General features: G+C 36.7%; 1 protein-coding gene across 1 annotated transcript; it reads left to right on the top strand.

Moving 5' to 3' along the window:
• Nucleotides 1-11,741: 11,741 nt before the first annotated feature.
• On the top strand, nt 11,742-56,086 carry bmper (BMP binding endothelial regulator). Its single transcript, XM_056475792.1, has 14 exons — nt 11,742-12,661; nt 14,696-14,781; nt 21,069-21,168; nt 25,038-25,120; nt 28,086-28,176; nt 31,598-31,680; nt 34,508-34,607; nt 37,696-37,940; nt 38,156-38,260; nt 40,219-40,264; nt 43,013-43,339; nt 45,914-46,250; nt 48,801-48,931; nt 55,228-56,086. Exons 1-14 carry the CDS (start codon nt 12,571-12,573, stop codon nt 55,407-55,409), a joined length of 2,007 nt encoding a protein of 668 aa, XP_056331767.1. The 5' UTR covers nt 11,742-12,570; the 3' UTR covers nt 55,410-56,086.
• The last annotated feature ends 6,543 nt before the right edge of the window (nt 56,087-62,629 follow it).

Here is a 62,629-nt window from a genome sequence, read left to right as displayed (position 1 = left end):
ACTTCATCGGCTGTTTAAGTTTCTGTCCAGCTTTGTGTTGTGAACTGTTTGCCACCATCTTTGGGTCTAAATAATGCACAGGTTAGTGTGTACTTCATCAGCTGTTTAAGTTTCTGTCCAGCTTTGTGTTGTGGACTGTTTGGCTCTATCTTTGGTTCTGAATAATGCGCAGGTTAGTGTATACTCCATTATCTGTTTTAGTTACTGTCCAGCTTTGTGTCGTAGACTGTTTGGTGTCATCTTTGGGTGTGGATAATGTACAGATTAGTATATACTCCATCAGTTCCACTCAAGTGCTTTTGTTTCTGTCAGCTCTAAATCATATCTCTAGACAAAGAAAATAAAATCACACATTAAGACTAATGTGTATGCAAGCATTTGAATAGAGTCCATTTTTTTAATCAACTGTTCTCTTGTGAACTAAATGTCTTGTTTGTGAAATATCTTATTCAAGTCAGTACTCAATAAAAACTAACAAGAATTTTGTATGATCCCTCCTATTTATGGTAAAATAATCAGCATTTTGCAGATTCTGCAAGGTGTATGTAAACATTTTGAGCAGTATAAAACTGTATTAATGGTCTATATAGTTTCTCAACTATTACATATAATAGTCTCTCAACTTTTACATCAATTGCAATCAGTGTCAGTCTTGTGCTGTTTTACATTTTTTACATCATGGGTTACTATAAAATGTTTATAAATACAATTCCCCAGTCTTGTAAGCTATATTTGAACTTTTTTATTTTTATTTATTTTTTTACCAGATCTGTGTGTACTCTGGGGTAGCCTTATCTATAAACAGTTGATGCCATGAGGCTTTAATTTTTGTCCAAAATGAAGTATATTAAATAGAATCATGATGCTATGGAAACTATACTCTCATTCTGGCATAATGATCAAAGAACTTTGATGTTGTACCATGATTTCAGCAGGCACAATGATATTTTACAGTGCTGTTATCTTGTTACCTCGCTGGGCACTATTTTCAGGTGCTGCGTAATATCATTTCAGTCATGGTACAGCAGCAAAGTCCTTTGATTATTATACTGGTTTGAGAGTATAGTTTCAAGCCTTATCAACCTAGGAAATAGCAACTTTTTATTTTCCAATTCTAGTACATGTTGCATTTAGGGAAAAATCCAGCTCTTTTTTTACATTTTTGAGTGGGATGCTAATGGTCTAATCCGATTCAATGATTTATGCTAAGCTAAGCTAACAGCGCTCCGGCCAGACACAGAGATTGGCTGAAAGGATTCAAAAATGGTCAAACTCAATTGTTTATCTGTAGGTGACTTGCAAAATTAGCCTAATTTACTGAAAAAATATGACGTTCCTTTAAGACTGATTTTGTAGGCCAGGATCATAATAACTTATGCAAACAATTTCTGTTTGATTTTCAATAGATTCGTCTAAAGAATCATCCAAAGAGAAGAAGGAGAAAGACCCAGGAAAAGAGTCCACAAAAGAAAGCAAGAAAGACTCTGGAAAAGAGAAGGAGGCAAAGGTGTCAACGAAAGAGTCTAAAAAAGAGTCATCAAAGGAGCCCAAAAAAGAGTCGACAAAGGAGCCATCAAAAGAGTCGTCAAAGGACAAGGAGTCACCCAGAGAGAAAGAGCCATCAAAGGAGAAGACCAAGGTGTCCAGAAAGTCCTCCGTGAAGGCCAAAGAGAAGAAGTCTGAGGCGGGAGAAGGCTGAAAACACTTGCATTTTATTAGCCGCATCTCATCTTGAGCTTTTTGCTGTAAGTCGATAGCATAGTGGCGGCAAAAAGCATTCAAAGGGTGAGTGTTTTCACCCTCATTGAAGGTAAGTGGATATGTAGGACTTTATATTTAAACTCAGCTGTCTGCAGCATGTAGTCTGTGTGCCCATCATCTCCCACTGCTCAGCGAAGGCCAACCCTGACGTCTGATCAGGGCGACCACAGGAATAACCACAGCACCACCACCTACTGCTCCTTATCTCCGTCTGTTTGAGTCTCGGTCAGAGCTCTGCCTCTTTACATTCCAGTTCAGTTCATGAGTGGAGGTGCAGGATGGAGAGGAAACACCATTAAAATCTAATGAAATTCTTGTGGATTTGTAGTTTTTCTCAAATTTCTTGGGATGAAATTAGCAAGTTATCAAATCTAGAACTTAGGCCCTGTTTACACTGTGTCCCATTACATTGTGACCCATATGTGTTTACACTTGCCATACAATTTACGATGTCACACATGCATAAAGGCGGGTTCTGGCATCTGCGCCACACTAGCCACGATGGACGAAATTGTCTTGCTTTTAGCTCTGCGAAATATGCAAAGATCGCCCAACTTTAAAATTATATTGACGTCATCGCAGCTTGCGCCTACGGTTTATATCTATATGCTGTCCTCCACCAATCAGAGGAATTTGTGGGTATGAGAGAGATTTCAGGTCTGGTGGGAGCAAATTGTGGCGACTGACCACTTTCCTCCTCCATCTTTCCTCTGTTGTTGTTGTTTACTGTGTCAGCGTCTCCACACACGCTCTTCTTTCTACATCATTAAACCGCGCGGAAGTACCACATTGTCGCAAGTTTAATGACGTACAAAATGGAATGCCTCAATAAACCCGATCTGCCTGTTAACATGATAGTCGCATTGTCACATATCTGATTTATATCCGATTTATTTCCACATATGAAGGTGGTCTGAAACCGATCTCTGAATATCCGAATGCATGTGTTTTTTTCGTATTTACATGGTCATAGAACAGATCTGATCTGTGTAACATATGAGCAAAAAATCGGAATTGGGTCACATTTACCTGGCAGTGTAAACGGGGCCTCATAGACTGTTGCTGTCTAGTGGAAACTTTATATTTTCATATTTCAGCATTTTTGTTTATGTAATTAACTTAATTTAAGTCAATGCTATTGATCAATCCTTATTTATGTCTGTGGGTTTTACAAATCTTTAACCAATGAAAAAATATAACATAGGCTCATTCTGAAAACATAGTCCTATATACATTTCTGAAGATCATGAATTATGTAGCCAGAGCTACATATGGCTGCATTTTATTTTTAAAATGAACGCTAGAGGGCGGTATGACGCCGTTTCTTTTCTCACTTATCAGCTGACCGCTTACCTCCATATCGACGGTTTTCTCGCTGTTACCAGTTTGTCCTGTAGCTTGCCATGTACGTTGGCGGACTTAAGGCATGGAGAGGAGTTGGCCACGATGACTGGGTTCAAGTTCGATGAAGATGAGTTTTAGAAAGCAGGAAAGACAAAAACAGAAGGCAAAAAATAAAATAAAGAGGTAAATAACGGTGCGAATGTGGTAAAATCTGAAAACATGGTAAAAAATCTGATGAGGGCTTTTCTTTTTCTGGATTGCTTTTTAAAACTGTTGGTTGCGTTTAGAGAATGGGGTGGGCAGGTTAATCGGTGCTTTTGAAAACACTATCGGTTGGGTTTAGGGAGGAGGGATCGGTCGCTCAGTCCATAAGTCGACAGCGGCCTCTGGTGGATTTACGTGAGAACAGCAGGCACAAGTAGCACTCGCGAGAGAAATTTGAGATCTCAGAAAGCATACACAGAGGCCTCTGGTGGATTTGCGAAAACAAAAAAATGCAAAAAAAACCCATAGCTCCTGGGACGTATTTGGTGCTCTCCAGAAATGTATATAGCGGTACATTTTCAGAATAAGCTTGAGTTGACAATTACAATTATGTTTGTTCAAATGCTAATAACATAACTAATACTGCGTTCACACCAGATGCAGAAGAAGCGTCAAGTGTGAGTGACTTACATGTTAAGTCAATGCAAAGACGTGAATAGACATCCTATGGTGTGATGTGCGTGAATGAAGCAATGTGAGTTGAACGTTTTGCGCGATGGACGCGCTTACCGCGATGAAATCTGAACTTCAGCAAACATTTGCGCCGTGTTAACCAATTAGGAGCGTTGTCTCGTACGGGCGTGATTATGACGTAGTGCCTGTTGTTGGTGTCCCAGGGGGAAATCCTCCTGCCGACACAGAACAACAGTTGATCAAACTGGGCTCGGCTCAGTCAGAAGCACTGCTGAAAGCTTCCATCGTCTAGGTTAAGTTTCTAGAGGAGTTGATGAACTCACAGAGCTGGGAGCACCTCTGAAAGAATCTAGCGGACTCGACGCTGTATTTCAGCCCTCATAAAGCACATAAACATAGTTATTCTCTCAATAAAATCCATGTTAGCTATTTAGCAATGAAGCTAGAGACACCAGGCAGACAGAAGCCCTGCTCATGACGCCATTCCGCATCTATTGTAAAGCAGATTTGACGCGCGAATGAAGCGAGTAAACTCAAAATGGTAATGCTTCTATTTATACGTGATTTATCGCATAATAACACAGTGTTTAGTTGTTAAAATATACTTTTTCTCATTTTCTGAAAGTGTTTGAGGTTTCCATCTGACAGCAGCACATTTGATAACATACTGTTGATTCTGCACAGACTTCAAGTGTTCAGACCTAGAAAAAAAACTGTCTATTGACTCTGTTTGTTTTTGTTAGGCTTGTTAGACTCAGAAATTCATCTGTTTTGCATATAATGTACACAATAATTGTTACAATAATCTACCTTTTCATTGTAAGAAACAGCAGAAACATTTGAAGTTCAAAACATTACATTTTATATCAAGATTTATACCAGTGCTCCTTTATATTTGTTATCTTCAATGTTCTTTGTTCTAGCTGATATTGAATCCATAATTTTATTATGTAGATTGGAATCTGATATTTTATTTTCAGAAATAATACACTACCTGACAAAAGTCTTGTTGTCGATCCCAGTTGTAAGAGCAACAAATAATAACTTAACTTCTAGTTGATTATTTGGAAAAGTGGCAGAAGGTCGATTTTTCTGATGAATCATCTGTTGAACTGCATCCCAATCATCACAAATACTGCAGAAGACCTACTGGAACCCGCATGGACCAAAGATTCTCAGAAAAATCAGTCAAGTTTGGTAAAAGAAAATCATGGTTTGGTGTTACATTCAGTATGGGGAGATCTGCAGAGTGGATGGCAACATCAACAGCCTGAGGTATCAAGACATTTGTGCTGCCCATTACATTACAAACCACAGGAGAGGGTAAATTCTTCAACAGGATAGCGCACCTTCTCATACTTCCGCCTCCACATCAAAGTTCCTGAAAGCAAAGAAGGTCAAGGTGCTCCAGGATTGGCCAGCCAAGTCACCAGACATGAACATTATTGAGCATGTCTGGGGTAAGATGAAGGAGGAGGCATTGAAGATGAATCCAAAGAATCTTGATGAACTCTGGGAGTCCTGCAGAACACTTTGCCATTCCAGATGACTTTATTAATAAGTTTATTTAAAGACTTTTGTCAGGTAGTGTATATAATTAAACAGTTCCCTTTAAACATGTTTTTTATCAAAACGATCTCTCTCTCTCTCTCTCTCTCTCTCTCTCACTCTGTGTAAATCATTTACAGTCAGAGCAGGCAATACAATAACTTCTGAATATTAAAATGGACATATGATACCATGAAGTGATGAATTCTTTTGCGGGTGTGTGAGTGTGTGTCTGCTTCAGGATAAGATGTTTAATGGAAGTTTTGTGTGGTTTCACATGCATCATTCCTGTATAATGTTACCTCATTTTGGCAATTTGATAGGGTCATTAGTCTGGATAATAATGTCTGTTACTACACAAAATCATCAACTCCTTAGCATGCTGATCTGTGCAGCTATTAGAGGAAGACATGAGTCATGTATCCTGTATCTGTACAATCTGAATGTAAATCACACTTCACTAGTGATACTCCACTGGGGATTTCACTGGGAGTACAGTACATAATACTTTTTCCCTGCATATAAAAAATAATTTATTTATTTAATTTTCTTTATTTTTCTTTCTTTCTTTATTATTTCTTTATTTTTCTTTATTTTTTTAGCTTTATTTACTTTTATCCCTATTTCTTTGTTTATTTTCTTATTTTTCATATTTTTGTTATTCTTTCTTTATTGTTTCTTTATTTTATTTCTTTATGTACATTTATTTATATTTATTTATTTATCTTTATTTCTTTGTTTGTTTTATTTATTTTTGTCATTATTTATTTAATATTTATTTTTATTCCTTTATTATTATTATTTCTTTATTTTCTTTCTTTCTTTTTTATCTTTATTTCTTTGTTTATTTTCTTTATTTAAATTTATTCTTTTATTGTTCTTTCTTTATTATTTATATATTTTTATATCTTTATTTACATTTTTATATATATTTTTTTCTTTATTTTTCTTTATTGTTATTATTTCTTTATTTATTATTTGTTAATTTTTTTCTTTATTTCTTCGTTTTGTTTTCTTTATTTTTCTTTATTTATTATTTATTTATTTACATGTATTTATTTTTATTTTTATTTATTTTTATGCCTATTCATTGTTTATTTTTTATTTTAATACATTTTTTGTTATTATTTATTTCTTTATTTTATTTCTTTATTTTCATTTCTTTATATGTATTTACTTATTTATCTTTTTTCTTTGCTTTATTTTATTTTTCATTAATTATTTCTTCAAAATTTATTTCTTAGTTCATTTTGTTTATTTTCATTTATTTATTTTATTTCTTCTCATTTATTTTTATCTTTATTTCTTTGTTTATTTTCTTTATTTTTATTTATTTATTTTTGTTATTATTTCTTTCTTATTTCTTTATTTTTATTTATTTATTTATTAATGTATTTTTCATTACTTCTTTCTTTATTATTTATTCTTTTATTTGTTTCTTCATTTTTATTTATTTCTTTATTTTTATTTATTTATGTAATATATCTTTGTTTATTTTCTTTATCTTTTTTGTATTATTATTTATTTATTATATCTTTATTTTAAATTTTTTATTTATTTACATTTGTGTGCGTGTGCGTGTGTGTGTGTGTGTGTGTGTGTGTGTGTGTGTGTATTTATATATATATATATATATATATATATATATATATATATATATATATATATATATATATATATATATATATATATATATATATATACACACAGTTGAAGTCAGAATTATTAGCCCCCCTTTTGAATAATTTTTTTCTTTTTTTAATATTTCCCAAATGATGTTTAACAGAGTTAGGAAATTTTCACAGTATGTCTTTTTTTCTATTTTTTCTTCTGGAGAAAGTCTTATTTGTTTTATTTTCGGCAATGATGAACATAGGTATAAACGGCATCTAAAACATTTTGAGTTTGTGCATTTTCAAACACTTCCAAAGATAGCTAAAAACATTTGATTGGTTTGCTTTCATGTAAATGCTCTCAAGGTGGAATGCATTCAAACAGCCACAAAAGCCAATTTGTCTATAAACCGAACACAAGATCATTATTGGATGTATTATAAGCCCTGTAACAAGGATTTGTTCATTTAGCAAGACTCGTATGTCACACTGGGCGCTCCTGCAAAAGTGATGTAGAGCGAGACGAAATAAGTAAGAAGAGTCTTGACAAAATCTGAACACAACTAGTCACGAGACACGCATTTGAATGAACATAAACACCAGGTGAAAACAGTAATGTGTCTCGGCTGAGCACTTGTGACAGGATTACTGAAAACACATGCTGTTACGAGGCAAAACAGCTCCATAAAGTGCTTTATCCAAACTGCTAAACTCATGAATGCTCATGGTTAACTCCTCCAGTAAACCTAGACCCAGTGGGTTAATGCGAAAGATCGCCCAAAAAATCTAAATTTACTCACTATTTACTCTACCTTTTCTGTTGAATCTAAAAGCAGAGAAATGTGGAAGTCTGGAACCATTGAGAAAAACAAACACTGTGGAAGTCAATGGTTAAAAGTTGCCAGCTTTCTTCAAAATATCTTCCTCTGTGTTCATCAGAAGAAAACGTCAAACAGGTTTGAAACAAGTAAAGGGTGAAAAAACGATGACAGAGTTTTTCTTCCCAGTCTCATTCTGAAAACGTACCGCTATATACATTTCTGGAGAGTGCCAAATACATCTCAGGAGCTATGTAGTTTTGCAATTTTTGTTCTTGCAAATCCACCAGAGGCCGCTGTGTACGCTTTTTGAGATCTCAATGTTCTTTCGCGAGTGCCATTTGCGCCTGCTGTTTCGCGTGAATCCACCAGAGGCCGCTGTCCACTGACTAACTGACTGACTGACTGACTGACCGATCGACTGACCCGCCTTCCCCAAACCAAACCAATAGTGTTTTTAAAAGCATCGATTGCCCAGTTTTTTTTAAATGTATGTTTGTCAGATTCCCTGGAATTAACCTAAATCTGTTCAAATCGCATACTATGAGATTTAAAAAATATTAAAGATTTAAATACAATTAGATCAGTTAAAAAATATGAATATGGTAAAAATATTTCAAGCTGTAGAAAAAGTCAAATCCAGTTAGATTGGTTTACTTAATGACGCAGCTCCATATTACACACAAAAGATGAGATAAATAAGAAGCATGTAAGACAAATTGGATTTATTTATTGATTTTATTACATAAATCTATTCATATTTGTCTAATTTCATTCATTCATTTCCTTTTTGGCCTAGTCCGTTTATTAATCAGGGGTCGCCACAGCAGAATGTACCGCCAACTTATCCAGCATAAGTTTTACGCAGCGGATGCCCTTCCAGCCACAACCCAACACTGGGAATCACCCATACACTCTCGCATTCACACTCATACACTATGGCCAATTTAGTTTATTCAATTCACCTATAGTGCATGTCTTTGTTCTGTGGATGAAACTGGAGAACCTGAAGGAAACCCACACCAACACGGGGAGAACATGCAAACTCCACAAAGAAATGCCAACTGGCCCAACCGGGACTCAAACCAGCGGCCTTTTTGCTAACCACTGAGCCACCATGTCGCATTTAAGTCTTATTTGTTAGGCCTAAATATTTTTTGGAGTATTCATTTTCCCATCCTGCTCCACATTGTTTTAAAGCCAAATGCATTTGCACCCATTTGTGTTGTGGTCTGAGAAGGAGCTGTGTTAAGGTGTGTTACTATTTTGAGGCAACTGATATAGACCACACACAACTAAAAGTTGCTATAAAGTCAGTGGCGCAGTATTTAATTAAATAGTTTTTTTGACAGGCAAGTCCAAAACCAACACAGACCCCCTTTGAATTTTTTTTTCTTTTTTTTTTATATTTCACAAATGATGTTTAACAGAGCAAGGAAATTTTCACTGTATGTCTGATAATATTTTTTCTTCTGGAGAAAGTCTTATTTGTTTTATTTCGGCTAGAATAAAAGCAGTTTTTAATTTTTTTAAAAACATTTTAAGCACAATATTATTAGCCCCTTTAAGCTAATTTTTTTCTATAGTATACAGAACTACCATCGTTATACAATAACTTACCTAATTACCCTATCCTGCCTAGTTAACCCAATTAACCTAGTTAAGCCTTTAAATGTCACTTTGAGCTGTATAGAAGTGTCTTGAAAAAGATCTAGTCAAATATTATTTACTGTCATCATGGCAAAGATAAAATAAATCAGTGATTAGAAATGAGTTATTAAAACTATTATGTGTAGAAATGTGATGAAAAAATGGGTAACACTTTATAATAACTACACACTATGAATCATCTACTAAGCATTAGCAAATTGTGAATAGATTATTTGTTAAGCATTAACCCTACATTAATAAATGTTAGTAAGCATTTTATAACTGCAGCTACAAATGCTGTATTCTTGACTTACAACCACATTTATAATGTGCTTAATAGCTGTACTTTCATAATTTGTAACTCCTTGATTTTTCATTACTAAATTCACTATTGCATTATTTACAAACCAGTTGTATTTAGGAGTAGCTGAGGGTTTTTAAGATCATTCAGAATGAGTTAGTACATAATTTATAAACTATTGAAATCAACATTTATATATCTTATTAATCAGGCATATAGTAATGGTTACTATGTATGTTAATAAATGCTTTATTATCTCAACTTCATGCAGTTTTGTGACCTAATGTTTAGTGAGGACTATTTATGCTTTATAAATCCCTTATAAATGACAACTAAAGGCTCAGTATCAAATGAACAATAATCTTTGCAATCTTATCTAAAAAGTAAAATTACTGTGAGGTTTAAACATGGCTGAATAACAGGAGTGTCAAAATACGACATAAAACTGGATAAAACAACAACCATATATTAATTTAACAATATAATAAGATGCCATGTTTAAAGTGTGCAGTAATTTTATTTTTGATAAGGTTGCAAAAAAAAATTTCATTTGTGTATCTTTAAACGAATAGGTATGAATAAAGTCGTTTATGTTCTTTTTTCCTGTTTAGAGTTTAACTGAGCCTTTAATTGTCATTTATAAAGTATAAATAGTCTTTAGATTAGGTCATAAAACTGGATGAAGTTCAGTTAATAAAACTTTTATTAACATGCAAGATAACTATCAGTATACGCCTGAATTAAAAGAATTATAAATCTTAATTTGAATAGTTTATTAATTATTAACTAACTTATTCTGAATGATCTTAAAAAACAACCAACTATGCTTAAATAACTGGTTTGTAAGTAATGCAATACTTAATTAAGTAATATAAAATAAATCATTAACAAAGTATGAAAGTACAGCTATTAAGCACATTATAAATGTGGTTGTAAGTCAAGAATACAGCATTATAGCTGTAGTTATAAACTGCTCACTAACATTTATTAATGTAGAGTTAATGCTTAACAGATAATGAATTCACTATTCGCTAATGCTTAATAAATGACTCATAGTGTGTAGTTATTATAAAGTGTTACCAGAAAATCTTCTCTCCGTTAAACAGAAATTGGGGAAAAAATAAACATGGGGGCTAATAATTCAGGGGGGCTAATAACTCTGACTTCAACTGTAAGTAGAAACTTTAGTAGCAATTGTGACCATATAATCACAAACCATAAGTATTGTGATTAAGTATCATAAGTATCATTAAAACAGATTTATACATCAACAATAAATAAGCTTTCCATTGTTGTATGGTTTGTTAGGAGATGACGATTGAGACTAGAGAACTATTGGAAATCTGGAATCTGAGGGTTCAAAAAAATTAAGGAACATCGCCTTTAAAAAGTCTAAATTAGGCTCTTTGCTACACATACTAACCAAGAATTACGTTTTGATATATTTACAGAAGGTAATTTACAAAACAACGTCATAGAACTTGATCTTAACTTAATATTAAGATTTTTGGCATAACATAAAAATATTTTGTTTTATATAATGTATTTTTGGCTTTTCCAGCAAATATACCATGCAGCATTCGCCTGAAGAGCTATAAATATAATTGCTAGCAGACACTGAATTGTCTCATCTTTAACTCCCTTTAAAAAATACCAAGATTATCTTCTCACAGCATATTTGAGATGCTTTCGAAGTCTCTTTGATGGAGAATGTCTGTGAGCTGTGGAAAAAAAATGTATCACTCACCGTAGATAATTAAACCAATTAAAAGTAATTATTATAAGTGGATCTAAATAAGAAGATTTGTCAAACCCACTGTAATTGCTTGGGCTTGGCAGAAAAGGGATTGTCACCAAGGTGAGCAGATTTTCCAAGACACCAGGCATGAGAGATCTCCAGCAAAGAAAAAATGCTCTTTGGCGCTATCTAGTGACTAATATTACTGAAATAGACAGCGATTGACCTGTCCAGTTTACCTTTACAAGCCATTCTCCAGGTGTTTGTAGACTGGCACCATTTAAGCTTCATACTGTATCTTCAAGTATTAATCTGATCTTTTGACATGCAGATGGAACAATCCTCTACGCGCGCTGGATTTCAGAAGACACTTAGCACCTACTTTGGATAATGGTCGATGCATGAAGTCATTGTTATTCTAAGATTAAGAATTACATGCGAAAGGCATGTTCCCCATCCATCTTCATAATGGGCTGAAATTCTTGTTTGGTGAGAAAGTGTGCCCGGCTGAACGCCGAGGTGATATGTGGAGGTACAGAAGATAAGGGGCGGATCTGGCTACACCTCACCAAACAGCAGAACTGCGGGATTATAAACCCCACACACGTGCGTTTAAATACAGAGGGGGCAGATATCTGTGGACTGGAGGACGGACTTCCACCGCGGGAATGTTTAACTGGAGCTCTGAAGCCGGCGTCGCATCCGAAAAGTCTGTCAGAAAATATCCGGAGCGCTTTGACCAAACCTGGAGCTCCAGTCGGATCATGGCAGTGTCATCATCCATGCGCGCGCTCGTCTCCAGAAGACCACTGGATCTTATCTCGGTTTTAAACTCTTTGTGGAGTTTGTGACCTGTTTATCTGGATCTTCAGAAGTTGTTTTTGCTGCCGAGGTCTTTGTTTGTTTGTTTGTTTGTTTGTTTGTTTGGACCGTTATTATAATGTTGAGGTGATTTTTCCGTCGCGCGAAGCTTCGCTGAAGGTTTCAGGATTATGAGTGCCTCATGACACCGATGTCTCCCTCTTTCTGGATTTTAAAGAAGACCGTTTCTGCAGGCTTGGGATACTTTTGTTATTCATTTTGTTTCTTTACCCCCCGTGCGTCTGGAGCGAATTTAGGATGCTGTGTCTGTCTCCTCCAGTAACCTACAACCTGTTATTCTGGTTTTTAATTCTCCAAACGCCACAATCAACTGCACCTTTAATCACCGGTAAGATCATCCAAACTCTGAAAGATCCTTTATAAGAACATGTAAACAAACATGTTTGTGTCATATTAGCCTATATTACAACTCGAATGAACAGCCTTGGCTTTTGGTGGTGGAGTGAATTTGACGTTTTTAGTCAGGTTTTTTAAAACCAAGTTAACAAAATCATACACTGTTTACATTATGAATTTTACTTCAAGCAAAAGTCACTTTTATTTATATGTAAAAAGGTTTATCCGTGCAGCAATGAGATATTTTACTGTTTTTCGCGATGTAGCCTACTGTAAAATAAATAAAAGTAGATTATTATATTTTAATAATAGTATGAGAATATAATATTAGAATGTTTTTAAGGAATTAAGGTTAGGTCTTTTAAATGAACGCGTTACTATTTCTATATTAAATCTACCAGCAATTTTCTTGTCTTGCTGTATTTTTTATTGTAAATAAAGATGAACGAAATATAGTTTACAATAACTGTTTATTCTTTTAGGTTAATTCAGTGTACTGTTAGCCGTTTCTTTTAGAAATGTATTAGCGATTTCTGGTTTAGTGTTACGTCAAAATGTAAAGTTGTAAATGGACATTAGAGTAGGCAATACAATTTTACTTGTCTTTTTACACTTAATATTTAATAACATATTTGCAAGCAATTTCAGAGAAAATATTTAGTTTAATATAAAAGTAAAAATATTAGAATAATAAATATAAAAGTTTGGGGTCAGTTTTTTTTTTTTTTTTTTGAAAATCATTCTGTTCATCAAGGCGGCATTTATTAAATGTAAAAAAATGTTAAATTGTTAGATATTTAATAAAATTATAAATAACTGTTTTCTTATTGTGTGTATTTTCAAATGAAACCATTCCTTCAGTCAATATTGCTTTTCTTTTACCATTAATAATAATAATAATAATTACTATTATTAGTATTATTAATATTAGAGTGATTTCTGAAGGACCATGCGACTCTGAAGACTGGAGTAATGAAGCTGAAAATTCATCATTAAATTCACTGGAATAAATGAATAAATTAAATTGTAAACTATATTTGTTTTTTATAGTGCAATAACATTTCACAATTGTACAATTTGTACTATATTATCAATGAAATATTGCAGCCTTGGTGAGCAGGAGAAGCCTATTTTAAGACGTTTAAAGTTTTTAAGCCCCAAACTTTTGACCGACAGTACACAGTTGAAGTCAGAATTATTAGCCCCCCATTGAATTATTTTTTCTTTTTTTTAATATTTCCCAAATGATGTTTAACAGAGCAAGGAAATACTCACAGTATGTCTGATAATATTTCTTCTTTTGGAGAAAGTCTTATTTGATTTATTTCGGCTAGAATAAAAGCTGTTTAAAAAATGTTAAATCCATTTAAGGTCAAAATGATTAGCCCCTTTGAGCTATATTTTTTTGATAGTCTAGAAAACAAACCATCATTATACAAGAACTTGCCTATTTACCCTAACCTGCCTAGTTAACCTAATTAACCTAGTTAAGCCTTTAAATGTCACTTTAAGCTTTAAGTGTCTTGAAAAATATCTAGTCAAATATTATTTACTGTCATCATGGCAAAGATAAAATATATCTGAAATTAGTTGAACAAATCTTCTCTCCGTTACACAGAAATTGGGGGAAAAATATACAGGGCAGCGAATAATTCAGGGGGTTTCATAATTCTGACTTCAACTGTATGTGTCTTGTTTTTTTCAGCATAGTTCACATTATGTAGCTATTAAATCATTTTAGTAACAACAGTAATTATGTAACAATGTTGTAACTATTCAGCACATTAGTATGACTACTTGGTAATCAGTTAAATACAGAGTAGCATAGGAAAATAAAGTGACCTACATTCCAATTTATTTTGTAAATGCTATTGAAACTAAACAAGAACAGTTTGGACGCTCCTTATTTGTAGTGGTTTGGTTATTTGCAGGCTTAATTACTGTTTGATGGTTTGAATGAAATGTTTCCAGGAAATAGGTCATGTAAAAGTCAGTTTGATTTTCCTTTTTTTTCCCCCTCATTCAGGTACAGAGGCTAGCTGTGAAAACGAGGGAGAAGTGTTACACATCCCCAACATCACAGACAACCCCTGCATCTCCTGCGTCTGTCTGGTGAGAAAACCAAAACCCCTCAGTGGGACTATACATGATATATGAGCAATATCACACTCGTAGCAGTGCGATATGGCTGTATATTAGCACTGGTGAGAGGCATGCGTTAGTGTCCCACCAGTGCTGATATACAGCCATATCGCACTGCTACCAATATGATATTGCGTTTATACAACAGTTCGAGGGCATAATCGTGTAAATAAAAAAGAAAATCAAACATGGAGAGTCTAAAAACCCTTTTGTATTAGGAACTACTTTCTTCCGCCATTCATTTACATCTGCAGCTGACTTCAGATCTAATTCAGGACTAATTCACAAGTGTCACTTTAGAGCTAGTATTTAATTGATTCTCTAGCATAATGTCTAGAGTGATGACAAAACAGGTGATTTTGCTTACATTTTAAGATTAGAAGGCTGAACGTGAAATGAAATGCCAAGTTTTATACAATAAGATAACGCCCTGCAATAATAAAGTCTAAAGTATTTATCTGTTGCAATCGGGATATCACATTAATTAACCCTGAAAAAAGCAGCTCAATCACTACCGTATTGCTGTTGTGTTTGCAATAAGGAAAAACGCTAAACACATGCGGGCATTTCTTCTTTCTTTCTGGCAACACAACACACATTCCTGATATGCGAGTCCCATTTCACACTCAATACACTACAATTATATGGTATAAATACAGCACTACAACATACAAAAGAGAGAGATCGACTTAGAATATCACTTACCAGTTTAATAATGATTTGATCAGCTGTAGTTAGAAATTACGCTGTTAATTCTTCCAAGGGATTATTATGCGGTCCTGTCCCCATCTTGTGGATAGATAACATCAACCGTCTTTGGCAAATGGCCGCCGACGTGCTGTCTCTCAGAAGTTTAGAAATATTCTGAAATTGGCACTATTCTTATAAAAAAAACAGCATAATTGCAGTCTAAATAACTACATTCTCGACTAAAAAAGCCTCAAAAGTACATCATGTCATCCAACAGCTGCAATATTTGTCAATCTGTAGAGTGTCTCTGCTTGTTGCTGTATGTGGGTGGAGAAATACACAAGGGTGAAGGGTGAGGAGGCTGGTCCAGTGCTGTTATTACAGAATATCACACAGCTGCCAGCCAATCAGATTCGAGAACCAGACAGAACTGTTGTATAAATTTCAATATTAAATAGGATTTATAGTGCAGTTTGCATATTACAAACAACTGATGATGAATAGTTGCTGCCTGCTCAATTAAAAAATGATTTGTTGCATTTACTACATTTTTTAAAGGTAAGTGGTTGCAAACTATGGGCTGAGTTTAAACAAACAGATTAATTCATACACTGTAAAACCCAACAGTGAACTTTATCAAATGAAATGAGTGTAGTCAACTCAAAATTGACTAAAAAGTTAATTCTACTCATATGAAAAGAGTTTTGAACTCGGTGTTGAAGGAAATGAGGTAATTAAATACCTCATTACTTCAACTTAAATGGAGTAAGTTCACAATACTCATATAGATTAGTTTTTTAACTCAAATGGTTTGTAGCAATCAGTTTCCTCCAACGGTTTGAGTTGCCTTAACTTATTAGGTCTTACAGTACTCAGTTGGTTTGAGTTCTCTTCAATGAATGGGTTTTACTGTGCTTAATTTGCTTCGTTTACTCAAATAAGTTCACAGTACTCATTAGGATTACTTTTTTAACCTAAAGGGTTTGTTGCAATCGGTTTCCCCAAATGGTTTGAGTTACCTTTACTTATTGGGTTTTACAGTGTACATTTAATTTGATTGTTAAAATTTAACCATATAAATTGTTTGCAACCACTTACCTTTAAAACATTAAGTAAATCCAATGAATGTTTTGGTATTGTGGAGAAACAAGATCTTGTTAGCTTTTAGAATTTGTTTCTGAGCAAAATGTTGACTGCCATACATTTTTTCATGATTTATAGAAGACCCCCTTTAAGTTTGATGTTTAGGACAATATTCATTTGACTACACATCAGAAGCCTCTATTTAAAGGGTTTGTTCATACAAAATTTCTCACAATTTACTCACTCTCAAGTGGTTACAAACCTTTATGAGTTTCTTTCCTCTGTTGAACACAAAGTACAATAATCTGAAGTAACCTGGAAGACTGGTAACCACTGAAATCCATAGTAGGACAAACAAATACCAAGCAAGTCAATGGTTACAGGTTTCCAACATTCTTCAAAATATCTTCTTTTATGCTCAACAGAAAAAGAAAATCAAAACAGTTTGGGGACAAGTCAGTAAATGATGACAGAATTTTCAGTTTTGGGTGAAATATCCCTTTAAGGATAACACCAAAATACTAATTAATCGTCCTTTTAAATCTTTATGTTTTGCCAATATCCTTCAAATCAACTACTGTAGGTTTTGAACTTTAGTATGATCACTTATTCACTCGTGGTATTTAATAAACACATCCGAATAGGTAGGTTGTTTCATTTTTACATAAATATGTTACACTAATATAACTGTTAGCTACTTTTTACTTGCATAAAGCAGACACCAAAACATCTCATACTGTATATAGCTCATTTTAAGGCAGCTCTATATCAACAGTGGCACAATATGGGGTCAGATATTATTCAGTATCATTCAGTGACTACTCACTAATGGCCTTGTAATTTGAATGGTTAGTTTACTCAGAAATAAAAATATGATTAATATACTCACGTGTAAAACATATGGAGTAGTTGTCAGTTCATTCCGCTGTGGCGACTCCTGATAGATCAGAGACTAAACTGAAGGAAAATTAATAAAATACTCACCCCCTGACCATTGAAGATGTAGGTGACTTTTTTTCTTCAGACGACTTTTCCTTGGTGGTTTGTATAATGCAAGTCAATGGTGACCCATATTTGAGGTTAAAAATAAACGCATAAAGACAGGTCCAAATCAATCCCTGTGGCTCCTGATGATAAACTGAGGTCAAATCAGTTAAATGAAGCAAAACAGCTGGTCTGTGCATGAAATTAATCATTGTTTTCAATATTATTAGCTTTAAAGTGTTTGCACAAGTGCCACAAGAGAGTGAAAATTCCCATTTTTGCCAAAATGGCTCTTATTGTACTTGTAAATTACATGTGCTTGCATATACGTCATTAAGCAACTGGTGCGCACGTGGAGATCCGTTTACACAGGTTTAGATTGTTGTAATGCTAATAATATTAAAAATAATGTTCAATTTCTGACACAGACCAAACATGTTTCTTAACCAGACTTTAGTATGTTCCAGAAGCCATGGCTATTGATCATTACATGAATTACCAAGGACCAGATATTTAGCTAAAATGTTCTGCAGTGGCGACGCAGTGGCGCAGTAGGTAGTGCTGTTGTCTCACAGCAAGAAGGTCACTGGTTCGAGCCTTGTGAGTGTGTGTGGATGTTTCCCAGAGATGGGTTGCAGCTGGAAGGGCATCCACTGCATTAAAAACATGTGCTGGATAAGTTGGCGGTTCATTCCGCTGTGGCAACCCCGGATTAATAAAGGGACTAAGCCAAAAAAAAAAAAAATGAATGAGTGAATGAATGAATGTTCAACGTTTGGTCAACGTTTTAGCGCAGACATTGTAGTGACATACGACTGTTTATAGACTATTTTGAGGGATGTAAACAAAAACAATGGTCCCAACTTATTTCCTGTTTTACATTTTTAATTTTTATAGCGTCTGAGAATCCAAAAAGGTCTACATATTGATAAATAATGTTATGATAGCTGTTTTAATATAAAGCTATGATTGAATTGCCTCTTCCCCACACTGGACCAGCTCTATACCCTCACCAGGGTGCTCGAGGGTTCATTGGAGTATGCCCAACCAGTCCACATGTGTTTTGTGGACTTGGAGAAGGAATTCAACCGTGTCTCTTGTGGCATTCTGTGGAGGGTGCTCTGGGAGTATGGGGTCAGAGGCGCTTTGTTAAGGGCTGTCTCGTCCCTGTATGAACAGTATAGGAGTTTGGGTCGCATTGCCGGCAATAAGTCAGACTTGTTTCCAGTGCATGTTGGACTCCGGCAAGGCTGCCCTTAGTCACCAATTCTGTTCATCATTTTTATGGACGGAATTTCAAAGTGCAGCCTTGGGCTGGAGGGAGTCTGGTTCGGGGACCACAGGATCTCATCTCTGTTATTCGCAGACAATGTTGTTCTGTTGCCTTTATCGAACATGGATCTTCAGCATGCTCTGGGGCAGTTTGCTGCCGAGTTTGACGCGGCTGGGATGAGAATCACCACCTCCTAGTCCGAGGCCATGGTGCTCCAATGGAAAAAAGTGGTTTGCCATCTCCTGGTTGGAGGAAAGTCCTTACCCCAGGTGGAGGAGTTCATGTATCTTAGGGTTATGTTCACGAGTGAAAGAAGGATGGAACGTGAGATTGACAGGCGGATTGGTGCAGCGGCAGCAGTAATGCAGTCAATGTATCGGTCTGTTGTGGTAAAGAAGCAGCTGAGCCGAAAGGCAAAGCTCTCGATTTACCTGTCAATCTATGTTCCTACATGAGCTTTGGGTCATGACCGAAAGGACAAGATCTCGGATACAAGTGGCCCTAAAGAGTTTCCTTCTCAAGTGGCAGGGCACACCCTTATAGACAGGGTGAGGAGCTCTGTCATCCGGGAGGAGAGCCGCTGCTCTTCTACATCGAGAGAAGTCAGCTGAGGTGGCTCGGGCATCTATTTTGGATGCCTCCAGGATGCCTACCTAGGGAGGTGTTCCAGGCATGTCCTACCGGGAGGAGGCCTCAGGGAAGACCCAGGACACCCTGGAGGGACTATGTCTCTCTGCCGGCCTAGGAACGCTTCGAGATCCCCCCTGGAAGACCTGAAGGAAGTGTCTAGGGAGAGGGAAGTCTGGAGTTCTCTACTGCTGCCCCCATGACCCAGCCCCGGATAAGTGGATGAAAATGACATGACATGACATGAATTGCCTCTTGTTACTGTTATGAAATAGTTTGATGACATGCAGGAAATGTTCATGGGCCAATGATGTGACCACATCGAAATGGTCGATATGACTGTAAAACATTAGTGATTGTTGACAATTTTGAGGGGAAATATGGCAATTTCATAGTTAATTAACCATTTTTTAATTCATTCAGACAATCTCCAGGTCTGGAGGGAGGACTGTTAGCTTAGCATAAATCATTGAAACGGATTAGACTGTTAGCGTCTTGCTCAAAAAGAAAAGAGTTTTGATTATTTTCATATTTAAAGCTTGACTCTTCTGTACTTACATCACATAATACGACCGACAGAAAATGAAAAGGTGCTAATTACTAGGTCAATATGGCTAGGAACTGTACTTTAATTCTACTTTAAAGAGCAGTGTTTCTCAACCATGTTCCCGGAGGACCACAAGTTCTTCACATTTTCCATGCCTCCTCAACCAAACACACCTGATTCCGTTCATCAGCTCATTAGCAGAGCCTGAAAGACCTGTAATGGGTGTGACAGACAAAGGAGACATCCAAAACATGCAGTGTTGGTGGTCCACGGGAACGTGGTTGAGAAACACAGTTTTAGAGTATATTTCCTACCCATATCAGCTTTGAAAATACCAACTTTTCATTTTATGTCAGTCTTAGTATATGATGTTACTAGAGTAGAGTCAAAGTTTAAATACAATTTTTTTGAGTGAGATGCTAATGGTCTGATTTGATTCAATGATTTATGCTAAGCTAAGCTAAAAGTGCTCCTGACAGACCCAGAGATTGACTAAATGGATTTAAAAATGGTATAAAAAAACAACTATTAATTCTAGGTGACTAATGAGGCAAAATTACAAAACAAAAAAAAAGTGGAGTGTTCATTCAAGCAGATTTACCCATCAGTATTCCTATTCCAATCACAAAATTCCACCCTAATAACAACTACATGCGTACATATTACTAATACACACACCAGTCGGGACATATAATGCTTTTCTTGTTTTGTTGGTATGTCTTTCACAAGGTTAGTGTGTGAGAGCTGATACGATGGGTTGATGAATGTCTCCTATTGATTTTTGCAGCATGCGAGTTGATGAATAGAGATCAATACAGGAAGCTTTATCTCTGAAAGATGATGCTGCTCTTTATGTTCGTACATTTGTCTGCAGTTGATGGGAATGTCATGAACCGGACATGATTGAATTAAGCTGATCAAGAGGATCGGATCCTGTCTCGTCCTAAATTTCACTGCTTATCTTTGTCACTTTGTCAACAAGTGCGATTATTACACCTACTGCTGAATGATAAGGGATCGTCCTTTAATTATTGATATTATTTGGATCAACAGAATCAGAAAGCAGAGTGTAAGCAGGAGAAGTGTGCACCGCTGGCTGAGGACTGTGCGCTGGTGGTCAAACAGACGGGAGCCTGCTGTGAAAAATGCAAAGGTCAGCTGAAATCATGTTATCTGATTATTGGTTATGATATATGTGGGCTTGCATGCTTGAGTTTGTATGTGTAGCTCACGGTTTTAGCATCACCGCCACCTTGTGGTTGAGAGTCTCCGTGAGGGCTTTTTGCTGGACATGCTGAAAAACAAATTGGTTTACTTTGAGCACCTGGCATTCTTTAAAAAATATAAAAGTCTGTGGAAAGATTAGTAAAGATTAGTCTATGTGGAAAGATTAGTAACTAAAAACCTTACTTATTGAATAGAACAATAGCCACACTGATAAAAATGTGTCATTGGATTTACTTCATTTTTTTAAGGCAAGGGGTTTCAAACAATTTAAATGGGCTGAATTCAAACAAACAAATTAATTTTACTAGTTCTCAACTTAATTTGTTTGTTTAAATACCTTAAAAAAATTGTAAATCGAAAGAATGATATTTTTTCAGTGTACTTTTTTACTTTTATTTACAGTTTACAATTCAAATCCAATTAGGACCAATTGTTTGGTAAATAAAGTAAACCTCTCATATGATGTATCTACTAAAGGAGAGAAGATATTACTTTACCAAACTGTATTGTACATAAATTATCTAAACATTTGCATATTTTTCTATAATAGAACTGAAATTAATAGAAAAGCGGGATAAATTTGTACACACATTTACATAAGTAAATACACTCACCGGCCACTTTATTAGGTACACCTTACTAGTACCGGGTTGCATGGACTTTTGCATTCAGAACTTCCTTAATCCTTCGTGACATAGATTCAACAAGGTACTGGAAATATTCCTTAGAGATTTTTTTACCATATTGATATTATACCATTAGCTGCTGCAGATTTGTCGGCTGCACATCAATGATGCGAATCTCCCGTTTCACCACATCCCAAAAGTGCTCTATTGGATTGAGATCTGGTGAGTGTGTAGGCCATTTCAATACAGTAAACTCATTGTCATGTTCAAGAAACTAGTCTGGGATGATTCCTGCTTTAGGACATGATGCGCTATCCTGCTGGAAGTAGCCATCAGAAGATGGGTACACTGTGATCATAAAGGGATTAACATGGTTAGCAACAATACTCAGGTAGGTATTGACACGATGCTCAATTGGTATAAATGGGCCTAAAATGTGCCAAGAAAATATCCCCCACACCATTCCACCACCACCAGCAGCCTGAACCTTTGATATAAGGCAGGATGGATCCATGCTTTTATGTTGTTGATGCCAAATTTGAAATCAAGACTCATCAGACCAGGCAACGTTTTTCCAATCTTCTATTGTCCAATTTTGGTGAGCCTGTGCCAATTGAGGCTCAGTTTCCTGTTCTTAGCTGACAGGATTGGCACCCGGTGTGGTCTTCTGCTGCTGTAGCCCATCCACCTCAAGGTTGGACATGTTGTGTGTTTAGAGATGCGCTTCTGCATACCTTAATTGTAACGAGTGGTTATTTAAGTTACTGTTGCCTTTCTATCCGCCGAACCAGTCTGCCACTCACTGGATATTTTCACTTTTTCAGACTATTCTCTGTAAACCCTAGAGATGGTTGTGCGTGAAAATCCCAGTAGATCAGCAGTTTCTGAAATACTCAGACCAGCCCATTCAAAGGCATTTAAATCACCTTTCTTCCTCATTCTGATGCTCGGTTTGAACTGCAGCAGATCGTCTTGACCATGTCTACATGCCTAAATGCATTGAGTTGCTGCCATGGGATTGGCTAATTAGAAATATGCGTTAACGAGCAGTTGGACAGGTGTACCTAATAAAGTGGCCGGTGAGTGTATATACTCAATAATGGGCTAAAAATCTGCAAATTTATGCATGTGTCTGCAAATAATGATCTGCCTGTATGACCAATAACCCAGCTGAAAATAGTTGCAAGCTATTTTACTGATTTACAGAGACCACACACTTAAATGTCAATCAGTGCAACAATAATTTATAAAGCAAAGTCTTCAGGGATACTTTAACCACAAATCATTTCATTACATTTAAAAAGGCTTTTTAATTAAGGATTACAATGCAGTCCCAAAATACTAATTAATTGTCAATTTCAATATTTATACGTTTCCACAAAACCACAAAGGTTTGTATTTGCACGAGGTTTGCACATATTCTGTGTAAATTTAGAATATGTATGTTGTTTTATTTGCTAATTAATAATATTGTGTTACTTTGCTAAATGTTGGTTTTGAAAGGTTTTTATAAAAGTCTGTATCGTAAAAGTTTAAGTTTAAGAGCATTTTAAACAAAATTTGCTTAGTGACCTATGTACTTTTGGGACAAATATGGTGTTTTATATGAGTATGTTAAGATATAACTGCAAAAAGTCAAGGACGTCATGAACGACAATGTTTTTAAAGATTAAGACTAAATATTACCCATACTAATATACACAAAAGTGTTACAAAAGCTATTTGAAACCAAGCATTGCATTATTTAATGTTTCTTAATAAAACCAGTTTTGTAATTCAAACTTTTCAAACCAGCAATAAAAGTTCGGTTGGTTCAACTGGATCTTCAATTCATGAGCTCACTTTAACAGCAATCAGAAAGCCGTCCAAAAACAGTTGGGCCGTCAGTTTAATAGTCTTAAGCATTCAAATAGTTGATCAACTGTAAAATGATATGAAAAGACATCTACATTAGAGTGCCATGAGCGAACCAAGCTCTGTGTGTACTTCTATAGAAACTGCTGTGTTAGTGCAATTGGATGCAGTGTTTCTTGTCTAGTGACTGTTTTTACATTTCATCTCAATAAAGCAGTGTAAATCAATGATTTTGAACATGGCAGACGTTAAAAATGTGCTTATATTTAGGATGACAGTTCACCAGGAGTGCCCGAGCTGGTTTGTCAAATAAGTTACAGTGCATAAAAGGGTCAGTTCACCCATATATGAAAAATTTCCAATGATTTACTCACCCTCAAGGCATCATAGGTGCACACGACTTTCTTCTTTCAGTCGAATCCAATCAGAGATATTAAAAAAATTTATTTTATTTTATTTTTTTATTCTAGCTCTACAATTGCAAAGGATTGGCTGATATTTATCAGAGGTCATATGAAGCGCATCCAACAATATACATATTTAAAACATTATATGTGCTCAATCCATCGTTGTCTTCTCCTTTATTTGAAGTGTATTGTTTTGGTGCATTCGTTCCAAGTGAAGAGAGACAAACAAAACACACTCCTTTCCAGCTGATGGCGCTAATGCACCAAAAAATGCTCTTCAAAAGTTGGAGAAGAAGATTGCTGAAAGTTGCACGAAATAAAGTTTTAAATATGAATATTTTTCTAACAAAGGTGCAACAATTCACTAGAGAAGACCCTCATTTAGTCCCCTGGAGCTGCGTGAGACACTTTTTAATTATGTATGGATGTATTTTATTGGAGGTCTTGTGGACTGCTGATAAAATCCAGCCAACCGTTGACATTCTCTGATTTAATTTGACTGAAAGAGGAAAGTCATGTACACTTATGCCTTGAGGGTGAGTAAATTATGGGTTAATTTTCATTTTCGACTACAATTAGACACATCTGAACCAGCTAATCAAGCTTTTACTACAAAGCTCCTGGCAGGTGTGTTGAAGCAAGTTGGAGCTAAACTCTACAGGATGTCGGCCCTTCAGGACTGAATTTGGGCACCCTTGCTATAAGGTCAATTGTTTAAACTCATGTATCTAAACAATCTACAGGCTTCCAAGTCATAAAAACGACTATAGAGGGTGTTCATTTCCATTTATTCAATTCACCTCCAAAGGAGTCTTGTATTTACAACATTACATTGCAGTTTTTGTCAGTGTACATGGCTTGAGATGTGAATCATCTGATCTGAGCGTTTGCTCTTTCTCTCTCGGCAGGTTGTCTTCTGAAAGGGACGTCCTACAACAGTTCCCATCACTGGATGAGCCCTGTGAAACCCTGTGTCACGTACAGCTGTCAGGTGCGTCAATGGCAATCGAAAGGAACAGTTCTCTCAGAATTGAAAATTTCCTCACCATTTCCTCACACTGAAGTGGTTCTAAACTTTTAGGAACAGGGTTCTAGAGTGCAACTAATTTGGTTGCATGTGCAATCTAATTTCTCAATGGTTTAATAGAGGGCTTAATAAATAAATATGCGACTGGTTCCACGGAAAAGAGCAATCAGAGATAGTGAAGAGCGTTATGTTAAATGTGATGCAGTCGAAAAGTTGGGTGCGAGTAACTTTTTGTGCTGGTAAGCATCTAAGAAAAAAGTTAGGCACACCAGAGCAACCAGTGCACAAAGTTAGTCCAGAGCCCTGATAAATGATTCTCTTTCATTGAGCACAAAACCAAATATACTGAAAAATGTTGGGAAAATGCAATCATTGGCATCCATTGTAGGAACAAAGGTTTAGAACAAGTGAAGAATGAGTAATGATGGCAGAAGTTGTATTTTTGGGTGAACAGCTGCATACTGTGGTCTAGTACTAGTATAAACACAGAGGGGCCTATCATACACCTGGCGCAATGTGGCGCGACGCAATAGTTGTTTTCTAGTTTTAGCTTGGTGCAAGAGTCATTTTGACGTTTTGCACCACGCTGTTTAAATAGCAAATGCATTTGCGCTCATATGTGTTCCCATAGGCGTTCCAGTCTAAAAAAGGAGGTGTGTTAAGGCGCATTGCTGGCGCGTTGCAATTTTGAGAAACTTTAATAGACTATTCTATAAACCAGAACAAAGCCGATCTAAAGTCCAGCGCAGAGTGCGTTAGTTATGCGCCTCGCTTACACATTGCTTAATACAAACAGGATGTACAGCAATACGCAAATATCTTTACATATGAAAAAGAATGAAAATATTAAGGATATATAGGATATAATAAGGATATATATAGGATATAAATGTAAAGGATTAAAATATTACAAAACATATTATTTTCTAGCCTACATAAATATAAAAACCATACTTTCATGCCTTCTTCATCTCAGGGGGCTTTTTCAGTTTATTCATAACAATTAGCTTTTGTATAATGTTATCATTATTAGCAGTATTATTTATTATATGCATATTTATATTTGTTTTATTAAAAACAAGCTTAGATTTGCCCACCTGTTTTAGACCATATGGGGCACAGCATGTGTATTAGGATATAACTCAGTTTTTTGAACACACTTTATTATTATTGTTGATTTATTCATTTGCTGGAAATTACAACTGAATTTAGAAATAGTTTTGAAACAAATCTTTGTGCTCAACAAACGAAATTAATTATGTATAGACTAATGAATGTCTGTGCGTACAAGAAGTTTCCCTATCCACGAGAGTGAAAGAGAAAGTAAACAATGAGGAGGCTCATCTCTCATTCTTGTGCTGTAGATGCTCTGTTTAACTGTTTTATCTCTAGTGAAGGGTTCAGTTTTTCCACTTACAAAGTCCTTCATGTAAATAGCAAATGCGCTATGGTGCGACGCAACTGACTCTTAAAGGGAATGGGAGATGAGACTCTGATTGGTTTATTGGCTTAAAACACACCTATAACTCATTAAGAGAATAAGCTCAACCCTTTTAGACCATGCGCCACGGCGCAAAGCGGATTTTTCCGTCCTTATATTAGCAAAAGTGGATTCTGACACGCCCTTAGTGCGTTTGCGCCCTGTGCTTTGCACTTTGTGCATGGATCATCAAAATAGAGCCCAATGAGTAAACAGGACAAATGAATGAGTAATGTTGTATGACCACTGCTTCATTCAGCTACTGATGTAAATAAGAATGTCTGCCAAATGAGAAAACAAATCGGTAGATGAGAAAATACGAAAAATGCGTAGACGAACCTGAAATACACTGTAAAAAATATTAAAAGTCATGAAAGCAGACGTTTCTATGTCAATCATGTTTTAAAATGTTTTGCTATTATTAGATTTAACTTCTAATTTTAAGTCAATTTACACTTTCAGAAATAAAGGTACAAAAGCTGTCACTGGGACGGTACCCTTTAAAAAGTTATGGTTTTTACTTAAAATGATAGTTCACATAAAACTGAAAATTGTCATCATTTACTCTCATTCAGTTGTCACAAACCTGTTTGACTTTGACAAACCTCTTTCTCTTGCTGAACAAAACAAAAAAAAAGCGATAACCATTGACTTCAATACAATTAATTTGTCCTACTATGGAAGTCAATGATTACCAGTTTCTAGCATTTTTCAAAATATCTTCTTTTGTTTTTCAACAGAAGAATGAAACTCATAAAAGTTTGAGACCACTGGAGGGACAATACATTTTGAGTAAATTTCCATTTTTGGGTGAACTATCCCTTTAAATTGTACAATTTAGGCAAGGCAGGTTTATTTATATAGCCCTTTCATACACAGTGGCAATTCAAAGTGCTTTACATAAACAGGAATAAAAGAAACAAGTATAAGAGAAATAAAAACTAATAATAAAAATAGTAAAAAAAGAAGCATAAAAACAGATAAAATGTGTTATAAAAGAATGTAAAAGAAGAGAAAAACATAATAGTGCGATCTGACGGACGTAGCACAGTGTTCATTCAGTAAACAGCTAAACAGATGTGTTTTCAGTCTTTATTTGAATGTGCCTAATGTTGGAGCACATCTGATCATTTCTAGCACATCAGATCATTTTAGAACCTAAAGGATCCAAATTGTTCCCTAGAGTAATATAATAATACCTAAAAAGGGCAAAAATGTTTCTTTAGAAAAGATGCAGCATCAGTGACAGCATTTCTACCTTTATTTCTGAGTCAAATGTTCTGTAATTGAAGTAAAAATGACTTGTAAGTAATGTTAATTTGCTAAAACATTTGAACTACATTTGCAGTGATGTCAGTCACCATAGCATGAAACCAGCAATGATTACAAATGTGAGAGTTAAGAGATTAAAATCAATGTTGAAGTCAGTTTTGTTTTTGTCCTGGACAGGAAGGTGTCGTCACTGAAGCAGAAATGAGGTGTGTCATTCACTGTAAGAACCCCAAAATCCACCCCAAGAAATGCTGCCCTACTTGTCCAGGTCAGTCGATGTTTTCATCAGTGCTGTTTTCACATGCAATAAAAAACAGAGAGAAAAGACTTTTAGGCCCCGTTTACACTGATGCGTTTTAGTTTTAAAACGATCCATGTCTGAGCTCCAGGCAGTCAGCGGATGCTTTGAGCACGCCTCCCCAGATGAGAGCAGCGCAGGTCGGACAGTTCATCAAGGATCTTCTGCTGGATTTCATCTCACTATAGTTGTTAAACATAATATTTAGTTCATCTTGTCTCTGTCTAACAGCTCTTCGGTCTTTTGAATCTATTACTTGTTTTCAGGTAACGTGTTTTGGCTGAGCGCAAAGATAAGTTAATATATTTATGTAACCACGTACACTGATTCTGCACATTTGACTGATTGCTTGCCTTTATTTCCTATATTGTATAAACTTATTGTATGTTATACTTTATAATGGCCATTATTGATCATTAAAACTGATACTCAGCAAAAGAGACAGGGTGTGTTTCATATTTTTCAATGAAAATGAAAGGAGGCAGTAAGGTTATAGGCTCCATTTTGTTATAAATATGCATAGAGTGAAGATGATCACTGTACAAATCATATAGATATGAAGCTGCACGATGCCCTAAACATTTTTAGTGTCTGTTAAGTTAATATCAAAATGAAAATAGGCAGTTCCTTATATAATGTTTTCATGAATGTGAATCACATCATAATTAAGTACATTTTTTTTACCCAGCGTGTCTTCGGGAGTTTGTTTTCCATATCAAACTTGCGAAGTCTGAACTTAAGGACATGGTGCAAGGCTGAACTTTGTGCACTTAATATTGAGGAACAAGCTCCAATCAGATAGGCAAATGTCTACAGCCACGCCTCCATTTTCAGATGTCTCCGTTTTCCCCCCATCCACACTGACACGGAGCAGCAGCGTTTTAAAATGAAAATGGCCTCTTTAGCATTTTAAAAACGCTCAGTTTTTGGGACTTGAAAACTCTGGGGTAGTTTGGACGGAAGGCGTAAGCATAGTAAAACTTATGCGCTTTAAAACTAAAACATATTAGTGTAAACTTAATCTAAGGCTATGTTTACATGACAATAAAAAATTTCCTTGCGTTTTGAAAAACCTCCATAAACACAAACTGCGCATGACATCATCATTTTTATAGACTCTCATTCGATTTATGCATTTAGGTCTTCAAAAACACTGTTGTCATGTAGACAAACAGGCAAAACGCTGTTGTGAATTTCTCTAATCCGGGTCACGGCACCAAAACTGTTGTAAGATTCTAAGACTAGCCCAAAAAAACAGGGAGAACTTTCGGTATCTTCAAAGCAGAATCCTTTTAATAAGAAGAACTCAGCGTTGCTGTGGCGTCATCGAAAGAAAACTCTCAACTGTACAGCAAGCACTAGGTTTTTATACATTTTACAGAAAGTAATTCATGTAGGTGGGGACAGTCTAAAACAAAGCATGCAAATTAAGTTTTGGAGTCAGCATGATAACCTGCATATAGGTGTTAGAAACCTGCCCAGCTACTGGCCAGATGAGTTAATCAACAAAAGGGGTTACTTCTACCTGAAAGTTTCACCCGAAGACTAAGGCAGAAAACGGTGTGCAAATGATGTTCTGGAGACCGAAACCGTCTGACCAGTTGACCAAAAAGAAAAAACAATAGACACAGCCGTGCTGTGAAACTGACAATTTGCATTACTTTGGAGACAGTCAGGGCTCAGGAAACCAAGACATTTTAAGGACTGTCACACCGTAAAAACAACCTTTCATTTATATATAGATAATATAAATATATATTTCCACAACGCATAAGAAGTTTCCTGTTTTTATCAGAATTGCTCGAACGTAAAAATAGACTGTGATGGGAATAACAGCGCTATAAATAAACAGCATTACTAACGGTGATACTTTTTTCAGTAACAAGTAATTAAATGAATTATTGTTTCCCCCATTACAATGCCGTTACTGACAATAAAATTTGCATTTACTATAATCAAGAACACTGAATCGGTTTTCATGCGAGCAGCGTCTCTCACAGCCAGCCATAGGACCTTTCTTTCTTGGGTGTGTGTGTGTTCGGGGATGTGGCAGAACACATAACCAACCAGTGATCCTGATTGGTGTGTCTGTGAACATGTTGTAACTGAGAACGTGAGGATTGGCTTAGATCGAGTAGATTTCCATCGTCTGCCAATCAGAGGCAAAGTAGTGCCGCACACACACAGTCAGTGGCACACACCAACGATCAGGAGTCAGAACGATGGCCAATCCTACAAGTTTAATGGTAGCGTTTGTAAACTGGAAATATAAGCACTACTTTTCCCTCGTTGAGGTGAAAGGCAAGAATGTTTATGTATCTTGCAACTTATGCCCAGGAAAATAGAGTCTCTCTGTGTCTGTGACAAGCAATTCTAATCTAATGAAGCACTTCATGTCGTCACATGCCGCCACAAAATTAGTGGCTACAGAGTTGATACTATGAGCTCTGCTACCAAATGGGGAGGCGAAGCCACGACGTCAAAGCATATAAAACGTAGTTTATCTCCACCGCAAACACTTATTCCTCAGACAGAATTAAGCAAAATAATATCTAGACATATACGTTCTAAACCATCTATTGTGTTTTATTGTGCAACTATAGTAATGATAATATTTATGATATGTTGAACTTGATGGTTGTCTCTCACATTGTCCCACAACAACATTAAAATAGTGTAGATTATTGTACAATGTTTTATATTAATAATAATTAATATTAATTATATGTTATTAATAATATATAATATTAATAATTATATTTATAATATTTTATAGTCAGATATTTTTAAAAGTGATGCAATACTTTCCTCAGTAATCAGTTACTTTTATAATGATGTAACTCAGTTACTATTTGTGAGAAGTAACTAGTAACTGTAACTAATTACTCTTTTTAAAGGAACGTGGCCAAAACGGAAAATAGCATTTTAAATATTGATATGAACAACATTTTGGTAACACTTTACAATAAGGATCATTAGTTAATGCATTTACTAACATGAACTAATCATGAACAACACTTGTGCAGCATTTATTAATCATAACTGAACATTCACTAATGCATTATTAACATCCAAGTCCATGCTTATTAATATTAGTTAATGCACCGTGAGTTAACATGAACTGACAATGAACAACTGTATTTTCATTAACTAATGTTAACTAACATGAACAAATACTGTAGTAAATGTATTGTTCATTGTTTGTTCATGTTACTAAATGCATTAATGAACATTAACTAATGAACCTTATTGTAAAGTGTGACCAACATTTTTAACAATTTCACTTGATTAAGCTGCTCGTAAAGTTCAGTTATTTATGTGTATAATCATGTTGTGTCTCTGCTGATCAGATTCTCATTATAGTGATTGTTCATATTTTGGATGTTCACAGGGTGCATTTTTGAGGGGAATTTATATAAAGAAGATGAAGAATTTCACCCTGAAGGGAATCCCTGTATTAAATGCGTCTGCACTGTGAGTATATATGCTAATACAGTGGCTATGCTAGTTTAAGAAAAATGTGCCTTTTGTTACTTTCTACTTGATGAAGAAACAGATTTTGTTAGAAATTAATTAAAGTGGTTAGTTTTGTGTTTATTGAAGGTGGCTCAGTGGTTAGCACTGTTGCCTCACTGCAAGAAAGTTGCTGGTTTGAGTCTAGTTGACTTTTTTTTTTTTTTTTTTGTAATTCAGTTTTCCTTTCCGAAAATGAAAATATACCATTTTTTACAAATTTTCAGAGAGAAAAATACTTTAAACAGATATTACCCCATATATATTCCCCATCCCCCCACACCATTATACGCACATCAGGAAACACAGAATAACTGTAGTTTAGACCAAGCTGTTAGATCATTTACATTAAGTTTGACATTCGTAGTATCAAATGAGGGTTAAGTGTCCAAGATTTCTGTGACGTCGCATATATAGATTTTCCATACCGTAAGAATGTCCAGTTTAGCATGGTTGATCCGTGCTGATGACAGTTCCAGATACAGTATTTCCAAAAGTGAATGTAACCTGTGCTTAACTGAGAGATCATGAGGAGGTCTCCCACTTTGTACCAACATTTTCTTTGTAGCAGTTGAAGCAGTTAACCAAAATTTACAGACCTTTGCATTTAAGGGAAATTGAGAGTTATCATTCAATAATAACAATACTGGATCTTTGGGGAAACTTTAAATAAGATGTCCAGCACCAAATCCAAAAGTTTTTGCACCTCCGGACATTCCCACATCATATGTAAAAAGGTATCTGGACGCTGTGGTTCACAGAACATCCAACATGGATGTAGAGATAAAGTCGTATGTCGATGTGTCGTAAACGTGTGGTTAATTATGCCCTGTGAATAGTTTTAAAGTGAATAAACTGCTGAATAGGGTTTGTGGAAGCGTGGAATGTATTATCCCACACAGTTTCCCAATCGATAGTTGTATTGGGTAGAGACAGATCAGATAGCCATAGTCTTTCTTTTGAGGAAGTATGTGCATTAATATTAGAAAGACAGCAATAGAGATTGGAGACAGTTCCTTTTCCTGCAGCATTATATATCAATTTCCCTATGGTGTCTTATGAGCCTTCAGTGCTGCCCTTATTTTAAAATATACAGAGTGTTGGGGGATATAATAAATTTGTTAACCAGCTCTTGAAATTCTAGGATTGATTTTTCTGCATTTATGTCGTTTAATGTTAGAGTACCTTTATTGGCCCATGATGGCTGATTTAAAGGTTGTCGACCAGAAAGTAGGTTCATATTGTGCCACAGAGGAGAATGAGTATGATGTCGTTCTAGAAGGAAAAGAAGCTTCTACCTTTTTAAAAATTTGGAGGGTATAGGATAAAATAGGTCAATTGGGTAAACAAAATTGGCTGTAGTGTATGAATGTGTGTGTGTTATCTAGTACTGGGTTGCAGCTGGAAGGGCATCCGCTGCGTAAAACATATGCCGAAATAGTTGTCGGTTCATTCTGCTGTGCAACCCCTGATAAATAGGAGACTAAGCCGAAGGAAAATGAATGAATGAATGATTGAAGTCACAGTAATTTAACATGGCTTTTACAGCAGTAGTCATAAATATCATGTTGTATGCAGTATAACATGAGTAACACTGTGATATGGCTATATATCAGCACTGCTGTGATTCAGTCGTATGTTGAGTGTCATAAGTAGGTAATCATAGAGTGATCATTTTTATTTTTACCAGTTTGATGATGTGTAAATAAGAAAATAAATCAACATCCCCTCTTTTGTGTGAGGAACTATTTTATTCTGCCATTAGAGGTGTAAAAAGTACTTAACCATGTTACTCAAGTGAAAGTACAAATATTGAGTGAAAATTGTACTCATTTAAAAGTAGAAGTATCTGGCCAGAAGTGTACATCTGGCATAATAACCAAGGAAATTTAGCATCGTACAATGGCCGCAGCAGATGCAATGATATTACACAGTGTAGTTTCCTGGCTGGAGACTATTTTCAGGTGTTGTGTAATATCATTGCGCCTGCTGCAGTACTGGTATGGCAGCAAAATGTCCTTTATTATCATGCCAGATTGAGATTTTCTAGCCAGATTGGCTTCGAAAATAGCAACGTTTCATTTTTTGTAGGTCTTAGTACATGATGTAACTACAGAAGAGTCAAGCTTTCAATAGCAAAGTTATCCAAACTCTTTTTCTTTTTTTTCTTTTGCTAATATTTATATTATATTGATGCTAATTGCTTAATCCGATTCAATGACTTATGCTAAGCTAAAAGTGCTTCCACCAGACCTGGATAAAAGCTGAATGGTTTCAAAAATAGTAAAAATCAACTGTTCAACTGTAGGGGAGTTGAAAAATCCGCCAATTTCCATAAAAATCTGAGTTTTGTTACCGCAGTATAAGCAGATCAGCAATATATAAGCTAAATTTTCTAGTAAACCAGCTGTGTATTATTTTCTAATAATTCAAATGGCCTGTCGTCAGTTACTCCTTACATCATTTACTTTGCCTTTAACCTGAACAGCAGAGCTTGAGTGTCATTAGCCTCATTAATCTGCAAAATTCCCAAGTACATAGTTAAATGGAGATGTTTAGGAAAGTGACGTACAGTTTTGTGCCGTATATTGGTTTAGAGAGGAATAAACTCTTTTTTTTTACTCCAGTGTGTATGTTTAGCCTAGTTGTACCCTGCTTTATATATAAATATAAATATGTTTTCTTCCTCTATATCAGACGTCAAGGTAGAATCTGTATTTCAATGAAGTAACACAGGAGTCATTTTTGACATGCTTTGTATAGTAATGTGCATGTGTGTGTTTTCCAGGGAGGGCAAAGCATGTGTCATAAATTGGTGTGTCCCGTTCTGTCCTGCCCATCTCATCTTACCCACACTCCACCTGGCCAGTGCTGTCCTAGATGTCGGGGTGAGTTATTTCCTTCCAGATGTTCTCAATGGCACACTTTTAGAACCTCGATACATGGTATCGTAAAGGGATAGTTCACACTCATGTTGTTCCAAGCACGTGAGAGCTTTGTTCATCTTTAAATTGCAAATAAAGATATTATAGATAAAATTTGACAGCACTCCATGCCAACAATGGAGCATTTATCAATATCAAATCTATGGAAAGTCTATCAAAAGCCCAGAAAGGTCAATCAAATCAGTGGTTTTACCACAATTTAATGAAGTTATGGAAATATTTTTGTGAACACAAAAAATAAAATATAATTAAAGCTGCAAGCAGCGATGAAAGGGACCTCACACACAGGCCCACCGTCGCCCAGTGTCCTTAGGATAACACAGAACGGTAGACAATGTTAATCTAAGCTGATAAATATTAAAAACCTGACAAATTCACAATTATGCCGAACTTCCTTCTGTCAGCAGGTGGTGCTATGACTGTGACTCAATATTGGCATGTAGATGCCTTCAGGAGAGGAATCTCATCGATCGTGAATTTTCAGGCAGATCTGACACTGTGTGGCTGAGTTATAAGAACTTTGAGTTATAAGATCTTCCTCCACTATTGCGAAACACTGAAGTCTGTCAGTCCATCATGGACACGCCCTTCGAGGAAACTCAATTTTACATCACACAGGCGTTTGAATTAGACTGGTGCAACTTGGATTTGATCTGATCTGAAATTTCTAGTAGGAGTTAGTTACAGTGTAAAACATGTCATTTCCTGCTGCAAGTAGGTGGCGCTATGACTGTAACTGGATATTATGTGTTCAGGTCAGGACGTTATCAAATGTGTCGGTTTTAAGGGAGATCAGATAATAGACTGATTCACACGGCCGCCATTTTAAAAGCGAAAGCAAGGCTGCAGTGGGAATAAACACATAAGTATCACCTGGAGTCACACAGGAACGGCGTCTGCGATGGCGTATTGTTGTGTAACGTTTTCTTTCCCAAACACACATTTCTGATGCCATTTATCAAACTCAAGTTAATGAACAGAATCTTTCACTAAATCAGACTTGTTAAAATGGATTAAAGAAATGGCATTGCATATGTCAATGGAAAAGATCACGTACATTGTGAAAAATAAACAAAATGTATTTGAAGATATCTGGAGACTTTTTAATAACTTTCTAAAGTACAATGTAAATGTTGACAGTCTACTACAACAAGAACAAGCTTAGGAATATGGGAAGTATCATGGTCTAAACACACTCAAGAAACACTCTCTACCTGATTTAAACATATCCCCCTTTTTTTTTTTTTTTTTTTTCCTCTTTTTTTATTATTATATTTATTTATTTGTTTATTTTTATTTTATTTATTTATTATTATTATTATTTATTTATTTTTTTTAAGGGAATGGGTTGTTGGGAGGGAGAATGGGGGGTAAAAAGTTTGCTGTGCCTTCATGATTATTTTTCTGTAATTGTGTAATCTGTTGTGATATGCAAATTGAAAAAAAGTAATAAATATATTGTACAAAAAAAAAAAATCAGACTTGTTACGATGCTGAATTTTGGTACTGAAAAAGCCCCCGTAAATTTCCCGCTAACATTTAAGCACAGTTGAGCACGTTCTTTAACTGCTTATTTGCCATAGTAGTCACCAGTGCTCATCAGAAATGACTGCGATTGGGCATGAAGGTCATCAGTGTACTGCACTTCACAGATGTTTATCGAGTGCAAACACAGACGAGGAATCCCCTGATGAATCGTTTGATCTTCGCGGTGTTAAAACTCTCCAGTGTCCCCGTATCTGTTTTTGCACCCAGTGAAGAGCGGTGAACTGATAACCTTCACGGCCAATCACAGTCATTTCTGTTGAACACTGGTGAACACAATGGCAAATCAGCTGTGTTTAGGAATGCGCTAAACATCGCGCAAAAATGTTAGCGGGAAATGGACATTTTTAAAATTTCAGTACTAAGACAACACTATTACAGACAACACGAGGGTGTGCTACAGAGAACTGCATTGTTTTATCGCTCACCGGGTTACATAGGCTGAAGGAGTGAAGCCCCAAGGTGTTTACCTGGTGCCATGAACTGAAGCCTAGGAGGACACTTAAGCATTATTACTCTTAAAGAGATTGTGATTTTGTTTGATGCCTAATATTCTTTTAATTGTTTAAATGAAACTTAACTGAATGATATTAAAGTGATGTTTACACCACATCTGCCCTTTGAAATCACAGCAACAGCATGTTGTTGCAATGTTTACAGTGCTGATCCTCCAATTCTTGGTTTCTTCCCACCGCAGCCTCGCTTGCGTTTTTATAAAATGGAGGCTGCTTGGAATAAGTGTATACATGCCTGAGTTATAACAACTTCCTGTTTTGTGGCAAAACATCAAAGTTTGTTAGGCCACCACAGACATGTCCTATGACGAAAACTCTAGATCTTTGCAATTTAACATCATCACGGCCTATAGATAACAATACCCAATTTTGGTGTTGACCCGAAAAAAATCCCTTGCAGGAGTTTGTTAAAACACAAAGCCTGGAATTTGCGAAAACTGCGCTTTTTTCAGAAGAGGAAGTTAAAATATCTGACTTCCTGTTGGGTTTTGGATTGTGCTTGGATTGTGTTTTTTGTAGGTATTGACATGTTTGATGCGTGAGCCAATTTTGGTATGTGTGCATGAAACGTAGCTCAGGGGCTACTCCGTCAAATGTGCATAGGTGGCGCTGTCGAGCCATTTTGCCACACCCACTTCCAAAACCTATAACAGACGTAAATTTACACCACTTCTGGCATGTGTGAAAAGTTTTGTGAGTTTTCAAGCATGTTTAGACCCTCAAATATGCGATTCATTCTAAGAAGAAGAAGAAACGGTGCAATTCCAATAGGGCCTATGCACCATTGGTGCTCAGTCCCTAATTAGAATCCATCAACAAAAGATTGACCCCTTTCACATTAACACATGCAAGTGCAGCCCTTTAGAGGTCATTTCTGGTTGATGATGCCAGAGAATTGACCAGTATTTTGGAATAGATGTGGGAATGGTGCTTTTTACCATGAAGTAACAAGCCTTGTTTGTCTTCTTCAGGTCAGAGGAGGGTGTTTGACTTATCGCCGGGCAGCTGTCTGTTCCACAGTGAGGTTTATGAGAACGGCTCCTCCATCAGCTACGATAACTGCACCACCTGCACCTGTGTGGACTCCACAGTGCTCTGCAGGAAGAGATGCTCTCCGCCCGGCAGCTGTCACGGCACTGCCTGCTGCGAAGCCTGCCAGTCTCACCTCAAGATGGAAGACGTGAAATACTGCAGAGTCAAGAGCAAAATCTATAGGGTGAGGCGTCCTTGATGAACAATAACGATGAACTAGATCAGTGTTTCTCAACCATGTTCTGGTGGACCACCAGGACCACATTTTTTAAAGGAGACATCCAAAACATGCAGTGTCGGTGGTCCTCCAGGAACATGATTGAGAAACACTGAACTAGATGAAATATGTATGTGTATATTTCAGAAGCATTTATAAATTCGTGTCTGTTCCCGGTTTAGGATGGCGACAGATGGTCGTCTGTGAACTGTTCTCTGTGCACGTGCGTTAAAGGGAATATTGAATGTCAACCCAAGATTTGCGTTCCTATTACCAGCTGTCCCTCGGTAAGTTTTGTTTTACAAGGCTCATAAAGACATCTAACGACAGGTGGATCTGAAGTCATCCGTATACTTTATAGTCATATCTATATACATTTCACTCTTAGTGTGTACTCAAGGGTGTAGATGATGTGTCATTTTGTAGCTTTTGAAAGTATACACACTCTCAAAGCCAATGCAGGGACATATTTTGGCATATTACGTTTTTTTGTTATAGCTTATATGTTGTACACATGATATTGAGAATACAGTTACAGTTAAAGTCAGAATTATTAGCCCTGCTGAATTATTAGCCCCTTATATATTTTTCCCCAATTTCATTCATTCATTCATTTTATTTTTGGTTTAGTCTGATTATTATTTTGGGGTCGCCACAGTGGAATGAACCACCAACTTATCCAGCATATGTTTTGCATATGCCCTTCCAGCTGCAACCCATCACTGGGAAACATCCATACACACTCATACACAACCATGTCTTTAGACTTGTGGGGGAACCTGGAGCATGCGAACACAGGGAGAACATGCAAACTCCACACAGAAATGCCAACTGACCCAGCCGAGACTCGAACCAGTGACCTTCTTGCTGTGAGGCGACAGCACTACCCACTGCGTCACCCCTCCCAATATCAGTTTAATGGAGAGATTTTTTCAACACATTTCTAAACAATAGTTTTAATAACTTATTCCTAATAACTCATTTCTTTTATCTTTGCCATGATGACAGTACAGAATAATTTACTAGATATTTTTACTAGCCCAGTGGATATTAGCTTAATCCACCGGTCCAACTGCACCCAACCCGATCTGAGCTGGGATTGAACCGGTGATGCTTTGCATCTGTCTAGAGAACCTTTTGAGGTCAAAGGAGTGATATTTACCTTATAGCACTTCACTCATAGCAGGCCTCTATTACACTCACCAAACTTAAACCTCACTTCCATCCCGGACAAGCCCCCATATGTAACCCACCAGTCCTACTGCACCCAATGCGATGTGAGCTGGGATCGAACTGGTGATTCTTTGTATAGAAGTCGGATGCTCTAACAAGGATAGCATGGCTTCTAGCGTCTGTCTCTAGATCACCTTTTGAGGCCAGAGGAGTGAGGTTTACCTGCATAGCACTTCGCTATCTGGCCTCTTTTACACTCACCTCACCTAAATCTTACTTCCATCCCATACAAGTCCCCACCGGTCCTACTGCACCCAATGTGGTCTGAGCTGGGATCAAACTAGTGTGAACTGTGAAAATGTCCTTGCTCTGTTATACATCATTCGGAAAGTATTTAAAAAGAAAAATAAATTCAAAGGGGGGCTAATAATTCTGACTTCAACTGTGTATATATATATATATATATATATATATATATATATATTTTTTTTTTTTTTTTTTTTTTATGGTGATGGATATATGGATATGGATATTTTATTTATTTGGTGAGGTGATGGACAAAAAAATATGGGCAACTACATATTATACACTAAGGGTCACCAACCCTGTTCCTGGAGATCTACCTTCCTGGAGAATTCAGCTCCAACCCTGATTAAACGTATTTGAACCCATTAATTAGGACCTGAAGCAGCGCTTGATAATTTTGGTCAGGGTTATAACTGAAATCTGCAGGAAGGCAACTATCCAGGAACAGGGTTGGTGATCCCTGCTATACGCTATACAATTTTTAAAATTATTATTTAAAATGTATTTATGAAATGAATCATATAAAGATACATACATACTGTGATACATTCACTAATATTGTTATATAATAATTCACAATACTGTTTTACTTTGCTTTTTGATCAAATAGTGTACATACCATTCATTGTTCATCCGCTAATTCATTACTTTGCATCTAGTTTAATTTAGCACTGCCTAAATGGTTTTGTTCCGGATATTACAGTCAACCTGTCTGACTATTTTTATGTCTCCATATAATTCTGTCTCACATTTTTTGGTTTTTCAGAATAAGATACTGAATCGCACTGGCTGCTGTCCTGTTTGCACTGACAGTGAGTGGACTTCCTTACATGACACTCTCATAATTGAAATCTTAAAAATAAGCTTTGAAGAATCAAAATCAAATTAAATACTTCAAATCTAAATTCATCTTGAAATAATTTTACAGTCATATCTGTCACATGCTAAACAAAGTCATTTTAATGTTTAACCCAGTGGTCGGGAACCTGTGGCTCTTTGACCAAAATACATGGCTCTCCTGCTGTCTCCCTTAAATAATATTTCACAGTTTAAAAAAAAAGATAACCGACAGAAACCTAGAAATCAGTTTCCTATTGAAAATACAATTACAGTTCGCTCGTTATAAGAATAAAAACTCGACGTTTCGAACAATGCGTGTGTGCGGCGCTGTGAATAAACCATAGACTGTAAAATATATGGGCGTAGCATCCGTGACGTCACCCATAGGTTTCTGAAGAGCGCAAAAGAAGCCACAAGTAGGCGCGGCCAACCGTTGCCTTTTTGTTCGCGCGTCATCGCACCCATGGCGGGATACCAAACAAGGGCAAAGAGGCGGAGAGTGGGCGGAGCTACAGACACCTGCTGGCACTTTGCTTAGACCTGGCAGACAGACTTTACTTTGGGAGAAACGCTTGATACTCTATTACCTGCGACTCGTTTGTGTTCTGACCACATGTGCTTGGCTGTACACTATATCAATAAAGTGTTTAGACTTTTAAAAACACTGTAGTAATACATTGAGCCACTAAACATTGTTCTTATGACGTTTTTCTACAGGAGCGAAACGCAAAACACTTCCAAACACTTCAGATGTGTGTTAGTAAATGCAAGACTATTGATAAAATCCAGCACAACACTATGATAACGCTTCAGGTGACTGTTCTAGAGCCTACAGCTAATCAATCTGTCACATTCTGGAGTGCTTTACGGGTCTAAAGAAAAATATTAATGATAAATGATCTTAAATAAAACACACACATTTATAGAGATGGTATACAAGTATATAACATTACTCACATGGGAAACGAGGCCACGTGAACGGTTTGTGAGCACAATTAAGTGCACACAGCATCCCATATCATCTGATAATTGTAAGAAATAAGTCCAAAAGGCAGCTGACTGTGTAAAGCCACACAAAACAACACAAAAATACGATGAATATGCCGAGATCAGTGGTTAATCTGCTGGATTCAGCTGAGGTGAAGTGACGGCGACCAGCGAGACCTAGCTGTCACTCAAGTGGCCACGCCCTTAATTATGCAAACTTAATATAACCTATTATAAAGGAAATGGATGAGTTATAAAAAAATTCACCCCCCTCACAGTTGTCATGGAGGGTAATAATAGCTATATGAACCAAAATCGTTCTTTGTACCAGGCTGTAAACCCCTTTTTTCTGCTGTAAAGTTGGCCATTCTAACAGTGGGCTCAATTGCACTTTGCTCTATTATGGAGCCAGGACTAGCGGAATTTTGATGAATTGCAGTTTCAGTTACTTCCGTATTGGCCTCCCGAGGGTGAGCGGGAGGTTGCCGCTTGGAATAAACTTACGTTTCTATGGTAACCGCGCGCACGTAAATTCAAACAACATTCATGAGTGGTGATGGCAAAAAGAAAATAATCCTGAGAAACATCGAAAATTTCAAAATGAGTGGGCAGAAACATTTGCATTTATTTTAATTGATCTGGTATTAACTGGCACCTGTTGAATACCTGCATGTTTGTTTGTGTGTGTGTGTGTGTGTGTGTGTGTGTGTGTGTGTGTGTGTGTGTGTGTGTGTGTGTGTGTGTGTGTGAGAGAGAGAGAGAGAGAATGTGAATGAGTCCGAGTGAAAACAGCAAGCAAAGCTGTGTTGAGTGTGTGTGTGCGCACACACATAAATGTAGTCACTTTTGACCAATCAGCTTTCTTACATTTACAATCACTCTCATTGGTTGGTGATTATTGTTTCGCACGCAGTGAGCAGAGAAGGTAAATATCATAGTGGCCTACCTAAATAACTGTGTTTTCAACATGCCAGAGGCAGTCAAGCATATATATTTTAAACACGAGTAAATTTAATTACGAGCCTGATCAAGAGAAGATGAAACTGCGTGAATGGATCAGGAGACAGAAGCAAAGCGATCTCAAGTCAGCCTGAAAATGACAGAAGAGGTAACTGTGGGCTCATCTTGAAGATTAGACAGAGTGAGTCATTTTCGCTTGGCACATAATAGTGAAGTGAACTTAATGTCAGTGGTGTTAGTAAACTGAATAGTGATGTTTCATGGATTTTTTTTTACTGTAACCACTAAGTAACGTCATCTACACATATATATATACATATATATGTATATGTATGTATATATATATATGTATATATATATATATATATATATATATATATATATATATATATGTATGTATATATATATATGTATGTATATATATATATGTATGTATATATATATATATATATATATATATATATATATATGTATGTATATATATATATATATATATATATATATACATGTATGTATATATATATATATATATATGTATGTATATATATGTATGTATATATATATATATATATACATGTATGTATATATATGTATGTATATTTATATATGTATATAGTCACGTGGCTCTTTAAAAATGCATTTACCAAAAAAATCAGAAATGGCTCTTTGCTAAAAAAAAAAAAGGTTCCCGACCCCTGGTTTAACCCTTTAACTGCCCCACCAACAAATTTTTTTTTTAACCGATACTCTCTCTCTTACTCTCTTCTTAACAGAGCCAGGTGTGTGTACCGTATTTGGAGACCCTCACTATAACACGTTTGACGGCCGTACCTTCAACTTCCAGGGCACGTGTAAATATGTGCTCACCAAGGACTGTTCCCCAGCGGCCAGTTTCACAGTGCTGGTGAAGAACGATGCTCGTCGCACACGTTCCTTCTCATGGACCAAATCAGTGGAGCTGCACACGTCCGGCCTGAGCATCAGCCTCCATCAACACCTGACCGTCCGGCAGAACGGCACACGCATCGCTCTTCCCTTCCACAGCACCGGCGTCCACATCGACCTGGACGGATACCTGCTCAAACTCACCACCATCGCAGGTAATGGCCTGAAACACTCAGTTCTGTTTACTCTCCATTCAAAATACAGTTTTAGTGGTGGATTGATAATGTACATTTGAGTATACAGTTGAAGTCAGAACTAAACATTTTTTTTTCTTTTTTAAATATTTTCCAAATGATGTTTAACAGAGCAAGGAAATTTTCACAGTATGTCTGATAATATTTTTTCTTCTGGAGAAAGTCTTATTTGTTTTATTTCGGCTAGAATAAAAGCAGTTTAAAATTTTTTAAGAAGCATTTTAAGGTCAAAATTATTAGCCCTTTAAGCTATTTTTTTAAGTCTACAGAACAAACCATCATTATACAATAACTTGCCTAATTACCCTAACCTACCTAGTTAACCTAATTAACCTAGTTGAGCTTTTAAATGTCACTTTAAGCTGTATAGAAGTGTCTTGAAAAATATCTAATAAAATATTATTTACTGTCATCATGGCAAAGATAAAATAAATCAGTTATTAGAAATGAGTTATTAAAACTATTATGTTTAGAAATGTGCTGAATAAAATCTCTCTGTTAAACAGAAATCAGGGAAATAAATAAACATGGGGGCTAATTCAGGGGGCGGGGGCTAATAATTCTGTAGACTATCGGAAAAAAAATTGCTTAAAGGGGCTAATAATTTAGACCTTAAATTAGATTGTTAAAATTTTAAAACTGCTTTTATTCTAGCTGAAATAAAACAAATAAGGCTTTCTTCAGCAGCAGCTTTCTTTCTTTATCAGACATACTGTGAAAATTTCCTTGCTCTGTTAAACATCATTTGGGAAATATTTAAAAAAGAAGAAAAAAAATCAAAGGGGGGGCTAATAATTCTGACTTCAACTGGATATTCGTAACACAATAATATTTAATAAAAGTCTCATTTTGCAATGATAAAACAAAATCAGGAGGGTGAAATATTTTGCATATATTGTACCATTTTTGGCTAAAATAGTTTATAATATACTCAACATATAGCTGAGTAGGATTGACATTTTGAGTTGTAAGAATTTTTTTTTCCAGTGTAAGATTGAACCAACCTGAGGTGCCTTTACACAATGCTAACCCTTGGACTGGGTTGTGATTTCATCAACTCTCCCATGCTTCTACAACATTTATCAGCATGCGACCTTTGTGTCGGCAGCTCAAATCAATCATTCCAGTCTACAGATACTACAGTGTGGAGACAGTTTACTTTACATTTACCACACCTTTCCTTTTCAAAAGAGCTGTTATACCTGCTTAAAGTGATCATTCAATACATTTCACATTGTTTGAAAGCAGCTGCATATTAATTATCTGTAATACTTGCCACTGTCGCCTTTTTTACGCCTTAAGAAATTAATCCGTAAAATAACAAAAAGTACTAGCCTGTTTTTATACTTTAATTTACATGACCAACCCAAACGATTTCTGTTTTTAAACTAAACAGAATGCCAATAAAAAGTCTCTTTGTTAAACTGAAGTTTTAAATTACAACAAAAAAGTTGCCAGAGCAGATGTCACGTTCCCTTAATGCAATTTGACAGCATAAATACACCTGTGTTTCGGAAACTACAGACAAATCCTGTTAAAATAAACGGTCATACAACAACTGTGAATCAACTGAGGTTTTTATGATGTACTTGAGATCTAGAACAGGGTTTCCCAACCCTGTTCCTGAAGGCACACCAACAGTACACATTTTCAATGTCTCCCTAATCAAACACACCTGAATCACCTAATTAGAACATAATAAGAGACTCCATAACCTGAAGTTAATTAGTCAGGTAAGGGAGACATCCAAAATATGTACTGTTGGTGTGCCTTCAGGAAAAGGGTTGGGAAACACGGATCTAGAAGACACTTAAAGGGATAGTTCACCCAAAGAGAAAACTGACAAATGAGTACAATCAACTTTTTATTATAAAGTAAATGCGATGGAAATGCAATGATCAAAGATCACCGAATTTAGCCTAGGATTTCAGGAATCTTTTAGGATTTCCCAAATTTGTCTGATGACAAAATCGCAGCTGAAATCTCACTGTGTGAGCAGGGCTTTAGGCTTGATCACCCCCTGAAAGATGTTAAAACAAGATGTATGTGGGGGTCAGCCCTTTGAAACTAAGAAAAAGTTTGGTCTGATCTGTATTTTAAATAATAATGTTAATAATCAAAATAATAGATATCCAATTGACCACCCCTATAACGGTCCATGCCATTGTGAATGCATAATCGCGCCAAACAGTCTATGCAAGAAAAAAGTCATTCAACTATCTGAAACTGGCAGATCTAGAGCACTGCTAGACACGGTAGGAGTTTATCAGCCTGTTTTTTCCAAAAGTTGGTGTTTGTTTCTACATATAACCTAAAAGTAAAGATAAATCTTTACTTGATCTATGCAAATTAGATGCATAGTTTGTATAGTTTGACCTAAAGGAAGCTAAAATAGCTAATCAGAGGATACTGTAGGTCAGAATACACTAAATAGTCTATTAGTCCATCCCACAAAAACACTACCCCCCCACCGTGATGGTCAATGTATAATTCGCACACTGTATGTATTGACTTGAATGTTGTGTGTGTGTTCAGGACTGGAGATCACGTGGGACGGGGACAGTCTGGTGGAGGTGGTCGCAGCACCTCATCTGAAGGGGCAGTTGTGTGGTCTTTGTGGAAACTACAATGGTCAGCGGCGAGATGACTCTCTGGGAGGAGACGGACAGTTTAAGTTTGACGTGGATGAATTTGCCGAATCGTGGCGTGTGGAGGACAACGAGCTGTGCGAAGTACAGAACCGCCGACCCACATCCTTCCTCTGTCCTGGAACAGTGAAGGTGAAGCTCCGCGCTCACAGAACCTGCCAGAAGCTCAAGTCCTGGGAGTTTCAGAAGTGCCACTCTTCTGTCGACTTCACCTCCTTTTACAAGTGAGTTCACCAAACCTATGCAGTTCTCAACACGCATTTTTAAGGCATGTGGAATTTGAGACACAACTAATGTGTAAAATAAGCAGTCATGTAAAGCCCGGGACACACCAAGCCTATAGTCGGCCATTGGGCTTCTTTGGTTCATCGTTCAGGCTAGTTGGTTTGGTTTGTGCCACAAATTGCCTCTCATAAGGTTAACGTCGGATCACATTCAACATGTTGAATCGGTGTCAGATCATCAACTGAAGAGAGTGCTCTGATTGGTTATCAGAGCGAAGTGACATGCCAAGTAAACAATTCAAGTCAAGAAGGAACTCAAAGGCGCCGGCGATAATTTTGCTACATTTCTTAAATATTTGCAAACGAAATGGATTATCGGACATATTTGTACTAGCGAATCCCTCCGTAGTGACTGACAATGGTTTACATTTTGCACGTACACGTCTGAAGTTCAGTTTCCCTTTACGGAACTAGAAAACAGATTACTGCCCCCACGGAGTGGAATAACGCGGTTCTCGTTTCAGTCGGCTTTCGTCCATTTACTTTTAGTTGGCTTTTTGCTCCAGACATGATCCAATGCATGACGACAACACAGTTGGGTTTTGTTAGTGCTAGTTGTTTGGCTTTAACTTGGTGTGCACCAGTCCTAATGTGTATATGTGATTTCATTATGCTGCTCTAAGCATACTTTCACAGTTCAATTGCCTGGACCGAACCCCAGTTTGATTGTCCCCCCTTGCCACCTTCTCGGCAGGTTTGTCTCGCCAGGCTTTTTCCTTCTGAACCCGGTATGCTTGCGTCATCAAGCTGCTGTTGTGTGCACAGCTGTTAATAGGGAATGGCCACAGAAGCCACGGCCCCAAAATGAAAAGACATACACATATCATGGTCATTCTGCTTTTACTGAATTGTTTTGGTTTTGGTAACATACAGAGAGAAAATTTCGTCTATCTGCCGCAAAAATAACTAAAACGTTCAGAACGTAACGTGATGTCTGCAGTTGTTTTTGGAGGAGACAAGCAGACATTATCACTGTGTTTGCACTGGCTCAGTCTGGCTTGTCGCCAAGATAACGGACGAATGGACGTTATGAAAACTAGTTTGTTGCACAGTTGGCAGTTCACTTCCGTTATTTGGTACGATTGCATTCATATCAGAAGTGAACCAGATTAGAGTTCACGCGAACTGTACCCAAGACCACCTCTTTCATGCGGACTCGGGTATGGTTCGTGAATGTGAGTTCAGATGAAAGTAGCGAAACTTACTGTACTCAGATGTCAAACGAACCCAGGTGCGGACCAAAAGTGCTACTGTGAAAGCACCTTAAAAAGCTTTTAATCCTAAATTTGTAATGCCAAAATGCTAGCCTAAAGTTCTGTTGTGTAGAAAACCTCCAGACTGGTGCCAGTAGGTGAAATTTACATGTTAAGTCGTGAAATAAAATATACAATATACATATGTGCCGCGGTCACATTCGAGTTTGAGCATTCGAAATTGTGTTGTACGGCACTGTGAAAAGGGGCAGGATTAAACAAGATGATTAGACATTTAAAAAAGCGAGTGATCCGAGTGGTCCATATTTTACATTTCTGTACACTGAGGTCATGTTTTGATCATCGCTTGGTCTCACGCAATCACGTGATGTGATTTCGCAGGTCAGAGTTGACCGAGCTTGAACTTTGCAAAGCAGCAAATTGCGAAACTTGTCGCACAAGCTTGCACTTCCGGTGTGATGCATCTGCATGCGTATGAATGAAAGTCTTTGGGGAAAAAAGTCCAGTGTGACCTCGGCTTTATTCTTCATATTTAAAGCTAAAATGCATTGAAAATTCTTTACGATAATTATTGTTGCTTTTTTTTTTTTTTACAATTTAGGAGCTTTTATTTTATAATTCTGAATTTATATGTCTCACAATAGTGACTTTTATTATATATTATTATCATTTTTTTAGTTTTAACTTTACATCACCGCAGACAGTGCTTGTGTGACTGTGTTTCGGCCATCCAGAGATCTGTAGCCCCCACAACCTATCAAAATACAGCCAAAAATCATCAAAAATAAATGCAGTATTTTTTTAATTAACTTAATTGCTAGACTTTCACAGTTCAGACTATATTTCTTGCACTTTCTTCCCAGAACTAAAAGATCACTTATAATTTGAAACTTGGAATTGCAAGTTTATACGTCAAAAAGAAGCATAAACTTGCAATTGTATGACAAAAAAGCTTCAACTGTAAGACGTTAACTAGCAATTGCAAGAAAAAGTATTACATTTGTTAATTTGTTAGACAAAAGTCATAATTAAATGTTTTATTCTTTGCCGAAGATTTCATAAAAATGCTGAACTAATGTTTGTAAAGTAGAGAATTATAAAGTAACGTCAGGAAAGCTCTATATGTAGATCAATCCAAAAGTTGTCATACATGCATTATTTGTTATTTGTGTTGAAAATCAAATGCTCGGAACATGTGAAGTATGAGTAGAGTAGAGTACTACACTACTTAAAGTTCTTCTGCCTCTTGACTGTGTCTCTGTGCTCCTCTCTTTAGGTCGTGTGTAACAGACATGTGTGAGTGTCCAGTGCATAAGAACTGTTACTGTGAGTCCTTCATAGCGTACAGTCGAGCGTGTGAGAGAGAAGGGATTCATGTGCACTGGAGACCAGAGCTCACCTGCATGAGTAAGTCACTCTCATTTTTGTTTTTAACAGTTGTTTATATCCCATTTTATTCCCAAACAAAAAAAAATGCAATTAAATTTTTTTGGGGTCAGAATATTAAAGTTACCTCTGAGTGAGATCTACAAATAGTTCCTAGAAATAGCGTATATGCTGGACATTTTTTGCTATTTCTGCTATTTCAGATTTATGTGGAATAGTTTTTGAGTATAATAACTAAAATCTTAACACATCAAACGCAAAAATGTATTTAAGGTATCCATTTAAAACCTATTTTTGTTCAGTAATAAAACTCCACAGTTGAATCAGAATTATTAGCCCACCTGTATATTTGTTTCCCACATTTCAAGATTTTTTTTCATCACATTTCTTTGTCATGATGATAGGACATAATATTTTACTAGATATTTTTCAAGATACTAGTATTCAGCTTAAAGTGCAATGTAAAGACTTAATTAGGCAAGTTAGGGTAATTAGGCAAGTCATTAAATAACGATGGTTTGTTCTGTAGGCAATCAAAAAAATAGCTAATGATATTGACTTTAAAATAGAGTTAAAAATTTTAAACGGCTTTTATTTTAGCAGAAAAAAAACGAATAAGACTTTCTTAAATGAGAAAAAATATTATAAGGAATACTGTAAAAAATTCAACATAATTTGGGAAATATTTGAAAAAGAAATTCTACTAAAAGACATTGTTAAATATTATTTTACAAACGGTATTGTACATAAATCCTATAAACATCTTTATATAAAATAATTATAATAATGAAAGTAATATTTAAACTGAATTAATCTATAAATTTACATAAGTAAATAAATAGACTTCGTGATGGGATAAATAATGTGTAAATCTGCCGATTTATATGGTAGCCGATTAATTCTTGGCCTACACACATCCCCACTAGTCCATATAGATTTTTTACACTACTAATAGTATTAGCAAATAAGTAAAGTTCAGTCATTGATGGTGAGAATTGATGGTGATTTTCCTGTATAACGCATTCTTTAAGATTAGAGACACAAACTGTATCTCAAGCCAGTACGATTTCTACCTCCCCCAGCACCACTTGTCTACAAATCTTATGGGACATGATTGTAATTAATAAAACTTCACAATAATCCAAGAAAGGAGGCAGGAACCGCTAAACATTTTAAAAACTTAGTTCACCCCAAAAAAATTACAAACAAAATTACAGTTTCTTACAACACTTTCAAATAGCATGGAAAACAACAGAAATGTTTCAAGGGGACCCTAAAACGTGACGGACCCGGCTATTTAGGGTTTGGTTATTTAGGCTAATAAAACCCAAAAGACAAGGGAATCAGCATGTTAAATTAAACAAACAAACAGCTGACCTTTTAAAGATCACCTACAACTTCACTGAGCAATAGGCTGTGTCTGAAATTGCATATTTCCATACTATCTAGTATGCTAAAAACAGTATAGCTGCGTCTCAAATGGCACACTATACACTCATGCACTATGTACTTATGTACTTACACACTTAACAGCAGAGGTGTAGTCCTTGCTATACTATATATTGTATACTCAGTATGCCTACTTTTTTTCCACGAGCTGTTTGGGAATTACTACTTCTGAGGATACTCTCGGTGTACTCACTTGTTTTGGTGATTAGACTTCCCTAATTTTTGTCTATTGAGTCTTTGAGTTTTTCGAAGATCACAACAAATCAGCTGAATGAAGTCTCGCTGAAACGTTTAAGTAAAATTATAAAACAGCATGGGCATCTCTTTAGCCCTCCTATATTTCCATTCAGCCCCCTTAACACCTTTGCGATTACCTGTAAACTGCTAAATGATCGCCTCAGTCCCCTTTAAATTTGATATAAAAACGGCAGCAGAATCCCGCTCGTTTTTTAGTTAGTCAGCAAACCACAGCTGTGCATATATATATATATATATATATATATATATATATATATATAAATCAAGATACATTGACTTTCGTCGTTTCTTTGCCTACTTTTAAAATTTGGATTGGGTGGGTAATAGTACACCACCTATTTTTTTAGGACTACACCACTGCTCAACAGCATATGTAGTGTCGTCCCAAATGGAACACTAATGTTTTTTTACTAAGCAGAAATTCAAACCGTTTCCCTGATGACGTTTGGCGGTTGCCAAATCATTGAAATAAAGGACCAAACTATCAAATAATACCTGTCATGAGTATAACCGCATTCACCATCAGGAGGCGTTAATCTCTCTCGTAGGAGAATTTTGCCTTCACAATCCAAAATAAGTAAAGTTATGTGGGCCCGATAAATAATCATGTGCACCCGATAACTCCGCCCCTTCCGTTACGTGAGCAAACCTGCGGTTGTTGAGTGCGTAAAGTGTCCATCATTACACACTTCATATTACCGGTGGAATAAGTGCATCATCCCGGTAATTAAAGTGCACTTATTATTTTAGAGTTTTCAATGTGAACGCACTACTTACACTATTTATACTACAAAATGGTGTAGAATAGTGCATAAGTATACGATTTGGGACGCAGCTAGCGTGAGCCGAGTAGTTTGTCTCAATTCATAGAATTCGAAAAACAGTATGCGAGAAGTACCCGGTTGACCTACTACTTCCGGCGAGATTCTGAAGTGCACATACAATGCACGCTACGCTATCCCATGATGCACCACAAAAGAATTCATGGATCGAAGTGAAGCGACGCAACTGACGGGGGTGGGTCGTGTGATCATGACAAAATGGTGGATGTAGTGCATCCCAGTTCCATTCATACTACTTACATTCATATTGTTCACATACATATAGAACATACTTTTCTAATGGTCGAGTAGTACACTTAAATTCAAATGCATGATTTCAGACGCTGCCATAGTCACAGCACAGCAGTGTCCATCATGTTTTATTGTCCCCTTGAAACATTTCCATTGTGTTCTGTCATTTTTGAAAGTGTTTTCGTAATTTGCTGGCGTTGTGGAAAAATGCAGCACGTTTTATTAATTTGTTTGCGTTGTGAGAAAATGCAGCACGTTTTTTTAATGTGTATGCGCTGTGAGGATTTGCAGGACGTGTTCTGTCAAACGGATGATCTTTTCTTAATTTTGTGCTGGTGTTTTTTGTAATTACATGTGTTTTCTTAAATTGCAGCACGTTAAGTTCACTTGGCCACCGAACACCAGACGTGAACCCGAGTGTTTTTACAAGTACAACACCGTCGAAATTGAATTACTGAACAAACTGACCACACCAGAACGGTTGTCCATATGGGGATAGATATTTGAGCAAACGTATATGATTACAAACCATAGACACCGTTAAGTTGCTTTGTATACAGTTGAAGTCAGAATTATTAGCCCCCTTTGATTTTTTCTTCTTTTTAAATATTTCCCAAATGATGTTTAACAGAGCAAGAAAATTTTCACAGTATATCTGATAATATTTTTTCTTCTGGAGAAAGTCTTATTTGTTTTATTTCGGCTAGAATAAAAGCAGTTATAAATTTTTTATGAACTATTTTAAGGTCAAAATAATTGGCCCCTTTAAGGTATATTTTTTTGATGGTCTACAGAACAAACCATCATTATTCAATAACTTGCCTAATTACACTAACCTGCCTAGTTAACCTAATTAACCTAGTTAAGCCTTTAAAAGTCACTTTAAGCTGTGTAGAAGTGTCTTGAAAAATATCAAGTCAAATATTATTTACTGTCATCATGGCAAAGATAAAATAAATCAGTTATTAGAAATGAGTTATTAAAACTATTACGTTTAGAAATGTGTCGAAAAAAATCTTCTCTCCGTTAAACAGAAATTGGAGAAAAAAATTAACTGGGGGCTAATAATTTAGGGGGGCTAATAATTCTGACTTTAACTGTTGTGCACTTAAATAATATTTAATTCGCCGATGATATGTCCATGTAAATATAGTTAGTGTGAAAAGTAACAAAAGTTGGAAAGTTAGTGTGAAAAGGAAAGTTGCTGATGTCATACTGTCCAGTAGCATTCATTTTAACTTGATATTGCTTATGTAAAATAAAGTACTTCTGTAAAATGAGTTGAAAGGACACAGTTCTGAAGTATTGCTTTGGTACAACTTAATTGTGTTATGATCAATCTATTTAAATTTAAAAACAGTTCAGTTAAATTAATGGATGTGTGTTGGGACAACATGAAGGACTTTTTTTTTTATGCTTGGGTACGTTTCACAAAAATGAAGACTGAAGCCTGTATTTCCAATAAGCCTGTGTTGCAAATCTCCATTCATGCAATAGCAGTGGCAGAAGCAACCATGCGTAGCAGAACTTGTCACATAGACTGAATCCATGATCATGGTATGCACAGTGGCTGTGCTATGTTGGGCCCCTTGATTGAAATCGTGTTCCGGACTTCTCTAAACTTCCTATACCTTTAAGCCTCATTGCAACGCCCCTACATAAACATGATCAACTCATGAGCAAAATAACATAACTCCATATCACTCTTAGACTATAGCAGAGGAAAATGGCACCCAAATCAAATAAAAAAGCCCTAATCATTTTAACACTATACCGAACTATATTTGAACTGTTTTTAAATTTTGTAATTTAATAACTGCGTTAAAATATGGCCCACATATAAATATAGTACCCTGACTTTTTCATAATGGTTGTATATTTTAAGTCAAGTCAGTCAAAGTCAGCTTTATTGTCAATTCAACCACATGTACAGGACATACAGAGAATTGGGAATTGTGTTACTCTCAGACCCTAGGTGCCTAACAGATAATATTAATACAAGAAGTAGAATTTTAAAAGTGTGGGCGGAGGGGTGGATTTGGTTGGAGTCCCTGGTCTGTACTATGCATTAGATTTCAGGCAGTCGCTGCGATCAGGTGATTTGGGGGTGTTATAGACTGTACCAAAAAGCTGATAACCGAGGGGGGGGGGGGGGGGGTGCCGATTTTGGAGTGTCTATTTAGGCTAAGTGCAAGTAGCGCACCTCATTGGAATAAGCTACTTGAGTGATTCCCACCCATCACCGTTTGATTGACAGGGACAACATAACTACAGAGCATAACCAATAGCAATGTGAGTGGCGTAGCTCGTAAGGTGCATGGCAACATGTTTTGACGCAATCGATCACGAACCAGGTTCGAATCCAGCATCTGATGAACTCATTCTTCTTTTTTCCCTCACTACATATCAGATATTGCCTACTCTTCATCACGAGGAAGACAAGTAGGAATCATTAATAAGTGTGTGTGTTATAGAAGACTCAGATTCATGAAACTGGATTGGAGAGGTGTTATATCCAAATCATTTGCATTATAAGTTTGTAGAAGTTATACATTAAAAATACCCTTGAATATATATTTTAGTACTGCTTCTGTGAACTTGAACAAGTACTGTATATTAAAATCCATAAATTTTCACTAGTTGTATTAGTATTTTTTTCAAAGTGTGCTTTAAAATAAGTCACATCTAGAAATATGTGTACTGAATATTATTTATTTAAAAATGCAGGCAATACATTATAGATTAATTTTATTTAAAATATATTATATTAATCTTATTTTTTAGTTCAACTATAGGGGCGGCCAGGTAGGGGGCCTACAAGACATTGTGCCCAGGGGCCTCTGAATTCTCACTCCGGGCCTGAATTTCAGTAACAAAATTCAGTATCATGACAAGTCAAAAATAGTTAAAGGATCAGTTCATTAACCGGAGTTTGATAAATGGCATCTAAAACGTGTGTTTGGGAAAGAAAACGTTACCTAACTAGTGCCATTTCCCTTAACATAGCTGAAAATGAGCTCTGATATCCCTTTTTATTTTCACTATCCATTCAGAATGGACCGTCGGGTCACTTGGAAGATGGTGAAATGCTAAATTTGTGTCGCTTTCTCTTAGCTGATAATATATACAGCCAGGTACACAACATTCCTCTGTGACTCAGGCGATACTTCCGGGTTTCTTCCCAGAGCAGCCTCGATTTCACTTTTTAAATGGCGACCGCGTGAAATCAGCCTATACCAGGGTCAGCAGCCATTGACATCCATAGGAGCAAATAATATAATGGAAGTCAATCACTGTTTTTCCCCTGACAAACATTCGTCAGTATACCTTCCTTTGTGTTCAGCAGACAAACTCAAACAGATTTGGAAGGATGTATAAATGATGGCAGGAATAGGCTGAACTGTCCCTTTATTAGAAAAAGCTGATTTCTGAAGCTGCTTTATACAGTGTGTAATGTAAAAACGGAAACTAATATCTGTTGGAGCTATGTCGGTTCTTCGTATCTAACTTGAATTCATTTCTTTTATCCTGGTGTAGGCACACATTGCAAACACGGCGCAGTTTATGACACATGTGGACCTGGCTGCACTAAAAGCTGCAATAACTGGAATGAAATCGGACCCTGTCAGAGGCCCTGCATCGCCGGCTGCCACTGTCCCGCCAGCCTGGTCATGTTTCAGGGCCACTGCATTAAACCAACATCCTGCCCCGGGCGATGACCCACAACACTCGCACAAAAGCAGAGGCATCCAAACACACAGAGGCAAAGACAACCGGACATCTACGACACTCCGAGAGACACAAACTGATCCTCTTACCTCTGTAGTGTCCATGTCAGGACTGCTCGCTCTATGACAGGTCGTGAAAACTTCATCCAAGTGCCTTATCGACCTGTGGAGCAATAAACAGCGTTACGAAATTCCAAACTGGACGTGCATAAACTCTAGTATTATCCGTTTATTGGGTCAGCCAGTATTTAATACGCAATCACTTGAGTGAAAGGGAAACTATTTATGTATTTTGTTGTTTATTTTGTATGCCGGGGACTAAAATGTGACTGTTTTAGCATTCAAGAGAAGCGTACTGTATTTGTCCATGCGAGCATTCATACGTTGATGTGTGTATGTGTTATTATACCTGTAGATTGACCCATTAAGATATTATATATATGACCAGTATAAAGCTTATATATATTAAGGAAAAACATATTTGTCACAGCTCAGGTTCAGAGATTTCTCGTGTGTACATTCAGGACTGGGATTACAGAATGACTTTGCACATATTTCAAAGACGTTAAGCTAAAAAGTCAGCATCATATTACGTAAAATGTGACGGAGTTATTTGGGTACGATGAAAATTGAGTGTAAATTGATAAAACGTTGCGATATTGACCCGAGCTTGAAGTGTGTTGTGTGTTTTTCCAAAGTCCTGCAGTTCGCTCATGATCCTACAAGTGGTATTGTTTGAGCTACATTAAATCTGACTAAACACACACAGCCACAGCCCTGAATGAAAACAACATTCTTTCCAGCACTCTGAAAAGACATCTGACAGAATGAGCGTTATCAATCAATGTAATGGAGGAGTTGACTCATGAAAAACATCTCAGACGTCTGATGTGACTGCAGCTTAACTCAGGATTTAAACACATTAAAGGGGTGGTCCACTACAATGTCCCATTTTAAACTTTAGTTCATTTGTAATGTAGCTGTGTGAACATCTCTGAATGTAAGATGCTCAAAGTTCAATGCAAAAGGAGACATTGGCTTTTACAGAGTTAGCTTAGCTAAGCCTACAGCAAACAAAGTTTGGAGACTACAAAAAAATACATCCGGGTTAGTGAGATCAAAAACCCTTCAGGTTACGCGCATACACCATACGCAGCAAAGGGGATCGGCCAGATGCGCTTTAATGTTATAGCAGAGAAAGCTAAAATGCTGTCCAAACTCTGCTATTTCCACAGAGCTTCTTCTGTTTCTGTATTTGGGCTTCCAAAGGCCATGACACAGAGAAGTGCTTACAATTAAATTTTAATTATGTTCCAGACAATTATATAAAGATATAGCTCTAGCATTTGACAAAGGACAGCTTCAGAATCTCTCCCAGTTCAGTGCTGGATTCGGCTAAAAACTCCCCAAAGAAGGAGCAGCTCTAACCATAATAAAGCTGTGGATTGTGAGCCACAACCTGTGAGTATTCTTATTTGTTAAACCTGATCTATTACATGTATAGTGTCTAGCGTTAACCGTATGTTGTAGCAAGGACGTAAACAAGGATGTAAACGACAGGAAATGCGATTTGGCAGCACAGTGTCTCTCTATGCGGCCACTTTCTATGCGTTCTACATCTCAAATAATGAACTCGCAAAAGATATGTGAACATTTCATATTACTTACACATGCTTATAACTCGGATGTATGTGAAAGACACTTGTCAGATTTTATTTTAGAAAGCAGGCGTGAGGTTCAGCTGTGTCCTCTTCATTTTCTGTCTGATTCAGGCTCAAACAGATACTGCTAACAGCTACTCTGACTAACAGAATTTACATAATGGCAAAGTGCGTACTAGTACAGGCGTGATGCTTCCTAGTGATGTGGATCTGATCCACTAATCACAGCACATTATGTTAGCTGACCAATCAGAGCCTCTTGAGGGCGGGCCTTTCCATCATATCAATATGGATCACAATCTCTGAGGAATATTTCCAGTACCTTGTTGAATCTATGCTGCAAAAGATTAAGTCAGTTCTAAAGGAAAAAGGGGTCCAACCTGGTACTAGTAAGATGTACCTAATAAAGTGACCAGTAAGTGTATTTAGTATGGTAAAACTTTCTCCCTCTAATGATCACACCTGGAAGAACCGGAAGCGGTGATCTGTGGCATAATAAAAGCTCTGCTGCATTCATGCCACTTCACAGTCATCTCCCATCAGCCTTTCTCTCGTTTCACTTCAACAGCCTCACTCTGTTTTTATACTACAATGGTAATAAGTATTGAATACTTTAGCTTTGAGTTGAGTCCCATAGGATGTGATGAAGACCACAACTGCCATGATACCATTTTGTTGTGAATATGCACCCTCTAAAATATCACAGTGTGCCTTTAATAATTCAAATCTGAAAACTCGACCTGCCCAAACTCACCATAAAATAACAGTGAACAATATTGCTTTTGTGTAGCAATGTATTATTCTTGATCAATGTTGAATTGAACCAATGATAAAATTCAACATACAAAATTTCAGTTGAATGTGTATGCAAACACACACACAATTACACCTTTTTTATTCAAAAAGTACCACTAAAGAAAGGGAATGCTCACACACCTCCATATTCAGTAGCCCTCAGTTTATGTCCAGCTATATGGGTCATTATTTGATCGTACTGTCTTGGCTTACAAACATCACTTGTGCAGAAAGAGCATGTGAATAAAGTAGCATCTGCATGCCAGCTGTTTGGTCGAGGCTCTTGACCCTTCTTCTTAACTGTGACATGCTGAATGGACAAGAAAATACAATCTATTACCCTCAAGAGAAAATGCCAGGTTCATTTTAATATAAGTTTAAATTCAGACTGACCTCTTGAGGACCCTGCATGGATATTTGCTTTCTCTCCATCTCTGCTAATTCTAGTTGATGAGGTTCATGTTGCTGTGAATCAAGTTCTTGCAGATGAGATGGTTCTTGTAGTGTGGGACTTACTGCTTGTGGGTCTGGACTGCAAGTAGCTGTAGGATGAGTGCTGGAAAGATGCTTTTTTAGATCCTCTTTAAGGCAGTAAGACTTAGGACACTGGATGCAGAGAAAATGTCTGGACTTTTTACCACAGCCTAGCTTACAGCTGTATATAACCTGATCTGAAACAGGGAATTAAGCACAGCATTAAGTATAAATAACAAACATGCATTCACATTTAGTTCATAACATATGTTAAAAGGTTAGGAAAATTCTGTAATTACTCACCCTCATGTTATTTCAAAAGACTTAGTTTGTCTTTGGAACAAAAAATTAAGATACTTTCGATGAAATCTGAGTGCTCCCTCATCCTCTATAGACGAATTACCAACCTACGTCACACGGGTTCCCGGTTGCAAAAAGAGACCGGTCGCAATAGCAAACGTTGTGTTGTGCAGTAGGATGTCAAATTCGATTTTACCGTACACCACAATGCTTTTAATGCCAACTTCAGACGTCTTTGGCTAAAAGGGAGCTGAATGTAGTGAGGACCTAATTATAAATGCTGGACTCTGCAGTTCTCAATTCATATCAGGTAAGTTCACGCTATGTAATGATTTCAACAAAAACAGTTACATTTGGTTAATTAAACTGCCAACACTGGATGCTTATAATAAAATGTGAAAGTGTAAGTTCACATACCCTGCCGTACGGGTGTAGTTCGCTGTCAGAATGCAGTTGTTTTGCTTGTTGATGATTACCCAGGCCTTGTATAGCTTCGTCTTCTTTCCTTGTCTTTGGCTAGGCAGAACCTCTGTTTTTAGCACTACATAGTTTTGAATCTGGTAATCATGGAACAATATTTCTTGCACATGACCACACAGAACAAAATTGTTGGCATCCAAACCTTGTAGGCCTTTAACTTCTCTCTTGTAAAATCACTTGGGGTTTCAATGAGATAGTTGTATGTTTGGGGCTGGATGCTTGGCCATTTCGTCTTATCCAATATCCACTGGGAGCGTGCTATCGCAGATGGACCTGTTAGACAAACGCCGCTCACTTTAACGTAAATTTTGCCGAATCACTGTGCTTATCACTGGGTGACAAGCTGTTATAATACACTGAAAGCATTATGTAAATAATATATATGATATATATTCAATATAACTTATTTCTAAGACAACAACAAACTCTGTACTGCATCGGATGTCATTCCCTCGCTGTAAATGCTAGCGCTCCCATTTTTTTCTGCAACCTTGCTGCGCGCGCATTCTGATTCATACACACACACACACACACACATATACATATATATATATATATATATATATATATATATATATATATATATATATATATATATACACATATACACATATATATACACATATATATACATATATCAGAGATAGCGGATTTTTTTCAGCAGTGATGCAAAAATCTGAAGGTGATCCATCAATTTGACAGATTATGCTGAGGGCGATCTAATGTGTAGATAACTGTAATTTCCACTCCTGTCCAGCTGATGGCGACTGCCCTTATTAATTAGCAATTGTCTTGTTTTGTCTCCTCTTTGTCACCGCTGCATACGGTTGTTGCAAAAATGTCACGGCAGCTGAGTGTGAGAAGTTTCTTTAAATGGCCAAATAGTGATATTATTATTAAGGGTGAAAAAAGAGGAAGTGATGCAGTGGACGATGAAGAACAAACAGACAAAAATCCTCACTGACAGCGCGTTTGTGAGCACTACAGATATCTCCAATAATATCCAGCTTATTGGGTTCCAAGACAGGTGTCTGTTTTACGACCCGGACAGTTTTTCGCCCCTGTTGTTCCTATTGCGTCCAGTAGGGGGATGAAATATACATGGCCAAATAATACATTTGATAACTCTAACTTAGTAATTTCGAATTTAAAACTTTCCTTATAATTAATAATTTTGTTGTTTGAAATTATTTAATTGGTGTTGCAGTATTATAAGCTTTACCACAGAACTAATAAATGACCTTATACACACTTTTCAACAACTCATATTCCAACAGCTTTGATTTATTCCATTATTTTTTGCTGAGTATTATCAAAAACAAACCTTGTATTATCATGTGAACAACATACAGTGAATATAAATATTTTCTCCAGTAAATGTTATAACAAATAAATAACAAGTGTAATATATCCAGATGCATCACAATAATGTATCTACTAGCTAACAATGCTTATGTATATTATACTGTATACTATACACCTGTTTTATCTGCCTCTGAGCTAACTTACTTGAACTGTCTCTATCAAATGTCCAGTCTGCATCATTCTCATGGTCAATAAAACCCATCTCATCCTCACTTTCATCTGCAGGAAGAGCCAATTCTGTCATTTTCTCGTTTCTCTTACCATAGAACATGGTGGTGCTCGCTAATACACTGTTCCCTGTATTCATATCTATTCAAAAGTAGTTTTGCCATTAAATCTAGATTTTATCCATAATGCAAATGCCATTAACATACTACTAATCAACATTATATTACTAGCATTCATGTTGTTATTGTTACAAATTAAAAGTTCACAGCTTACCTTGTAAGCTAGCTAACCCATTGCAATATTGCGCGTTTCACTATTGCACAGTGTTGCCATTTGGTAACACATACATTTGATCGATTTACAAGAAATTAATTTGATTTAAAAAAAAAAATTGTTGTGAATATGTCATCATAACTTACTGGAGGTGATGTTTCAGATTTTTTTGTGGATCTGACATCATTTGATCCTTTGTTTTATTGACATTTACATTTGCATTTAGCAACTACTCAAAATAAACGGCAGCAAAGAGCGGTAAGTACGTTCACACCGAAAGCGGCGAGAGTGTCAAAGTAGGCGGAAGTCATTCATTTTCTATGAGAGCCGGCGGCGAAGAGCAGCGCGGCGCGTCTTCGGCGGTGTGGACGTCGAGGAGAGTTGAAATCAAGTCAACTTTGTGGTGATGAGCTATTACGTGGTTTGGCGGCAAGCAATCACAATGAAGAAGTACACCAATTGAGAGGAGTTTAGATAACACACACATTGGTTCCGACCACAGTTGTTCCCAAGGATTTGATTCTTGCGGTCGCCGGATTTCCAATTATTTACAATGTTTTTTTAAAGGAACATGCATTAAATAAGTTGCTGGTGAGTTACTGATGTGCATTAATGTTATATATCAGAATCAGAATCAGAAAGAGCTTTATTGCCAGGTATGTTCACACATTCTAGGAATTTGTTTTCGTGACAGAGCTTCTACAGTGCAACAGGATTACAGAGACAGGACAAAAAACAGATAATAAATATATAAAAAAAAAATAGAAGTAAGTAGTGAGTGCAAATATACAGATTGACAAGTGTATGTACGTGTTTATTACTATATACAACGTTAAATGTGCAGCTGTTATGTGCAAATTGGCATGTAAAGTGTGTTGTTAAATAAGTGTATATGTGTATAAAAGTGTATGGCAAGTAGTGATGTTGGTTTCGCAATTATTATCATCAAGTGTTCATGAGATGGATTGCCTGAGGGAAGAAACTGTTTCTGTGTCGGGCTGTTCTGGTGCGCAGTGCTCTGTAGCGTCGACCAGAAGGTAAAAGTTCAAAGAGGCAGTGTGCTGGGTGTGAGGGGTCCAGAGTGATTTTGGCAGCCCTTCTGCTCGCTCTGGATAAGTACAGTTCTTGGGGAGTTCGAAGGGTTGTACCAGTGATTCGCTCAGCAGTCCGAACTATTCGACGTAGTCTTTGGAGATCGTATTTAGTAGCTGAGCTAAACCAGACAGTTATTGATGTGCAGATGACTGATTCAGTGATGGAGGTGTAGAACTGTTTCAGCAGCTCCTTTGGGAGGTTAAACTTCCTCAGCTGACGAAGAAAGTACAGCCTCTGTTGAGCTTTTTTGACAATGGAGTCAATGTGAGTGTCCCACTTCAGGTCCTGAGAGATGGTGGTGCCCAGGAACCTGAATGACTCCACTGCTGCCACAATGCTGTCCATGATGCTCAGTGGGGGGAGAGCAGGAGGGTTTCTCCTGAAGTCCACTATCATCTCCACTGTTTTGAGTGTGTTGAGCTCCAGGTTGTTGTGGCTACACCAGACAGCCAACTCCTTAACCTCCTGTCTGTAAGCAGACTCGTCACCGTCCTGAATGAAGCCGATAAGTGTGGTGTCGTCTGCAAACTTCAAGAGCTTGACAGAGGAGTCTTTTGATGTGCAGTCATTCGTGTACAGGGAGAAGAGCAGTGGGGAGAG

This window comes from Danio aesculapii, chromosome 16, assembly GCF_903798145.1.
Source record: "Danio aesculapii chromosome 16, fDanAes4.1, whole genome shotgun sequence".
Lineage (NCBI taxonomy): Eukaryota > Metazoa > Chordata > Actinopteri > Cypriniformes > Danionidae > Danio > Danio aesculapii.
This window is presented reverse-complemented; position numbering and strand designations above follow the sequence as displayed.

What these genes read in the sequence shown, in the direction of transcription:
- bmper (XM_056475792.1), top strand. Translation starts at nt 12,571, where the DNA reads ATGCTGTGTCTGTCTCCTCCAGTAACCTACAACCTGTTATTCTGGTTT. An exon ending in GTGTCACGTACAGCTGTCAG is followed by an intron (nt 25,121 to 28,085) that starts GTGCGTCAATGG and finishes TGTCCTGGACAG; the next exon opens with GAAGGTGTCGTCACTGAAGC. An exon ending in TCAAGAGCAAAATCTATAGG is followed by an intron (nt 37,941 to 38,155) that starts GTGAGGCGTCCT and finishes TTCCCGGTTTAG; the next exon opens with GATGGCGACAGATGGTCGTC.